The sequence below is a fragment of the Cordyceps militaris genome (assembly GCF_000225605.1).
Source record: "Cordyceps militaris CM01 unplaced genomic scaffold CCM_S00005, whole genome shotgun sequence".
Classification (NCBI taxonomy): domain Eukaryota; kingdom Fungi; phylum Ascomycota; class Sordariomycetes; order Hypocreales; family Cordycipitaceae; genus Cordyceps; species Cordyceps militaris.
The window spans coordinates 2,026,625-2,093,451 of record NW_006271973.1 but is presented as its reverse complement, the minus strand read 5'-3'; the positions used below and the strand labels follow the sequence as shown (position 1 = coordinate 2,093,451).

General features: G+C 55.0%; 18 protein-coding genes across 18 annotated transcripts in view; 11 read left to right on the top strand and 7 right to left on the bottom strand.

The window, feature by feature from the left end:
- The window catches only part of CCM_07019 (mitotic control protein dis3), a gene marked incomplete at both ends in the record, with an annotated part of 3,012 nt that extends 1,731 nt beyond the window's left edge, over positions 1 to 1,281 (bottom strand). The window contains 2 exons of the mRNA XM_006672157.1: positions 1 to 1,031; positions 1,086 to 1,281. The exon at positions 1 to 1,031 is cut by the window's left edge and continues 1,731 nt beyond it. Of these exons, the coding sequence (XP_006672220.1) occupies positions 1 to 1,031; positions 1,086 to 1,281 (1,227 nt within the window). The remainder of the gene's footprint in view (positions 1,032 to 1,085) is intronic.
- Positions 1,282 to 2,438: 1,157 nt separating this feature from the next.
- Positions 2,439 to 2,817, bottom strand: CCM_07018 (uncharacterized protein; the record flags this gene model as incomplete). Its single annotated transcript, XM_006672156.1, has 2 exons — positions 2,439 to 2,718; positions 2,765 to 2,817. The coding sequence occupies 2 exons, from the start codon at positions 2,815 to 2,817 to the stop codon at positions 2,439 to 2,441; spliced, it is 333 nt and encodes a 110-aa protein (XP_006672219.1).
- Positions 2,818 to 3,430: 613 nt separating this feature from the next.
- On the top strand, positions 3,431 to 3,682 carry CCM_07017 (uncharacterized protein; the record flags this gene model as incomplete). Its single annotated transcript, XM_006672155.1, has 2 exons — positions 3,431 to 3,519; positions 3,601 to 3,682. The coding sequence occupies 2 exons, from the start codon at positions 3,431 to 3,433 to the stop codon at positions 3,680 to 3,682; spliced, it is 171 nt and encodes a 56-aa protein (XP_006672218.1).
- A 9,708-nt stretch (positions 3,683 to 13,390) lies between these two features.
- On the top strand, positions 13,391 to 15,871 carry CCM_07016 (nuclear localization protein, putative; the record flags this gene model as incomplete). Its single annotated transcript, XM_006672154.1, has 3 exons — positions 13,391 to 13,457; positions 14,110 to 15,420; positions 15,471 to 15,871. The coding sequence occupies 3 exons, from the start codon at positions 13,391 to 13,393 to the stop codon at positions 15,869 to 15,871; spliced, it is 1,779 nt and encodes a 592-aa protein (XP_006672217.1).
- Positions 15,872 to 20,386: 4,515 nt separating this feature from the next.
- Positions 20,387 to 23,775, top strand: CCM_07015 (uncharacterized protein; the record flags this gene model as incomplete). Its single annotated transcript, XM_006672153.1, has 8 exons — positions 20,387 to 20,429; positions 20,505 to 20,626; positions 20,687 to 20,933; positions 21,163 to 21,240; positions 21,612 to 21,683; positions 22,257 to 22,325; positions 22,391 to 22,536; positions 22,927 to 23,775. The coding sequence occupies 8 exons, from the start codon at positions 20,387 to 20,389 to the stop codon at positions 23,773 to 23,775; spliced, it is 1,626 nt and encodes a 541-aa protein (XP_006672216.1).
- A 1,362-nt stretch (positions 23,776 to 25,137) lies between these two features.
- On the top strand, positions 25,138 to 26,263 carry CCM_07014 (CBF/NF-Y family transcription factor, putative; the record flags this gene model as incomplete). The annotated part of the gene is made up of 3 exons (XM_006672152.1): positions 25,138 to 25,484; positions 25,576 to 25,694; positions 25,836 to 26,263. 3 exons carry the CDS (start codon positions 25,138 to 25,140, stop codon positions 26,261 to 26,263), a joined length of 894 nt encoding a protein of 297 aa, XP_006672215.1.
- A 1,091-nt stretch (positions 26,264 to 27,354) lies between these two features.
- Positions 27,355 to 28,083, bottom strand: CCM_07013 (uncharacterized protein; the record flags this gene model as incomplete). The annotated part of the gene is made up of 3 exons (XM_006672151.1): positions 27,355 to 27,747; positions 27,818 to 27,894; positions 27,960 to 28,083. 3 exons carry the CDS (start codon positions 28,081 to 28,083, stop codon positions 27,355 to 27,357), a joined length of 594 nt encoding a protein of 197 aa, XP_006672214.1.
- Positions 28,084 to 31,080: 2,997 nt separating this feature from the next.
- Positions 31,081 to 32,689, top strand: CCM_07012 (uncharacterized protein; the record flags this gene model as incomplete). The annotated part of the gene is made up of 2 exons (XM_006672150.1): positions 31,081 to 31,345; positions 31,407 to 32,689. The coding sequence occupies 2 exons, from the start codon at positions 31,081 to 31,083 to the stop codon at positions 32,687 to 32,689; spliced, it is 1,548 nt and encodes a 515-aa protein (XP_006672213.1).
- A 436-nt stretch (positions 32,690 to 33,125) lies between these two features.
- CCM_07011 (uncharacterized protein) lies at positions 33,126 to 37,249 on the top strand (the record flags this gene model as incomplete). The annotated part of the gene is made up of 7 exons (XM_006672149.1): positions 33,126 to 33,131; positions 33,183 to 33,701; positions 33,758 to 35,887; positions 35,953 to 36,130; positions 36,195 to 36,779; positions 36,855 to 36,968; positions 37,023 to 37,249. The coding sequence occupies 7 exons, from the start codon at positions 33,126 to 33,128 to the stop codon at positions 37,247 to 37,249; spliced, it is 3,759 nt and encodes a 1,252-aa protein (XP_006672212.1).
- A 198-nt stretch (positions 37,250 to 37,447) lies between these two features.
- CCM_07010 (cystathionine gamma-lyase) lies at positions 37,448 to 38,680 on the bottom strand (the record flags this gene model as incomplete). Its single annotated transcript, XM_006672148.1, has 1 exon — positions 37,448 to 38,680. The coding sequence occupies one exon, from the start codon at positions 38,678 to 38,680 to the stop codon at positions 37,448 to 37,450; it is 1,233 nt and encodes a 410-aa protein (XP_006672211.1).
- Positions 38,681 to 40,545: 1,865 nt separating this feature from the next.
- Positions 40,546 to 44,269, top strand: CCM_07009 (C6 transcription factor; the record flags this gene model as incomplete). The annotated part of the gene is given in 7 exon segments (XM_006672147.1): positions 40,546 to 40,616; positions 40,957 to 41,182; positions 41,200 to 41,342; positions 41,410 to 41,661; positions 41,692 to 41,737; positions 42,333 to 42,807; positions 42,834 to 44,269. The coding sequence occupies 7 exon segments, from the start codon at positions 40,546 to 40,548 to the stop codon at positions 44,267 to 44,269; spliced, it is 2,649 nt and encodes an 882-aa protein (XP_006672210.1).
- A 587-nt stretch (positions 44,270 to 44,856) lies between these two features.
- On the bottom strand, positions 44,857 to 45,768 carry CCM_07008 (ribosome biogenesis protein, putative; the record flags this gene model as incomplete). The annotated part of the gene is made up of 1 exon (XM_006672146.1): positions 44,857 to 45,768. The coding sequence occupies one exon, from the start codon at positions 45,766 to 45,768 to the stop codon at positions 44,857 to 44,859; it is 912 nt and encodes a 303-aa protein (XP_006672209.1).
- A 678-nt stretch (positions 45,769 to 46,446) lies between these two features.
- On the top strand, positions 46,447 to 48,475 carry CCM_07007 (peroxisomal targeting signal receptor; the record flags this gene model as incomplete). Its single annotated transcript, XM_006672145.1, has 2 exons — positions 46,447 to 46,617; positions 46,688 to 48,475. 2 exons carry the CDS (start codon positions 46,447 to 46,449, stop codon positions 48,473 to 48,475), a joined length of 1,959 nt encoding a protein of 652 aa, XP_006672208.1.
- Positions 48,476 to 50,521: 2,046 nt separating this feature from the next.
- CCM_07006 (uncharacterized protein) lies at positions 50,522 to 50,893 on the top strand (the record flags this gene model as incomplete). The annotated part of the gene is made up of 2 exons (XM_006672144.1): positions 50,522 to 50,584; positions 50,654 to 50,893. The coding sequence occupies 2 exons, from the start codon at positions 50,522 to 50,524 to the stop codon at positions 50,891 to 50,893; spliced, it is 303 nt and encodes a 100-aa protein (XP_006672207.1).
- A 5,361-nt stretch (positions 50,894 to 56,254) lies between these two features.
- Positions 56,255 to 57,872, top strand: CCM_07005 (HLH transcription factor (Hpa3), putative; the record flags this gene model as incomplete). The annotated part of the gene is made up of 3 exons (XM_006672143.1): positions 56,255 to 56,396; positions 56,498 to 57,469; positions 57,532 to 57,872. The coding sequence occupies 3 exons, from the start codon at positions 56,255 to 56,257 to the stop codon at positions 57,870 to 57,872; spliced, it is 1,455 nt and encodes a 484-aa protein (XP_006672206.1).
- A 1,984-nt stretch (positions 57,873 to 59,856) lies between these two features.
- On the top strand, positions 59,857 to 61,404 carry CCM_07004 (C6 zinc finger domain protein; the record flags this gene model as incomplete). The annotated part of the gene is made up of 2 exons (XM_006672142.1): positions 59,857 to 61,268; positions 61,332 to 61,404. 2 exons carry the CDS (start codon positions 59,857 to 59,859, stop codon positions 61,402 to 61,404), a joined length of 1,485 nt encoding a protein of 494 aa, XP_006672205.1.
- Positions 61,405 to 61,933: 529 nt separating this feature from the next.
- Positions 61,934 to 63,926, bottom strand: CCM_07003 (Glutaredoxin domain protein; the record flags this gene model as incomplete). The annotated part of the gene is made up of 3 exons (XM_006672141.1): positions 61,934 to 62,269; positions 63,046 to 63,353; positions 63,419 to 63,926. The coding sequence occupies 3 exons, from the start codon at positions 63,924 to 63,926 to the stop codon at positions 61,934 to 61,936; spliced, it is 1,152 nt and encodes a 383-aa protein (XP_006672204.1).
- An 806-nt stretch (positions 63,927 to 64,732) lies between these two features.
- CCM_07002 (uncharacterized protein) lies at positions 64,733 to 65,647 on the bottom strand (the record flags this gene model as incomplete). Its single annotated transcript, XM_006672140.1, has 1 exon — positions 64,733 to 65,647. One exon carries the CDS (start codon positions 65,645 to 65,647, stop codon positions 64,733 to 64,735), a length of 915 nt encoding a protein of 304 aa, XP_006672203.1.
- Between the last annotated feature and the right edge of the window lie 1,180 nt (positions 65,648 to 66,827).

Below are 66,827 nucleotides of genomic sequence, written 5' to 3'. Positions count from 1 at the left end.
GCGGCCCTGGCTCGGGCCCTTGCTCGCCGACGACGGGTCGATGTGGCCGACGTACTGCCGCCAGTTGCGCTTGATGATGCCAACAACCTTGGCAGTGGGCTGCGCTTGGCTTTCCGAGCTGTTCTTGTGTGTGCGCCTAACTTGCTCCTGTAGCGCCTTCTTCTCGCGATCCGAGACGAAGTCTTGCTGCTCGGCATCGGCATCTTCATTCTTTGTGACCGTGTCCTCTTCGATAATTTTGGTGGACGGTTGTTTCCACTGATCTTGTGGCAAAAGCTCCACGACAACGACATCGCCGTCGACAGCTCTGTTGATGTTTTCTCTCCCCAGGATGATAAGGGGTTTGGAAAAGGCCGGCACCTTGATAGACCCCTCGAGATAGTTGTATGGCGAGACGTTGAAGATGCCTTGGTGCATGATGCCAGCCTTGACACCAGTCATCATGCGCGATATCGTAAAGTATTCAGGGTACAGTGGCTGAGAGCCCTTGTTGATATCCTCGCGCCCTTGGCTCTGCGACTCGGGGATCAAGTCCAGCAGGTTTTCACCGTCTGCCAAGCTGCCAATGTAATCCCTGAGAGTAGCTGCTTCGATTCCTTCCTTCTTCGCCTTGCGAATATTATCGCGATCATCGGTCAACATTAAGACGGCCGGCGCGGTGGCCTTGCCAGCTTGCGTTGCGAGATGCTCGCCGTACCACTTGACGGCCTGGCGTACAGCGCGATCGTTCCTGTCATTGACGGACTCATTAGGCTCTCTCTGCACGTAGGTCTCGACGCGAAAGTCGTTGAAGAAGACATAGAAGCGCTTGTCCTCGCTCTTGGTCAGTGAAATCAGGCGGTTGTACAGCGGCAGGGAGCGGTTGCGGAGCTCCTCCAGCACGGTCTGCAGGATGACGACGTCGTAAAAAGCGGAACTCTGCTCAAAGAGGTCCATGGCATTTAGAAGTGCGTTGGTGTCCGGCACCAGGTAGTGTCCGCGCGGGAAAGCCTTGGTGCCCGCCGGCTTCGCAGACAGGACAAACGGTTGAGCTGTGCAGTTAGCTTGCTGAATCGTCGTGGCTTTGAGGATGAAAGGAAGCTTACCCTGACCAGCAGCATTGCGAGGAGCAAACTCGAGGCACGCCCTGCACAGCTGCGACGAGCAGGGGATATCTGTTCTGAGGTAGACCTCTCTCACAATCTTTTGGACCTTGCCGGTGCGGGTGGAGCGGACATATGTTTTGCTGGAAATATTCGAGGCTAGATGCCCAGGCTCATGCGCCCTCTTGAGACTCGTCATTGTATTTTCTTTCAATCGCCGTCCTTGGCAAAAATCCGTCTACCAGGTGGCTGTTGCGTGAAGTCAACTTGCGGCAGAGTTCTGAGTGAAGTTTGCTGGGATGCGCCAAGCAGGCGAATCAAAAGCTGCAAAGCGGCTTATCGATTAGCGCAATTGCCAACACAGACATGTACAACGCAGCGAGGAGGGTGGGCAGACTGGGATGAGCACTTACCTAGAAAAGGCTAGAGGGATCTAGAATAAAACGATACGATTTCTATTCAGAGTCTATTTCCTCAATTATCTCGATCATCTGCAAAGCCCTTGTCGAAGCTTTCAATTCAGTTACGTATCACGTGATGTATCACGTGTAGCCGCGGTGTAGGAACTTCGTCTGTAAAGATGGAATTGTAATGAACACTGCCGCCGAGCGTTGCAGCTTGATCTTTTGGCTCGAATTCAACGTCATATTTGCCCAAGTACCTTGTTGTGGAACTGGACGCCTGCCGAAGCATACTCCGGGCTTACACGCCGCCGATCCGTGGGCTGAAATGGAACATGATTTGCAATCATTCCGATTTTATCATTCGATTTTGCACAATAACACTGGGAGGGGTAGAGTATATCCATTGAATGGCTGCCGGACTTTGCTCCTCCCGTGCCTGGCCAGGGACTGTTTCATCCGCGGCTAGGTCGGACCTTGTCGCTTCAATCCCCACAGTCAGTTTTGTCTAAATTATACTGTATTTCTAATCTCTCAATCTGAGCGTCTTGAGATTAGTCTTTTCAAGATTAGCATATGGAAGGGGAAGGAGGGATGAAGGCTTACGGTCCAGAACCCCGCGATCGGCGTCTTGGCAACTTCATTGTCGCGTGTCGTAGAATACTGGAAGCCGACTCACCGACGAAGTACAGCTCAAAGTTCTCCATACATTACTCAATAAGAAGGCTCCAATAAATAGTCTTGGGGGAACTTGGAATAAATCCTTGTAGTTTTTGTCCCATGTTTCATCCCGGGACATGCAAGGCACGAGACAAACGAACACAGACGTTAGCAGTCGAAATCTACGAGAAACACGGCACATGGAGGTTTGTATATGCCTACAGAAGCTCCAAAGCAATTCAATGGCCCCTAACAAATACTATGAAGGGGATTTTTAAGTTTAATATGTCCGCCATTAACAAGCCCCTCGCCGGCTGTCACATGGGACATGTGAGTGAGGCGCAGCATTGCCGGGGCAAAACCCATCCGTGATTGACAACGACAGTATCCAAGGCATGATGGTAATATTGAAGAATTGTTTTTTTTTGATAGTGTCATCTGGGTGAAGGGCTGTACGCGCGTCTTTGTTCTCCAGGAGTTGCCACAGGATCGTGGGAGGAACGAACCTCAGGTGCTCGACACGTACCGGACGATGGTGCAACAACTCTTCCGCATGCCGAACAGGATCGACCAAGCTAAGTAGGTGATGCAGCAGCAGAGTTGGAGGAATTATTGCCTCACGACAGAGCAGTGGTGGAAACACGGCATATCCGAGTTACGTCGCTGGCATACATTGAAATGGCAGGCTGCAAACCTTCCCAGTGTAGATTTCGCGGGAATCGATCGTTCTATAAATGTCCCAAGACACACGCAACTTCCTCTTCAGAGGAGAATATCTCGAATCGCCTCGCTGTCTGGCATTAGACTACGCATATTCTGACCCGGCTATCGTCATGTCAGACACGGGGATAGTCTTACGGTAGCAGGACAGACCTAGATCATGACCACCGATAAGCAGTGCAGGAACGAGCGTCAACACAAGCTCTAGCGTCAGCTATCATTCTTTTTCTTCTTCCTTTTTGCTAGCATTGTTGTTATGTCGTGTTTGCGAAGAAGAGGATACTAGAGCACAGGAAAAAAGGGGTTCAAAGAGCGGAGAGATGACGCTGCGCGATGATGTCAACAATATTCACACATCCCACACGCCTTCATCAACGTGCATCGGAGAGGTTGCCGAAATCGCATAGGCCAAAAGAGCGATCCCTTTCGGCAAATGAAGGCAAACATTTAAAGACTGTCTGTTTCCTTTCTTGTCTTCTTCTAACTACTTTTTTACGCCTTTCTGGGTCCCTGACAGGCATGTCACTGTCCTTCCCCTCCTGCTCGTGTACGACGACGGTTTTCGCCATGTGCCGACGTTACGCCCTGCATGATGAGGCGTCCTGGGCTTTCTTTGCTTGCCTGTCCTTCTTTTTGGTCTCTAAATCTGCCTCGAGGTTCGTCTCGTCTTTTTTGTCTGTTTTCGTCCCTTCTTGTCACACTTTATTAATGTCTCGTATTTTTGTGCCCTGGTTCAGACGCCCTGATATAGATCTGTCTGCGCCTTACACGGGGGCGTTGTCGCCACGCGAGGGCCCGGCCGATGCTTCCAAGAGCTAGAACTGCTTTTATGTGTCTCAAGCCCGTCCTGGTAACGTATTGGATGTGGCGATTTGCTGCCCATCTAGTCCACACTTACACGCGGACGAACAACTCTACAATTGCTGGCCTATCATGTACTTGAGCTTGTCTATCTTTTCAACCTTGCGTGATTCAAAAACCTTCCATGCCTCTCTGCTGAAGCGGCACACGCCGCCGTCCTTTTCTGGTGTGGACAGCGCCGCCACACACGCCCCTTTGCGTGCTTCTTTCTCCTCGTCCACCCCTCTCGTTGAGAAAAAGCACAGAAGAGACAGGGAGGACGGGATGGAATGGACGGGCTTACAATGTTGGCCCATGATGTGCAGCTGCAGGTGCGTGTGGAGAAACTGCCCCGACGGCGCGCGGCGGTCTCGCTCTGTTGCCTGCTGCCTCTTCCTTTCACAAGCAAGGCGGCGCTGGCACACCTTTCTTGACCTCATGATCGTCGTGCTTCCCCCCTCCTCCCCTCCTGCTCCCCTGCCGCCCGGCCAATGACGTTGAGGGATGGGCGTTTTTTTAAGAAGAAAAAAGCAACAAGCAAGACAAAGCGGGGTCGGTTTGGGTCTCTGGATCGTGTCTTTCTCGCGCTAATAAATTGATGATTGGAAAAGAGGAAGGGAAAAACTGTCAAGAAGCAGGAGGGCAGTTGTCAAGAAGCGGGAGGGCTGTACGTAGCAAGTACTCCGTAGACCATGTTAGCCTGCTACCCGCCTCGACAAGGTCACAGCAGCAGAGAAAGGACACATTCGAAAAGGGGAGCAATGCAGGCTCTTCTGGAGTCGGAAACAGCCCGCTTGCTGATGGCGAATGCGCGGAAATGCCAAATTCGACGACGTGCATGAGAAAAAACCACCTGGTCAGAATGAATCACATGGCCAAGCACTGGGGCTTTTCATGCACGAGCCGTATCGCTTCCAACATCTCATTTATCTTACCATTTGTTTTGCTCTTTCAAAAATAAGTAAAATACAACCCGCTTAGGTTTCATCTAGAAAGTTCCGGGCCAGGGTTCAGCAAAAGTCGGTGGATGCTCGCTCCCTCCAGTGAACTGTGTTCTTGTCCGAGACTCGTGGCATGAATGATGTTCCGGGATGACTTATTAGCTTACTCGCCTGATGTTCATGGACCCCTGCCAGCCAGAGCTACCGAGTACATTCTGGTACGTTTCGCTGTGAGCCTGGACAATGAGTAGTTCCCTATCAAGCAAAAGCCAGCGTCACTAACAGAGTTTGGACCCGGTAGACTTGGCTTTCGCAACTTTCAAGTGCTCGGGATATTTCGTGTAAGGCGATTGGCAGGGCTTTGTCGGAAAGCCTTGAGTCTGCGACCGTACACCACACACCAACACCAATACGATCTGTGCAGGGCTGGCAATCGCGTGCAAAGTTGGGGGGGGGGGGGGGGGGGGAGGGGAGGGTCAGTTGAAAACTGGGTGGTGGTGTGAACACCACGATGCACACCCCGGTTCCGTTCTTCAACGTCTAGTCGACTTACACAATGATATGCCACAAACTCATTATTATTTCGACGTCTGTCTTTCTTTCAGAGCAAGTGCACCGCCCCAGTCGCAATATGCAGGACGTCGGCTGACATTCAGCCCAGCACCTACAAGGCTCGCGACACGGGTCCGGCTGGACAGCGCTGGTGCTGAGTGAGGGAGGGCTTGATCACCGCCGCACGAGATGCAGCCATCTGCTCGACTGACATTTGGCCGGCGACTATACCCGAGTCGAGAGGCTGCGGCATGACTTTAGAGCCTCATATCGTTGCAGATTTGCTTTCTCGTCGAGAATGAGCAAATATACAGGAGCATTGGCGCCTTGTTTAGGTGAAAACTCCCAATAGGGCACAGTAGCATTGCAATATATGCATACCCGGGATAAATACGACGGTGCGAATACGGGTTCAGCTTGCGCAACCTAATTACCAGTAACTAGTCAGTCCAAAAAAAAAATCCAAGATTCATTTGCGACATGCATGAGTAAATTTCCAGGTCGTGCTGCACAGTAATATGTGATGACACAGTACTAATGCTTGGCGACACTACGCGTCGCGAAGAAGACGCCTGGCAGACCATGCCAACGCGCACGCAAGAAAATAAAGATGCTCCTCACGGTTGATTATTCCACCGTGTTCGTCGTGTTATTGCCAAAAGTGGCCGTCGATGGCTTCTCTCTTGTAGTACAAAAACCACATGCCACATTTGCCACACCCTTTCCTACCTTACCTTGTAACTACCATCGAAGTTGTACATTTGCGCTCTTGTAAATCAAATGCGTATTACAAGGTCCCTTGACACGACGGTGCATGACTCACCGAGCGGCTGTGGTGACCGATACGGGGTTGTACTCTGCAAGACATTTGTTGCACCCGAGGTGGTGATCGCTCACGACAATAAGATAACTAGTTAAGATGCAAGCCAACAAGGCGTCAAGCGTCAATCGAGAGAGGCGTGTGGCGGCCCCAGTGCCACACAGCACTCGACAGGCTATCTATCCGTAGTTACTCTGCCGATACAAGCAAGGCGACGGACTGATGGATTGACAGTGAACTGACAAGTTATAGCTAGGGTATTAGCTAGGTAGTGCCTAATTGCTTGCCGTTAGCGTCGAGAACGGGTCAGCGGTGGTTTTCACATCGGGCTGTCAAGCCACCGGCGACTAGTGGCTGAAGCTGACGAGAAGTGGGCTTGGAGGCAGAACGCAAGGCAGTAATAACGACGGTGGACAAGGTTGTGAAAGTTTCGGAGTGCTTGGATCACGGAATGTAGTGTTGCTGTGACCGGGTTGCGGTGTATGGCCAGTACGGAGTAGTCGAGGTGATTCCGGTCGGTCAATGTTGTCGGTCAGCGGCCGCCTACGCGCCTGTCGAGCAAGAGATGCACAGGGTGCACCAAAGACGGGACGGAGCAAGATTCCACCCAGTGTTGAACGATCGAGACGGGCACTGGCCGCGACAATCTCTGATAGCGCAGCAGTGTGCAGCTTGGACCAGCCACCGTGTGACGTGCGGGGCGCGCCATGCCATGAGGTCCTGCGCGCAGGTGCTTGGGCCTGGCTTGTCCTGGCTTTAAGCCTCGTTACGGCGCTAGGACGACAAGGCCCTAGTTAGTATGATTGTTCGCGTAACCGAGAGCCAGGACAAGAGATGTGGCACCTCGGCCGCAAGCTGACCTCTTCAGTGCATCGAATTTTGTTGCAAAATGAGCGGACTTGTGCGATGGCGTCTTGGGTGCTGGCTGACAATCCATACGGATGTCTGTTGCGAACTATCAACTTGCCTTAGCCGAGCGCTTGAAGCATAAGCGGAGCTACGGACAGATTGCTTGTTGGGTGCGAGAGAGGTCCGGGCATGACCGGCAAGATGGACGGCATAGGTCGCAGAACCTCACTTGATATGGTGATGGTCGAAACTTTTCGTAACAAGATATGGTTTGCTTTTACCAGAGCAGCGGGCCAGTTCCGTGGCAGGAATACGGGTTGCTTGCGCTACGTTGGCGAGGTTTGACTCGCTAGGCCGAAAGCAATCAGCAGTGGTGGCAGAATCAAGCTGAGGCGCGGAGCTTGGAACAGAAGAGAGAGGACTGACTTGAAATGCCAGAAGAAGTATTGAGGTGTGAATATCGCCACTTGATTAGAAAGGTTTGATTAGCATTCACTTGACTGGTGATTCCGCCTGGGGTGCGAGATCCTTTGTCCTGCTCGGCGCAGACAAGCGACTGAAACCAACTATTATTAGATGCAAGCAGAGCAGAGCCGGCGCGCGCCGTCTGTCACAAGGAGAGGTCAATGGAACAAGGCTTCAACAGGCAACAGGCAGGCGGTTAGCATGGTGTGGGTGCAAGACATTGTTGCAAAATAGTCACAGCTTCGGAGCAAGTTCCGAAATGGCGGCAGCACCAGGACCTTGTCAAATCTCGAGACCGCTTTTGTAATTCGTACCAGTAACATGATTCTGCGTCGAGTGCAGGGGACGGCAACAAGGCAGTTGACTGCACTCCGTACTAGTGGGCTATTAGTAAATACCCGGAACAAGCATGGCGCGCAGGGAGAAACGACTGGAACCTGGTTGGCCGCGTGTTGAGATGTGACTGGTATGCTGGCAGAGACATTGCGGCGGATTCCGATGATGTAGTCATGAGGAGAAGAAGATGGAGGAAAAGGAGATGCAGTTATCAGCTAGTTACAGGTACTCAGCGACTCGGCAAACGGGCCCTCGCCGACGGGCATATTGGCGGCGGCTGGCAGCTGGCAGCTGGCAGCTAAGGTCTGTTAGCAGCTGGCGGGTGGCAAGTGGTGGTTGCGCCAGCCGTCACACCATTTCCCAGATACCCGCGTTTGCACTTTCAACGGCCAACGGCCAAGGTGGGAGGGGGAACTTAAAGTTACTACTAAGGTAGAGTGAGGGAGGGCAGTGATGGTGGGCTGCATGAGCATGATCGTGAGATGCACCGGCAGCCCACGTAACCGGCCGAGGTTACATGGACGCCGCAGTGCCCGGGTACCTGCGCAGAAACGCTGCGCGCCGGATGGCATCAAAGAATTCGGGGATGCTGACTCGGTGCGAACGGAGTAGCTACCCAGCATCTCCATCCATACTTGATGATACGATTGAATGATGGGGGCGTCGAGTGGACCGGCTGAAAGTCGATACCACGCGAAGCGAGGCCGAAAGCCGAACTTTTCCTTCTCCAAGTCTCCCAGGTTTTGAGCTGAAAGCAAAATGACGTGAAAACTAGGTCTGATGAGTCGTTTTTCTCCAGGGGCGCCGGAAGTGGATGTCGGCTCCGACAGCTGCTGAGCTGCTCGTTGGAAGCCGAAAGCAGACAGGCCAAAAGCACCTTTTCTTTCTTCCAGAACAGAAACCGAGTTTTGTTTGTTCTCTGTATTGCTTGACTAACTAGTCATGTACGACCGGATCTGGTCTTTTTTTAAACTGGAGGCCGCAAAGAGGGGAAGGCGGAACAGATGTCGGCGGGAATAGCGCATGGTAAAATTAGCAATGCCCCAGCGCTAGCGTCTGAAAGCAAAAGCGCCGTGCGTATGGGCAGAAGGAGAGCTGATGATGCGCGCGCCCATCTCCAACCAGCGCCATCCTTCTTTTGTTAGGTAGGTAGGTAGGCAGTTAGTGAGAGGGGCGCACTATTTTGGAAGAGAGAGAGGGCAGGTTGCAGGTAGCTAACATCCACTTGGTTGGTCTTGGTTCTGTCTTGGTTTCTGTCTTCAAAATGATTCTCCGAGGTGTGCGTCCGAGCTGAGTCACATGAGTGACTTTGTAGCAAAAGACGTACAAAAAGTATGAAAGAAAAACTCCATTTGTCAACCTAAAAATGCTGAGAGCAGCTAGTCAGCCTTTTTCTTGTTGGCATAATTTGTAGTTATTCCAATCCTCTACGCGCATTCGTACGCCGGTATGGAAGCGGCCAATATAACTGAAATTCGGCGGGTTGATCCAAGCGCCCCACCAGGAGGGCAGGGCATCATCTGCTCCAGACTCCAGTGCATGGGCCAACCTGGTCAAGGCAGAAAAACGACCGTTTTCGACGTTGCAGATTAACACCCAAGTGATATATTATTAGCAACGAATAGTTTGAGCTTGGAATACAACAAACGATTTTCGTGATTATTCTCGGACGGAAACAACCTACGAAACGAGAGAGACAGAGATTGATGACAGACAAAGACACAGAGACAGGCTCGGAATCACACACCCACCCCACCCCCGTCCTCCCTTCACAACACACTTACCTCTCCGTTCTTCCGCCCTTTCCCAAGCGTAAACTCTATTGCCACAGATGGATAGCTCGCCATGAGCCCTGGCTCGAACGTTTCTGGGGGTCGAGGCGACTGGAATGCATTGGACCAGCTTCGTTAATTAGCGTCGTCTGTCTGAGGGCAAGCAAGTCAAGAATCGGCGTCGTATCCGTTCAGTTCGTGGGTGAGCACGGTTTGCCCTGGTTCAGTTGGTCGTGTGGAAGTGGAATTTGCTAGACAGTTGTATGAACATAGTCTTCTTTTGGTGTCATGGGCTCCGAAAAAGCTCGCCATCCTCCGAGTTGCTGATTGTAGATACAAGCTGCGTGTCTTATCAAGGCAAACTGGCGATAGGAACTATTGCATGTATGGATGTACATGTACTGGTTGGACATATTATTCTGGCCGTGAAGCGGGCTTATTATTGTAGAGAGATCAAACAGTTACAATGGCCCTCTGTTCCCGAGAAGTTTAGGCTACGGTGAAGGCTAGATTAGTACTACATCGTATATATATATATAAATATATATGTTTCTTTTCATGTACCCAGTGTTTGCTCGCAAGCCTTGGCGGAATCAGATTCCTGCATTCAGCTTTCCTTCCTTCAAAGGATATCCGCTTACTCAAGGTGGCACTATCGGGGGGGGGCCATGGGGGGAGAATGGAGAAAGCAGCGATCAACCCAAGTCGGCTCGACTAACTAACTAGTTAGCATAGCAAACGAGGCTGGAGTGCGCCCCTCTTGCATCGGATAACGGACAAGCCTGGCGAGGAGGTGTGTGATTGATGACCAGCATATTATTACACTAGTTGGCGCAGCCTTGGCTTGTGCCTGGATGACGCCGTCGACGACGACGCCGGAGACTGTCCGGCGAATGATGCGCCGGACAATGAGACTAATGAGATACACACCACTTTGTAGAGAAGAGCGGGCTTCGACTTTGTGAATCTTGAACGATGATGCAAGGTCAGCCATAGACTACGGTTTGGGGGGCCTGGAAAGCCATGTGCGAGGGAGCAGTGGGAGGGTGGCAGGGTGCATTGGTGTGCAGCAGGGCAAGGCTTGCTAGCGAGGAGGGGCCGGGCAAGTGCAGCTGTTTTTTAGAGCAATTTATTTTAGAGGGTTTTCAGGCTGTCAGTACAAATTACAGTACCTGTAACTCTACGGAGTACTAAGGTAACAAGGTAACAGCTGCAGTCCTGATACGTCAAGTTAGGTACTTCGTGTATCTGGGTACCTACGTGCAGCCACACAGCAGCTCACCCCTCCCAGCTTAACCGCACACGCCCCTCCATCCCACAGAGACTACCCCAGCTTTGCGCCAGGCCGTCGTGGTAGACGACGCCGCTGCATCGATATTTTCGTTTATGTTTCTGATCTCGTCGCGGTGGTGGTGTGTGCTCTGAACCGGTTAACTACCTGTAACTAGGTATGTACCTTAGTTATTCGCCGAACAAGGATGGACGCAGATGTCAGTCAGCCAGCCAGCTGCCATCGTTGCCGCAGCGGGCATCGCGGCCAATAGAAAAAACAACGTGTAAATAAGCTGCTGCAGCTTTTTGTGCTTGCTTGATATTAAAAAACCATGGAGCCTGCGTCGCTCCCAGCTATTGGTCATTTGCTGTTTTCTTGCTCAGCCCGAGCTCGGTCTACCCTGTCACCCTTCGGGCGTAATCAGTTTGTAATACGGCGCGTGTTACCTCGACATGCATGTTTCGAGTGTCGCAAGAAAAGGCAATGTTCAATGTTAGAAGCCAAGCGCGCCTCTGGAATCAGGTTTTGCAAGGTCATCAAGTCATAGGTTCCGGCTGCTAGCCGTCATGGGCCTAGCACCGGACAGCTTTCCCCATTGCTTCGGGAGAGGATGCTGGATGCTTGCTAGGGCGTGGGCGCGCTATCAATGGAGGGGGGGATGATGTTCAAGGGTGGTGGGCTTCAGAGCAACGATCTAACAAGCGTGGCTGCGACCCCTGCGGTATTTGTAATGGCTGGCTGTTGAATCTGTTGTATTGATAGGTAGGTAGGTAGGCAGGATAGCAATGGCAAGATATTGGCGCATGCATGATAAAAGCACGGTGACGCTGAAATATTAGGTAGGTAACTCGTACGGAGTACAGCGTGCCCAGGTTGGTACTAAGGTACCTGCCAATGTAAAAATGTACATACCTAGTAGGTACTGTTAAGCTTGGAAGGTAGGTACCATTTAGGCATGATTCGGCCAGCGCCGGCTGCACATTGCGTCCACAGGTTAGTAACAGGTAGGCACCTACTAACCTACCAGTTACTGGTATTCGCACAAGGTCATCCGCCGTCGCGGCAACGTCCTAAATTTATCCGTAACAATTGCTATTTACCAGTCAAACAAGGCAAATAATAAATAGAATAAGAATAAGAAATACGGTCGTAAATAAATCAGAAATCAGCGCAAAACGGATCAGAGTCATGCTCCTCTCAACTACTGTCTGCTTGCCTGCTCAGCACCACTGAGAATTGATAGAGCAACCCCCAACTCCCCCAACTCCCCCTCCACTACGCGGTACCAGGTACATGAATAAACCAGGCCAAGAAGCACCAAAGTCACCGCTGTCCAGCGACATGTACAGGTATTTGAAGACGACCGAGTTGCGACCAGTTGGTATGCCCTTTCCCATTTATATTTCCGTCCTTGCATGTACATGCACAAACCTCGTTCCCCTCTTCTCCTCCTCCTCCTCCTCCCATCTCCACCACCACCACCACCACCACCACCACTACCATCATCTTAACCACCACCTTGTCCCTCTCTTTCATCCATCTTCTTCAAAGCCACCCTCCCTCCCTTCATCGTCGGCAGCCCACCACACACACACACACACACACACACTCACAAACACACCCACGCACGCCCACGCCCACTCACTCACGCACTCTCTGCCAACCCAAGCCCAGCCAGCAAGCCCAGCCCATCCAACGTCCGGTCGCCGCCTTCTTTCTGCCATCGCGCGCTACGCTATCTGCCTATACAGCCAGGGTTCCTCCCACACGGCCAACCGAGAAGCATCTCGCACGCGCGTAAACTGCACGCACCCTCTGCATCACCACACTACCAGCCAACCTTTCCAACTGCTTCAACCGCCGCGACAAGCCCACCACTACCGACTTGCGCAACCGTCTCGCTACTCTCGTCACTCGCCCGCTGCTTTGCGATCCTCTTGTGCTCGTCACTCGTCTCGCACCTCTGCCTTGATTGATCCCGGGCGCCCCCGTCGCGACTCACGGCTGCCTCTCCGTTTGCGCCCTCGCCACCTGCGCGACAACACTTCCTTCCTCGTGTCCATCTATCGCAAGCGCCCCTTCTCAAGCCGCCAGCTTCGTCTCGTCCTCCTACTCGCCATCCGGGCCTCCCGGCCGACTTTTTGCTTCGCCTTGGCCCTGTCGTCACTTGACTCGCGCCTCTACGCGTTGCCACCAACAAGCTTGTACTAGCAGCTTGCGCCGTTTGTCAACGCGCTCCCATATTCCTCCCAAGGTAACTATTCGCAGCTTCGTATCATTTTTCCGCCGTTTGTTCTGCCCGTCTCCTCTCGTCTTTTGCTCTGCTTCCCCTCCTTCTGCATCTCGACTGTCCTACCCAAAGTTATTTGCCGTCCTGCCTGCCCGGTCACAGCCATCCGACCCGCGCGCATCGCCGCCTGTGTTAGCCTCCAAACCTGCTATTAGCTCAAGCCTGTCGCAACCACCACGGCCGTTGCCGCCGCACCACACAAAAAACTCCATCCCCATGTGCCCGCCTCGACACCATCTTGTTGCCGTTGCCACACCGCATACATGCATGCCTAAATCGCCTCCTTCGCCTTGACTGCCTCTCGATTTGCGTCTCGAGATCTCGCTCGCCGACTCCAGCCTCCCTCATCTTCCATGCCACCATTCCCCACGGGTTCGCCCGCCGCTGCCATGTACGCCAGCCAACCCATCGCCGCCGAGGGTGCCACAATCAATCCCGCTGCCCTCAACTCTCCCGGTAAGCGCTCCCGCTCATTCCCTTGCTTCATCTTCACTCTGGTCGTCTCGCTTGCCCTGTCGCACAGTCTTTGCGACCCCGCGCCTCATGCCTGCATTATGCTCTCGCGACAAACCCCGCCATCAGTTGGGCTCACGGCCTCCTGTCGCGCGCCACCCTTGCAGCTCCCAGCCAGAGCTCCATTCCTCGCGTCCCTGTTGCCCCCGTCACTCTGCTAACCACGTCTTGTGCCTCGCAGTACTCCCTTCATCTCTTCTCACGAGTCGCGCGAAACGAAACCGATCTGCAGATACTTTGACCCCTGCGCAATCCGTCGGTGACGGTATGTCGTTGCAGATTCTCGGTAGCCACGTCTTGCGACTCGTCTTGCGACTGCTGCACCTTGCTTCAACTGCCCGTTGTCGCGTGTTGAACATGCCTGCACTGCCTGCACTACCTGCACAAATTTTCCTCGTCTAATACTAATCACGGCTACCCGCGTCTGCGTGCCCATCCATCTCTTTGAGTCCAGTCGATGCGCCGGCACAGTCGCGCGTGTGCAAGCTTAGCAGGCAGGGCGCGTTCACTGACGATTCTTGCTCATTATATTCCTCGTTACAACAAGCGGCTAGACTTGAATCATTTGCTAACCTGTTGCTCTTGAAAATAGCAGCCTCCCAGGTCCAATCCAAACGATCCAGACCCATGAAGCCTCACTCGGGCGATGTTTCTGAGGCGGCGGCTCAGCCTCCTGCTGCTGCCACCGCCGCTCCTATCCTCCCTCCTCCTGTGACGCCACAGTCGCAGGCCACTCCTCTTCCTGCTCATCCCACGCCAGCGTATTCCGGAGGTACCGCTCCTCCCAAGACGACTCCCACCAAATCAACCCTCAAGGCTCTGCCCACCGTTCGCGACCACACAACCGACCAGCTCAACCAAGCCGGCGATGAATACATTCCCAGAGAGATCGACGAGTTTGGTGAGAAGAAGGTCATGGCCAATGGTCAGCTTCTAGGCAACCGAACCTACCGCTGCCGGACTTTCCTTGTGCCTAACCGTAGCGACAAGCTCTTCATGCTCGCCACCGAGTGCGCCCGTGTTCTCAGCTATCGAGACTCGTACCTGTTATTTAACAAGAACAGGTCTCTCTTCAAGATTATTGCCAGCCAGGCCGAAAAGGATGACCTTGTCCAGCAGGAGATTCTCCCCTTCTCGTACCGCTCCCGCCAGATTGCTATTGTTACTGCCCGCTCCATGTTCCGTCAGTTTGGAAGCCGCGTCATTGAAAATGGCCGCCGCGTGCGTGACGACTACTGGGAGACCAAAGCCCGCAAGCAGGGCTTCACTGAGAACGATCTTGCCGGCGAGAAGCGTCCCGGAGCTGCGAAGGCTCGCGAGGCTGCGGAAGCCCAGAACAATGTCATAATTCCTGGACCCCACACCGAGATTGTCTATAATAACGCCCCAGGACCGTATCCAGGCGCCACACAGCCTCACATCGTCCAACCAGGTATGATGGGAGGCCCCGGATCTACCACGAGGATGCCCGCGTTAACAGTCGCTCCAGACCTCAATGATAACCGCCCAAGGGACTATTCAGGAATTGTTAGACGCGGCCCGCGTCAGGAAATTACTGGACCGGCTTACCAGGATCAGACTCGGCCTTCTCCCGTCCTGGAACTCCATTCCCAGACTCACCACGCCGCCGAGTTTAACAGGTCCGTGAACCAACAGCGTGACATGCGCGGCGATTATCTCCAGGGCATCTGGCACCGTCCTCATGAGCAGCCTCCTTCCAGCCTCACGCAACCCGTTGGTACATCGGATGCCGCGCCGACCTCCCGCGCCACTACTTCTCCCCATGCTGCCGCTGCAGGTCTGCCCCAGCCTGGTGGAGTCCCTTCTCGATCTCCCCAGATGATGATGACCAATGCCCCCTACTCACAGGGTATCAGCGCCCAGATGGGACAGGGTATGAGGCAAGGTACGTGTTCAGTACAGCCCCCCTCACGATCACCAAACTAACAGCTCCAGGATCCACAGGCAGCATCAACGCCGGACAGCCCGGCTACAACTATCAGTCCGGACAAATGTGGTCACAAAACCCACAAGCGGCCCAAGGCGCATACGGAAGCTACACCACCCAGGGCCAGCAGCCACATCCCACGCAGTCACCGGCCTCTATGCGTCAGCCCGGAAGTGGCCAGATGCAAAATATGCAATTCCCCCCCATGGGAGCAGCCATGCCGCAGTATGGTGCCCAGCCAAGCATGTACCCTACGGATCAGACGCCCAGGCAGTATATGCAGCAGCCTGCTGCGGCTCAGCCGGGCGTCGGGCAGGCGTGGCAAGGACAGCACTCACAAGCCCAGCAGCAGCAGCAGCAGCAGCAACAACAGCAACACTGGTGGAACCCATCTCAGCAACCGCAATAATCGCGCTATGCCGGCTGTTTTGTTCGTAAGAACGATTGCCCAGTCGATGCGGCCGGGCCGCGTGTCACGTTCAGTGCTCTCCCTCCATTTCTCCTTTCCTTGTTTCAAACCTCACCACTCTTCTAATACCCCTGGTGTCGCCCTTTCAGTTGGCATGAAAGGAGCAAGGGCATTGATGCTCTCTGTTTTGTTGTTTTTCCGGAGTTGCTGCTATTGTTCTTGGATACCCGAATTCACGTTCCATTTTGCCGGTTTTGTCCGTTTTTACTCGACACACTGTCGTCTGTGCTGCGCTGTATCGGAACGCGCCCATTATCCATTTTCTTTTGTGTTCGTCGGATTCTGGGCTTCCAAACGCGGATGGAATAGAGGCGTCTCGGCAAAAGAGAGGGAAAGAAAAAGGAGGGAACACGGGGTGGGAAGACTGGAATATGAATATGCGGCTATACAACGCCGTTTACTCTTTCTGTTTCGCCGGACGGATATGCCTCGGAATGAGAATGATGCTCATGTGCAAACACCTTTTATCATCTTTATTTTTGGGACGATTATCTCTTAATGAGAAAAACGGGATACTGCTTTCCCCACGAGAGGTATACGTCAGTATTTGTTATCCTGGGCCTTGATTTTTTATTTTCGGGTTTTGCTTGGAATTTGGGGCAAATGATGATGGAAGTATCGTCTCTCTAGTGGGTTGACATTTTTTCTTCCTTATCTGGGATCAATCCGGGCTGATTCAACTTGTTGTACAATTGTTCCGCTTGATTGATCTTTATGTCTTGTTTGGTTCATTTCACTTCTTCTGCTCCTTGGAACTGAAATCTGTTGGACTGGAATCGGGTACTTGCGTTTGATGCATCTAGCTACCTTTTCCGACCGATTCTTGACAGGGGGTTTTTTTTTCTTCCCACTTTTGGTTGTTGTGTTGGGCAAACAATTTTTTTTTTTCGTCGTTAGTATTGCTCGGGTTTTTGAATGCATTCGGGTTCTGGGCTTGGGTTCTCATTCTTCTTGGCATGGGTTTTTATCCGCTTGAAGTGATTTTTCTCTCATTGTCCTGTCTACTGTTGTCGTCTATTTACTGTACAACCCCGTGCTGGGGGTATACCATATGAAAAAAATACGGTTTCCTGTCTTGGTTTGTGTTGACAATATTGAAATTGAAAATTCCTCACACACTTTCTCGTCTCTCATTTTTCATTTCTGGTCTCCTTGCTTGCATTTTGACCCTTGCTTGACTGGGCTTGTGATATCGTGTCAGTAGAACTAACTACGCGACATGGACTTGGCACGAACCAACTCGTCCCTTTAACGCACAAACTATCTCCCAACTCTGTTTCCTTTCCGTCGGCGACATCTAAAGTACATGTTCCTCAATGTACTGCTATGCAAACCAATCCACAACCCCCCGCCAATCCCCTTGAGTCGTGCGGCGCGCTATGGCGAATAGCATCAAGCCAATTGTCTCGCCTGATGTAGTAGTTATGCTGAGCAAAAAAGTAGTCGGAACCAATGACCTTGAATTTCTCCGGCCTCTCTGAAACCCCCTCCCCCGCCCTTTTTTTCAGCTCGGCCCGGCCCAACCAACTTCTTCTCTCGGTTGTTGACAATGCCCGACTCGGAAGCTCAGCTCAGCTGTGCAGGCAACAACAAACAACACACACCTCTCTCGCCCATCAGTAACAACCCCGATCTGTAACTCGCTTTCTTCATACCAATGACTTTGCTAGCCACTGGGCCTTGACCGAAGCTGCGCGTGAGCAAAAGAGTATACCCTTTAAAATCTGGTTTCTTTACAACATGGCGTCGAAACTTGCTTCTCCGACGCTGGGATCACAGTTCGTCCAACTTGGTATTATCACCACTAATGCTACGCCAACCACAGACAGAAAGATCGAGAGAGAGAGAGAGTGCTGCAGAACCGAATCAAATCGTCGCAGTCGCCCGGACCAGAATTTAGGTTTTTATTGTTTTCCCCTCCTTCCCCTTGCTGCAGTGTCGCACGCCTGCATGAAAGAAGCCTGAGATGCTAGTCCGGTTTGTCCGTCTGGCCAATCCCAGCCCGAGGAGGCACTTTTCTTGGGACGCCCCGGCTCAGCTTACCTTCCACACCCAGCGTACGCCAAGACTAAGAATACTAGTTCTTGCTACGTTACTCGGCTTTGTAGAATCAAGTTCATGCGTTCTTTTTTACTTTTAAGGGAGGGAGTCCCGCGCACGGTCAGGTACGCCGCCTGTTTGGGCGGCCTGACAGTGCGTATCCATCCGTGGCGTCGGAAATATCTGCTTGCTGATGGCGCCAACAATTGGGTGTCTGATCTGAGGGTGTCGTGCCAGCACTCAGTCAGCGACCAACGTAGGTGCTTGTCTTTGCCGGCTTGATATTTTTGGGGGGGTTGGTCGACTGAAACACTAGGATTGACGTGCAAATTGGAATGCATTGGTGATGGTCATGCAGTTGTGTGTATATGCAGGTCACATTTGGTTTGATTGCCGTAGCTTCCCCGCATGTCCGACTTGGTGTGTTTCAAAAGCTGAGGACTGGGGTGGCGGGCTGTGTCGTTTTGATTACTGGTACGGATATGTATGAAGTAGCATCGCACGAGGCTGAGATGAAATCACTAGCAAGATGACGTGTGTACGTCACGACGAATACGCTGCGAACCCTGCAAGTCGATGCCCTGTTGGAGCTCCGAGGAGGCGTATTTCGGCAATGGGCTTCTGTCTCTATTTGGCAGGCTGCGAGAATAAAGTCCGGCCTTGCGCGATCCCGCCCTGGCCCTGCATGACTTGTGGGCTGATCCGCACTGCCAGCGGTTGGGATCATGGAAAAGGGAAGTTGCGGTGAAGTTGTCGAGCAAATGGCACAGAAGAGTCCCAGGTGCACATATATCCCCACACGCGGATAATGAGATAATGAGGGTTCGTAAAGCCCCAAGCATTGGCATTTGTCTATTGCTTCTACGCAACCACGTTTTCAATTTGGGCAAACAATGTCTACAGCTGACCCACAACACGACGGAGTCGGTTATGCTGCACATGATCAAATCAACCAGGGGTAGCCGTGGCGCTTGCTGCATCCCGTTTGTACTGTTGGTGTGCAGTTGAGGCGTTGGCGGCGGCGCTCGGTTGAATCGTGGCATGGGTGGTGTGGAGCAGACGACGAGTTGTGTGTTGCAACTTGCAGCTTGCAGCTTGCAGCCTGCAACTTGCTGGCAGAGCCAAGGACTTGGCCATTTGAGCATTTGCTCATGAGGTGCGAATGGAGATTTTCCACTCAGAGGTGGACGGGTCGATAAGAGCTGGTTCAGTGATACGGCCCGTTCGCAACTTGTGAGAATGGTCAGTAAGTAATAAATGTGTGCTGATTCGTTCATCGTTTCTTCGAGCGACGCAATCATCTAGTTAGTAAAGGGAGAGAGTAGTCATGTTTTTGATCGGTGTTGCATTGGTTCCATTCCGAATCTTCTGTAACTAATACGAGGAACCTGCATGCGAACCTGCAGGCGAACCTGCGATATGCGAAATGTGTCGATAGTCCTGTGCAAGTTTCGTTTCCGTTTAGATGCTTTCTTTTGCTCAATGCCGGCTGGCGATCCTTTGGCTTCAACATGTAGAAGACAGTATGAGTACAATCGAGGTACATACCTGGCGTTTCTACCTACATGCATAGTGGCGGCGACTGGGGTCTGTCACCAAAGTAGTAGCAAAAGGAATCTACTCAAAGGCAGTAGCATTCTTTTACTCATCTTCTGTGGCTGGGTCGGCGTAACGCAGCCACTCCAGTTTGGGTGGGAATGGACAGTGATGGCCAAGGCCAGGCTTTTGAACGCCATGTTATGGCTAGCGTACGCCATCGGCTATGGATACATTGAGCGCAGGGAATGAGAAATTGAAACGACGACCAGATAGTTGGCGAAATGAATAAGGCTCGTTACAGTTCAATGTCTAAGAGGCGAAGGGTGGCACGACGATGTCTTGAAAGAGCCAGGCAAGGTGAAGGAAAAAGAAAGGAGAAAAGGAAGAAGAAAAGCAGTCATGGTAGCAGTTGGCTGGACACAGCAGTGCTGGGGAGTCAAAGCGGGCAAAAAGAAACGAGACATTGGCGATGGTACTCCGTACTCGAGTTAGTTTGGAGGAGTGAGGGCGGGCAGAGATGGCAGAGATGATAAAAAAGGGCAGCACAGCGGATGCCGAGGCAGGCAGCGGCTACCTATGTAGGTAGGTAGGTAGGTAGTACCTACAGTGGCCAGTGGCCAGTGGCGTAGCTGATGCTGCAGCCACTCAAGGTACATGCAGAAGCCTGCAGAGACAGACTCCTCCTCTTGTCAGGGCTCTGGCACAAGACAACATCCCGCAGTAAATTTTGAACAAGATCTACTACTAGTTAGAGTAACTAGGTAAAACATCTCGATACAATCCAGAGAAAACCTACTAGACACGTGTGCTTAGTTTGCTGCGAGGTACCATCGAGTCGAAGCAAAGACACCCCAGGCGGCGCAGCTTCCCACTTCCATGTTAGCCCCCGTCGCAACTTGTCACAGCAAACGGCCGCACCGTACGCCCTCGATCGTCTACTGTGCCTCGTCACTGTGTTTGCACTATTTCCAGCCTCTCCTCCTCGCCTAGATAGTATTCCACGCTAGATCAGACGACGCCTCGCACTACTATCACTATCCAGTACGATATCAGCCGTGCCAGGATGCCAGCTTTGCGCTCATCAAACTTGCTTTTTGCTACACTGGCTGGCACACTGTGCTCATGCTTATACGGGCAAATTTTTACTGATGAGGCAGCTGCTTGTCAGTCTACCAGAGGCAAACGACAGCCATCAATTATATCCGAATCGCGCTCCGCCGCGTGGCGTGTACGCTACATCTCCATCGCCGTGCGCCGGACGTTTCTTTTGATGCTGCTGTGCCTCTTTTTCCCCTCGCCAATTTTCCACTCGGCTTGGTCAAAATGGAAACCCGGTCTCGATCCATGATCCACCGCTTTTCCGCTTTCCGGGCTCCCTCCGACCAGTCTCAGACATTGGACCAGCTGTGTGCATGGCACCATAGTTATTAGCCAGCTTTCGGCTGGCAGAATCACGGCCCGGCTCGGACGGAGTACCGGCAATCAATCTTGACATATTTATTGACCGACGTTACTGGACGCTTTACTGATATTCCCAGACCGGGAACAGTGACACGACAGAGGCGGACACACTCCAATGTACACTGTACCAAAGGTGACTATTATTACCTAGGTATCCAGAACAAGCCGCTGTACTAACCACTACAAATTAGTTAGCCTCTCCAACACCCGGTCGATTCCTGCAAGGGAGACCTTCAGCCGTTGCATCACGCCCCGTCCAGCAGCGCCGCGTGTGGAGTCGTCAAGGACTGTGTATATGTACTCCGCAGCTACGAAACATTCTCTGGGCGCTTATGATAGCTATTAATAACCGAAAAAAGGCGAGACAAGAATCACAGCCATAAATCCGCCTGTACGGTTGTATTCCGCCTGCCGTCACCTGCTACCGAGCTTTTGAGTTACCAAACACACATCTCCACCACCACGGATATCATATCATGTTGAGCGGAGTCCGTCTGTCGTTCCTGACTTGGCCCTCTAGTATCGCGGCCTAGTGCCGTGTCACTCCAGGCCCGGCTGCACCAATTGCTCGCTAGTCGCGTGGTGGCCTGTCTCATGACAAGAGACTGCGCACCTTGGTGACCACAAACCATCTCCCCAGCCAGCTCTTTACAAACAGGCTCGGAGTTTATCGAAGCACGCCCGCCACTGCCCAACAACACCGGCGGTGACGGTTGGCGTGCGGCAAGAGACGAAATTCTACCTGCGGTAGAGTGCTGTAACACGGAGTGGACAATACTTCTATAGTCACATCTCATACTTGACAACTCGCATCACAACCAGCTCTGATGAAGACTGGACTGCAACAACTATTAACTATTAACTAGTTGAATCCCCCACCGGCACCCAGCGGACCCAGCTAACTCGCACCAGTACCAGTGCGTTCCAGTGCGGTATACGGATAAGTTATAACTAACTAGTTAAAGTGCTGCAGCCAGAAATACTACAGAGTTGCGATGCCTCGAAACGTGCTAGGCTTGGCTGATTGACTTCTGGCCCTGAAGCAGTTCCCGCGCCCGCTACTCTTCTCCACACCACCACGACAAGCCAAACCGCCGGTCACCCCTGATCCTCATCAAAATAGGTCAAGTTCTCTTCAACCAAGCCAAATCGCCTGCAGCCTATATTACTTTTTTGTTGCCTGTGCGTCACGCTTGCACCGTTACGACAGGCCACCTGCAGCTTTGCTTCCCCACCACCCGACCCCCTGCCACGCTACAGTACCGAACCTTTTTGGCTTGGCCAGTCGCCGGCCGCAACAAGGTGTGCAGGATCGGCTTGCTGGGGGATTGCTTCTATCAGTCGTCGGTGCATGGTAGTTACGTACTGACATGTACCTCTCACTTGTCTAGACTAGCCCACTGCCGTCCCCGCTGGCAGTGGTTGAGATGGTGTCCACGATGGGCCGCCCCGTCCGCTCATTGCCCCTCGTCCCTCGCCGCCTCTACCCCCATCTTCTATATAGAACTACGCCATCCTCTCCTCTCCGGGAAGCTCATTCTGGTTGTCTCTTTTGGCTGGCCAGGGCAAGTCTAGCCTCACTCCTCACTGCCCATTGTCCCGCAACGTCTTGTAAGCCCTGGTTCCTTTCCATGTATAGAAGTGAGACCGTCTTGCCTCACTTATCTTGGTTGCCGCTACTTGGTACTTGAAAACGGCTCGCTTAGTATTACCAGTCTGCTGACCGCCATTGCTTATAGATGTCCTGACGACGCAGTCTCACCTCTGATGCAGGCCCTTTTTCAAATCAAGCAACGCTCAAACTTCATCACCGCCACACCTCGGTGAAGGCGAACATCATAACTGTCACTCGCTTTCTTGCTGTCGTTTCTCTTCACGTCAACTCTGGAGGTGGACTTGAACACCATTCACCTCACAACGGGCCATATCACCAAACGCTGTACATGGACCCCTAGTCGTTCATCTATTTTTTCCACTGCAAGTTTGGTCAATTCACGTCATCCTTCAAAGTTGCAACGTCATTCATTATGGGAGAGATTCACATCGCCGACAAGAACCTCACCATCATCCTGGCCTCGGTGATTCCCGGCGTCGCGGCCCTCCTACTGTGTGCCGTTCTATTCTACCAGGTGCAAAGACGCAGAGCACGTCTTTTTCGCAGAGGCATCACTCCAATCGGCGAGGAGGAGATTCAGTCGTGGAAAGTCGACAAAGACGATGAACAGTCCGAGGTTCTTGAGCAAGGACCATCACATCACCGCGGCCTCTCGGCTTCCTCAAACAAAGCCGCGAGCATCATTGTATATCCCAATGCCGCGCCGTCTCGAATTTCCGAAGACCAGCAATCGAGCCCCAACTCGCCGGCCTACCGCATCAGTCCCGATGCTCCCACGACGCCAGTGATGGCCCGCGCCCCCAATGCCCGGCCTGGCCTGACCGACGATGCTATTCGAGGGGACGACGCCTTTATTCTCCAGCCCAAGCGACAAACACGTGTCGGCAAGCTCCCGCCGGTGTCTACCGCAAGCCGCCACCACCGGGCATGGAGCACACGGTCGCTATCTCGCCGGCCCTCGCATGACTACTGGTACGGCGCCGAGCAGGAAGGCACGCCGCCACGCCACTCTACAGAGACCTTCACTCGCCACCGAAGCCGATCGATGCACCAGGCCTCAAACAATAGCACCGCTTATTCGACCCCTGCCAAGCCGCCCAGGGCATCATTTGACGATGAAATGTTGCTGGGTGGATTGTCACCACGACCGCCAATCCACAAGTCTGAGATTGGTCGCGCCATTGGCTGAACGGCAAGTCAGGATATCACAAGGAATATCTGGTTGGCCTTTGAACCGCTCATTTTTTGCCATATCAACCACCTAGACTGGCCAATTGCCAGCCAGCTTCTTCGTCTGGAATGCTTCTAGCCGCCGAACCCTGCAATTTTTGGGCAGTGGAACCAACCCCCGCAGCTGTCAAGATGCCACTGCCAGTCTTATTATGTGACCATTGCCGGCTCCAATGACAAGGGCTTTTTCCTCCGAAGCAAGGCTCTGACGCAGATATATTATCGCTCGGACATTGTGCCCCTGAAGTGGAGAATAAATTTATTTATACATCCACAACGGCACCCTCGAGGGGAAGCCAATCATGGCATAAACACTTACCGGCATCCATCAAGGCTCTTATGCCTTGTTCATTCTTTGCTCAGAGAATTCGTTTCTTCTCTTTTCTACATGTTGTATATTGCTATGATGTACGTATGGCTGGATATACCCTGGATGATTTTTGGTTTGGAAAGTACCAAGGATAGTCTTGTGCATAGACCACGAGTGTGGCGGCCACATCCTGCCGCTCCATGCTTGAGCAGGGCTCAGCATGATGTATCTCGAACAATACGTACAAAGAACATGAACGTCAGCAAGACTGACAGCTGGCTGGAGGAACAGCTCAATGAAACCGATTCAACTCTCCAATTGACATGCAGCATATGATGGGTTGCTCCGAATTTGGGGCAGCTGTGACGATCGATTCATGACGTCGTGTCCTTATGCACGTAATATGTTTGACAACCGTGAGGCTGTCGTGGAACACGGGTGTAATGCACCCCGGGTTTTGTTTTTTATGGTTGACCGGCTGCTAGCATAAACCGTTGTGCCTTTTTATTCGCGGATTTGATTTTACTCCTGTTCTAATTCCATCCTTTTCTTACTTTATAATGCGATCATAATCATGCTTCATGGCCTTGACTTGACCACTTAACGCGTGGTCAAGGGGACGGTTTAAAAATGTGGGGTCCACTGACAAAAACGCGTCCCCAACCAAGCCTTTAGAAACGCCCTTGGAAGCGACCAACATCCATCCGTCCCTTTCTAGACCATTGCTGGCGATTGACTTCACGCGCCTCAGCGACCGTTGCTATTGCTTACGTTTTTATGATTTGATTCTTCAGGACCGGAAGCGACTCTCTGCCCAGCTCGACGACGAACGCGCGCACACCCTCGCTGGTGAAAGTGACGACGACCCTTTCCCCGCCAACTCTCCCAACGACACGGTTCGACATTGGGCAGCTCCCAAGGCTCCTCCCCTCTCTCGCCCCCGCGAAGCCAACGAAGCAACAAGCCACACTACCGGATTTGCACGCATACAACACACATATAAACATAATAATGCCGTCTCGCAAATCCGACGCGCGCAGGAGCGACGTCTCGCCCGCGGTCGCGGACGCTTCCTCGCCAACTGCGCGGGCCGACTCCTCCGTCCCGTCGACGAGTCCTCCTCCGCGGGCAGAAGAGGGCGAAGAGAATAGCACAACCGAGGGGACGAAACGGGGCAAAGAGGCGGCAGCGGCAGCGGTGGATCTGGATAAGATGACGATTGAGGACCTGACGCTGCCCAAGTCCATCATTACGCGGCTGGCTAAGGGCGTGCTGCCGGCCAACACGCAGATACAGGCCAACGCCATCATGGCCATGAGCAAGAGCGCGACGGTATTTATCAGCTATCTCGCTGCGCAGTAAGCATTTTTCATACATTGGCAGTGGAACAACCCTCATCGTGGGCGATGGGAGAAGAGACTAATTGAGGCGGATATTTTTTTTTCACAGTGCAAACGAAATCACGCTCAATGCAAATAAAAAGACGATTATGCCGGCGGACGTGTTCAAAGCGCTCGAAATTATCGAGTTTGACTTTCTCAAGGAGCCCCTCCAGGCCGAGTTTGCGAGTACGTCTACGACACCTTTCCTATGCCTACCTACCTTGCTTGTCATGACGCACAGATATACCAGGGAGGAACACATACCTCTACAAGAGGGCCTTTTTCTTTTATTTTTCTGTTTTGGCTGACTTGCCCTTGCTTGTCTAGAGTTCAACGCCATCCAGACGGACAAGCGCAACACATATCGCCAAAAGGTCAAGGCGGCCGTCAAGACGCCCGGCGACGACGTCGAAATGGGGGGCGGTGCCGGCGTCGGCGGTAGCGAGGACAGAGGCGTCGGCGACAAGACGACTACGTCGGCGCTGAGTGATGGCGACGATGCCCCACGGTCAAAAAAGGCGCGCGTAGAGGCGTCGCCGGCGGATGCCGAGGAGACGGATGCCGAGGACCCGGAGGAAGAGGATGCGGCGGAGGAGATGGATGATGAGGAAGAGGACGAGGAGGAGCAAGAGGACGAGGAGGAAGAGGAGCACAGGCAGGACAGTGGTGATGAGACGCAGGATACGCTGGAAGAGATGGCGGATGTGGAGCAGGAAGACGCGGATGAGGCTATGGACGGCGATGAGAGCGATTGAGAGGGCCGACGAAGGAGCTATGTCTGCTCGTTGGGAGATGGGGGGGGGATCTCCACAATGTCGCATACGGATTTCAATACAAGCAGTCTATACAAACAGTCTAGTATAATGTCTTACTCAAAAGTTAAGAAAGAGCCCCCCGTTCGTTTCTGGCTTCATCGCTGCCCATGAACCAAAAAAACGCAGCCTGTCTCCACGCGCCCAAGCGAGAAGTAACCAACCCATCGGGAGTTGGGCGACGGGCTGTGTGGCACGGTAGGACGGGAGCAAGGCAAACAAGGAACCCGGAGGGGGGGGAAACCTTTTATCGAAGGACAAGGATCCGGGCTGCGATCGATTTGGATTTCGTCTCTGCACAGACGGCGGCTGGCTTTTGGCTGCCCGACGGTGGCGCCTCTTCTCAGCTGAATCGTGGGTGTGTGGATGTTGCGGTGGGTGAGTTGAGTGTGCACAGCACGTCCGTTGAAGAGGCTTCTGCACTCCGCTTCAGCCACAACACACTTCCCATCCTGGAAGTCGTTCGTGATGCTAGCGCAAGGATCGACAGTCACCTCCACAACAGCTTCGATCATCCTCTCCAGCAGATGCCCAAAATAGGCAGGAATCTAAACGTCCCAAGAATAGCTTGTATACAAGTCTGAATGAATAGTGTGGTAAATTCTAAATTAATTAAGAGTGTCTGCTTACTCCCTTCGCCTCTGCTATGGAATCATGGATGAAAAAGAGAAAAACACGCCCGCAAAAACAAAACAACAAGATTCAACTTTCCGACCTCATAGCCGTCCTTATCGCACTATACTACTGCGTATCCCTGCCTCAAGTGGAGGGCTGAGGAACTGGTGCACGATGGTAATACGAGGCACGATGATAGTAGCCGCGCCAAGCTCATCAACCAGATCAACTCAAGCCATCCCCCCATTCCGTCATTTTCGCATTCGTCAAAGTGTTGCGTCGTCGGAGAAATCAATCGTCAAAGCCAAAAGGCGTACTGGTCATAAAAATCGGTACAGAGAAGTGAAAAGGTGACGGGGCTGACTTCGGGGCCCCTAGATCAAGCCAGGCTGCTCGGGCCTGGCTTGAGATGGCGAAGCTTAGATGAAGTAAGCAAAAACGCCCACGGCGGCGGCGGCAGCGGCGATACCCTGACCAGCGGCCATGGTGGGAGCGGCCAGGCCGTGGCTGCTGCTAGTCGACGAGGCGGTACCGCTACCACCAGTCTGGCTAGTAGCCTGGGGAGAGGCAGAGGTGGAAGAGCCGGAAGCGCTGCTGGAGCTGCCCGTAGTGGCCTTAGTAGGGTCCTGGGTACCGCAGTGCGACATGATGTTGGTCTTGCAAGCCTCCTGGTTTCTAGCGTTGCCGACGTTCTGAGAGTTGCAGAGGTCGAAGAGCTTCAGGCAGATGGAAGTGGGCATAGTCTGAGCGTAGAACTCGAGACCTGGAGCGCTGTTATTGGAGCTACAGATGCAAGAGTAGTCGAGCGTGGTCTGGCGAAGCAAGTTAGCACGACTATTTCGCCAGTAGGAAGCGAAAGCGACAAGCCGCGTGGCAACTTACGGGAGAGCATGTATTCGTGCTGTCGTTGTTGTTGCAGAGCTGAGAGCAGCTATTGGTCTCGGCGCTGCACCACTGAGCTAGACGAGCAATCTGGTTAGTACGGGGTGATTGTTTACTATGGGCGTAGAGAGGGCGAGCTTACCTCGCTCCTGAGCAGTGACCTGGTTAGGGTCGATTTTCATGTCGAGCGAGCTGGTGTAGTTCTGGACCTGGGCGGTCGCAGCGCCAGCGGCAGCGAGAGCGAAGATGAGAGTCTTGACGAACATTGTGACTGTGTGGAGGGGTGTGATTGAGCTATGGCGAGAAGAAGAACAACCAGGTTAGCAACAGGCGATGATCAGAAGTCAAGCGGATGCCACGCGCAAACAGCGAGAGTCCGAAGCGGTGATTCGGGAGTGGCGAATGGGGAGGTGATTAATTACCTTGGGTATGGATATAAAATTAAAAGAGTTATTGAGACGAACTGACAAGCAGACTGGCGGATGCTGGAGCAGAGGCGGGCTGGGGGAGGAAGGAGAAGCAGAAGAAGAAGAGAAAAGAAGATCCGAGGCAGAGACAAATGACGAGAGGGCTTTTCGCAGTTTAAAAAAAAAACAGGCCTGGGCTGGGCTGGGCAGCGGCGGGCAAGCTCGTGGGTGGACGGCAAGAGCTGGCCGAACGGGTAAGAAATAAAAACTGGGGAAGCCGTGAGGAGTCTTGAAATGGGCGCTAGTCGCTGGGGCTACAGGAGGAGCAGGGGCCAATGTTCCTAAACTTTGCACTGTAAGTTTTTTGGTGGCGATGGGACCTTTGTGCAAACCGGCCCTCTTTAGTGTCGATTTTTCACAGCGGCGATTACCAATTACTACACTAAAGGAACCATTTTCAACTATGGATTCGTTCGTGATTGAGAAGCTTCAATTTTAGCGTCAATTGGTCCCCAGTGGCTGGTTGAGAGAGCAAAGGGCGAATGGTTGGGCGGGCAGGATGAGAGGCAGGATGAGAGGCAGGGATGGGCGCGGCAGGTACCAGATGCCCTCCTGGACAGAAAAAGAATGCGTCACGGCCTGATGCTGGCGGATGCTGGCTGTTGCTGGGTGCGTTATCAGGTTTGGGCTTGAACAATCAGCAGTGGTTGGGGGCTGCCAAGACGGCGCTAGTCGAGTCTACAGGCCTTTTTTGCAGGGCAACGGGGGTCTCCGTGCTCTACCTTGGCTGTTTTTCTTAGTACTGGTAATATCACTGGGTAACATATCGAATATTGAATGACTTGGGAGGGGGACATATGACGCATGCAATTTAGAAGTGAATGAAAGACAGCCCTATTTGTTTACGCGACACTGCAGAATTTGGCCGATTCAAAATGTTCGCTAGCCCACAGCTCGTCGGCCCACTACAGGCTCCCGATAGCGCTGGCCTGTTCCGCTGAAGGTGTTCGGCCGGCAGACTACAGTGCCTGTTGCAGCCGTTCAACCGTCTTGGCGCCTCTCATCAGCCGTGGCAGCCGTGCAGGCACCTCGCCGCTGTAGTCAACTTGCCCAAGAAGGTAATTGTACTCTGTACAGGGCTCTCGTATTCTTTGTGGGCTTGACCGGAACATTCGCCCCAGTGGACACCCGGCATTGGGGCCTCCCACTGGGGACACGCCATGAAGTGGAAAACTCTCATCCGCCATCAGCTTTCCCGTCTCTTTAATAACTAACTAACTAATAACTAACTACATACAGGTCGTTACTTGGTATCCATTGTGAAATACTCTTCACGTCCCCACCGTCCTTCCCTTCTTTTCCTTCCTCCCATCTTCCACATCTCCTCACCACGCCCTCACCTCCGTGTCGCATAACGGTGTCATACCCCAGGACTGCAACACACCCGTCCCACTGGAATGCGTCGCACTGGTTACATGATTTCACAGGTGGACATGTTGTGCCAAGTGCATTGTCCACTGACAACATTGGTCTCATGCATTTCAATTGACCCCACAGCAGCCGCCGATGCGATTCAGACGGAACCCATGCGCAGCTGCTCTTGTCTTTTTTTTTCCCTTGTTCCCCTCCTGTTGGCCGGCCTGTGATGATGATTACACTGTGGCGCAAACCACCCAGCCACCACCCAGCCACCCTCCACACCCCTCCAGCCACCAAGTTGCCAGATTGCGACGACGCAGCTTGGCAATCAAGCAGGGGACGAACCAAGCGTCACCAACTGTCGCAAGTTGAAGAGCTAATCAATTGTAATTTGTAAAAATAAACATGATGCAGCTCGACCTCCCAAAAACGCCCACCTCGACCCTCCACGTCTGCTACCTGCCTAACTCGGCGCTCGGTTGACCCTAGGTACGTACGGATACTTTACGCAGTATTAAATTGTCCCGCCACCTCTGCGCAACTATCGTGTCCTTGCAAGAGCGCTACCAAGGGCGTCCTGCAACGCAGAATCAAGACAACACATGTGTATTGAATGAATCTGCGCATACGGATACGCACCTCCCATTTGGCTACTTGGCGCGCCTTCTCTTTCCCCGCAACCATGGCCATGTCCGGTCGTACCAATAAAGCCATCTCGTTGTGCCACCCTGCACAAGCAGCTGGCATTACCTCTCCGATGCTACACGACATCCGAAATAAGTGACAGCCAGCGGCAACAACTTCGGTGCTACACAACTAGGCGAGGGTAAAGGGGCGCACCAAAGGCTAAATAATGGCGACTGTTCCGAGCCCGCTCTGTCGCTGTGATCCCATTCTGCGTCTAGTGCCGTGTCACGATGCAAACTTGGACGTGACTGGACACCGCACGTTGCAACCGATGTCCGTCACATAGCCATCGCTAGATGCACGAAAATCATCTTGTTGTTTGGTTCTAGAGAAATGTCGGCTTTTAAAGCTTCACATTGCGTGTTGCTCTCCCAGCCAAACAACACCTTCGCGCAGTGACATGGCCAAGGGCAGTAGAACGCCGTCACGTGAGACGACAAACGTCGCTTGTCGTGGTCGAATCGGCGACTGTATCCGTATTCCTCGTTGAATCCGCGCGAGACGTTTCGCAAGTCCAGCTGCCAAGGGAATCGAGCTTGTTCAACAAAGTGTTGCCCGCGCTTTTCGAAGGTGACATCCGCCAGCTCTCCACCCCCAGCCAGCTTTAGCGCCAACCGCCTTTGTTGGGCCTCGATCCCTGAGTGTCGACGTCAACAAATCATCAACCACACGCCATCCCCTGGTTCCGTCATTGGCCAAATCGGCACTGGCGCAGGGCACGTGGAACGCAGTACAAGAAGACGCCCGATCATGGACCGTCTCCCGCCGGAGCTGTTTGAAGAGATCCTGCTAGACTTTGCATACACTGCTACCAGAAATGACGTCTTGGCGAAGCGGCTTGTTTGCCGCGCCTTCAACCACGTCCTGCGGCCCCTTGGCTGCCGCACCCTCAGCCTGGAATCGACGCGACTGAATAAGCAGTCCAATGCTGCCAAGCCTCGCACCGAAGGCCTGCAGACAATAGGACATCGGTGCAAAGCCCTGTACATCGACATGACCCCCTTGCGAGACGACTGTATGGCTGCCCATGAAAGCCCCTCTCACTCTCTCCCAGTTAAACTGACAGTGGCCGACAGACGAAGTTGAGACGTTGACTCACATGCTGCAAGAGATACCCCAGATGAAGAGCTTCTGCCGTGCTCTGCGGTCTCGATATTCATTTAGCGAGACGTCATTTACAGAGACGGACTTTTACCGCTCCACCGCCGAGATTCTCTTCTACTGCCGCGATGTCGACCGCGTGCGCATTTGCCTCCCGTTCCCAGTCATTGGTGTGCAATGCAGTGCCGCCACGCGGGTTCTCGCCAATGCGCTCAAGGCCCTCGGGCAGCGACCCGACGAGGACTCGGTCCCTCTCAAGACGCTCGCGATTGAGTGCGTTCCCGAAGACACCTTGTGTGAGCTTTGGATGAATCCCTCTGATGTCATGAACATGCAGGCTTTGCTGCCGCCAGTCGAGACGCTCGTGCTCACTATCCGTCGTGTTTACTCTGGCTCCTTCTCTACCATCATGTTTGGCGTCGCCTTGTGGAACATGATTTTCACTGCCCGCAATCTCCAATCACTCTGTTTAATAGACGTGAATTTTGGCAGCCTAAACCTGTATGGTGTCTTGGAAGTGACGACGCTTGCAGACATGGATCACGTAAGATGGCTAGAGATGAGAATTCCTGGCCCTAGCCCCCAACTGATACCACCGAAACCTACATACCTTGAACTCGAGCATATTTCGATATTACCAGAGGATCTGCTTCGCATTGCTGTCGCCTTGGGGCCGTCGTTGGAGGAGCTTCACTTGTGCAATGTTTCGCTCATGACGCGCCAATCCACGACAGAAAACACACGCTCAGATAGGCATCTCTGGGTCGGTCACCCGAACGAGGACCCTGGCCACCGTCTGTGGATGGCGATGCGATTCCGCGCGCTGATGCCCAAGTTGCGCGTCTGCCGCTGCTCCCACCTCACCTACAAGCTTTACACCGACCTTGCGGACCCCATTTGCGAAGACTTTGACTATGCCGACCCCGCTGGCATCGGCCGGTCTGTCTCCCAGCGCTTCGTCGAGGTGGTCATGGGCCTCGGCCAGCCGACTCTCCCCTCGGGCGAGCCCATGTACTGGCGCCCGCACGACATGGAACTCGGCCACCTCATGCACAACCTCGCAGTTCGGCGATCGCGTATCCCCATGTCTGAGCATGACTACTACGCCCATCGACTTGCAGCTGTCGGGGGCCAGCCCGACTATCGGTACAGCTTGGACGGCCTGTTCCGCAACTGCGCTACCGGATCGCGCCGCGAACTGCAATACATTCTGGATAGGTTCCAAGAAGGAGTCACTATTCTCAAGGAGCAACTATAGGACGTAATGGAGTCTCGTGCCAATCTCGCACCAGACCTACTCGCCACAGACCCAGACGTGGGGCGGGTGAATAACAGTATCACATCGGTGACACCAGAGAAGAGAGGACCATGCATAATAAAGTACTCTTTGGAAAACCGCACATAATACTAAACCATCAGTACGCCACAATATGCGAAGAAGGAACTGACGTTGTAATGTATATACCGACTATTCTTCCGTAAAAGTGGCTCATTCATTCTCACGTTTCTATTTTAGGGACCGGGAAGGCCCGTAGCTAGGCCCGTAGCTAGTCCGGGAGTAGTAACAACGTAACCTGCACACCGAGTTGCCATCTTCCGTGACAAGTTTGGGTCATGAATGATTTTCATTCAACCAAAACTCTCTATTTTCATTTGCATGATTCTTTGAAGACTGACTCAACAGAACAACCTCCATGACAGTTCGCCGAGGCCGAAAGAGAAAACGCCTGACGTGAGCTAACCATCTCTAGTTATCCGTAACTAGCGCTGACTTGCACTACATACATAGCCTCACCCCCTGTGGCGTCAAAGACGAGCCAGCTCAACTTGGATTCTTCAAATCGCTTCTATATTCTCAAAAATATCAGCCCAAGAAACCTGCCTGGAATGAAAACAACACCCTAGAAATGCCGCCGTCTCGTGAAGACGACGAGTCCGTCTCCTCTCGAGCAGCCCACGACCGCGCCGAGGCGGCTCGTCCGAGTGACCCGACCTCATCAGTGCTGCACTACGTGCAACCTTCAGATGGCAAGCTCGCGCCGCTCATCGTGCAGAGCTTCCAAGACGCGGTGTCGCTGCCGCCGACGCGGCTGTGGCAGCGCCTGGGCACGACGCCGCCGTCGCCGACGACAACCCTCGGTAAGATGAGCTACTGGATCGGCGCGCCGGCACTGGAGCCCGGCAGCGCGCAGCTGCGTCTTTCTGACGCGCGGGCACTTGGACAAGCCGGGCTGCGACTGGTACTGTCGTGGCCTCTCTCCTGCATTTTCGTAAACCTCATCTGCCGCCCGTTCTTGTCAAGGATGGACGTACTGACAGCGCCTAGTTTTATGGCTTTGAGTTTATGAGCCCGCCCTTTCAGTCGGCCCTCCAGACGCCCGGTGCTCAGCTGGCGCGACCGGATGTTCGGTACCCGCCGGTCCGGCATCTCGGAGCCTCTGAAGCCGGGGCACCGGGCGCAAGGCCGTCACAAGCGTCTCCCGTGCAAAGACGCGCCTACACAGACGACATTGACCTGGACACGGACATGCCGGCCACAGAACCTCCGGACAGTGGCGGCGACGACGCGGTGCACACAATCCTGGTCGAGGCGCGCGACCAAGGCGCGGCCTCGCGCCCCCGGCACCTCTGTTATATCCGTGATCCCGCCCTGGACGAGTACGAGACTATCAACGTATCGCAGTTTCTGGACCAAGAGGGCGACGACGTCGACATGGAGTTCGTCTTTGTGTCGTACACGCGCGAGCAGTTTCGTGTCGCCACGGACGAGGAAATTGACGCCTACGCGGGCTACCCCGACGAGGCCACGCGAGAGGCGAACCGCCAGCTCGCGCACAACGACCGCGCCACGCTTGTCGGCTGGGGCCTCGACGCCGCTCGGCGCGCGGGGAAGCGCGCCTTTTGGATCGACTTTGAGTGCGTCCGCGACCGGGACGGCGTGGCGCGGACGTCGAGCAAGAGCGACGACGTGTACCGCATCTGCGACGTGGTGCGCGCCGCGCACTCCATGATTATCGCCATCAGCCCGCCCGCGTCCGACAAGGTCGCCGCCCTCCTCCGGACCGACCGCCAGGCGAGCGGCGCCGAGCCACAGGCCACTACCAAGTGGCTCCGGCACTGGGGCTCGCGGCTGTGGACGCTGCCCGAGCTGCTCCTCTGCCCCGGCGAGCACCGCGTGCAGCTGTACGCCCTCGGCTCCGGCTCCGGGCCCGTGGCGGCGCTCGCCAAGCGCAACTTTGCCGAGCGCGCCTGGGACGACGCTGCGCTCGTCCAGGAGCTCCTCCACCACTACGAGGGGTCCGCCATCCTCTCTGGCATGCGTCTACTTGAGACGGCGCTGGCGTGCTTTGCGCGCCGCGGCACGCACTCCTTTAGCCCTGGCGACGTGGCATATGCTCTCATGGGCCTGCTGCCCACCGGCCAGCGGCCCGTCGTGCACCCGGGTGACTCGGGATTTGAAGCGTTTGCACGCCTGTCGCTCGCCAGCGACGCCGGCGCTTTTCTGAGCCGCATGGTGTGCCTGCTACCGCCGCCGCCGCAGCACCACTATGACGTCGCCCCGGCCTGGTATGAAAATGTCAAGGATACGTGGGGTGCGCGCGTCCGTGACGTGCATCCCAACAGCCGCGTTGTCGGCATCGCGGCCGACGTGCGCGATACGCTGCTGCTCGACGGGGTGCCCGGTGCCGCCGTGCGCTGGGACGCGTTTGACGACGACACTGCACGGCAGGCGGAACTGGCGGCCCCCAGCAAGACGCTGATATCGCTGCTCATAGCCTCGGGCGGCCTCGGTCTCGGCGCCGCGGCCGTGCTGTGCCTCGCGGCCAACGTGTCCGAAGGCGGGCATGACATCTTTGGTGGCAGCGTGCTGCCCGGCGTCATAATGGTGGGCGTGCTCTTTGGCGCGCCCGCACTCCTGGCGCCGGCGCTGTATCTCTTCCACCAGCGCGGCGGCGGCCACACGCGGCGGCAGAAGCACGCCCAGGCGCAGCTGGTCGGCGTCGAGGGGCGAGTCGCTGCGGGTGTCGTGGAGCGGCACCTCTGGGGGCGCGATAATGGCCTGCTGACGCTCATCGACGCCGACGCCGATGCGGGCAGCGGCAGTGCGACGTGCCAGCGCAAAATGTTTGAGTTTACGCTCGTCGACACGCACATGATGATGGTCACGCATATCAGGGCGCAAAAGCCCCCGGTTGCTGCGTTTGCCGTCGGCGCTGCCGCGCACCAGCAGCGTCTATTGCTGTGCTCGTACGATGCCCGTGATGATACGTTTGTGCGGGAGACGGTTGTGCGGGTTGACAATGCCATGGTGGACCAGATGCGCCGAGTCGACCGGGCCCGGCTGCGTCTACACGCCGCGGCTGCCTGGCCGCCCGGCGAAGAGGTGCCGGTGACTGCCGCGCGGGACTCGGTTGGTCGATGGCAGCAGGAGCTCCTTTTTATCTTCTTGACTCTTGTAAACCCCTCTTCATTCTTCTCCCCTTGTCGTGTTTGACGAGACAAAGCTAACTAGGTTGCTAGATGGCAATGGATATGCTTCTGCCGCTGTATTGGGACTCTCGGGCACAGTATGGTTATAGCGAGGGGCATCGCACGATGGCATACTGCGGCGCCTTCCTGCTGGCGCAGGCACCCGCGTTTCTTCTCATCACGCACCAGTCTCTGTTGCGAGTGGTGCCGCAACTCGTCCTCCTACACGGTTCGCCGTCCACCCCCTCTGAAAAACAAGAGCTCGCCCCACCGCTAACACGGCAATATTGCAGCCTTCTTGCCCGGCTTCCTCGCCCTCCTTGGAGACAGCAACACCGGCCAGGTCCTCCGCGGCCTCGTCTCCGGCGCCGTGCACGGCACCGCCTACCCCGTTATGGCCGCCCTCGTATGGCTCTGGTGGTGGCGACCCCATGACCCGGCGCAGCTCACCGCGCGCGTGCTAGCTTTTGCCGCGCTGTCGCTCGCCCTCCCGCTACTCAGTCAACGCGCCGTTGCCCGTCTGCTGCCCGACCGGATGCTCCGCCCCTACGCACTGTACTTCCGCGACGTGGTGGCCATCATGCTGCAGGTCGCTGTCGCGACGTTTGGACGGCGGTGGGTCGGCCGGCCGGACGAGGTGCCGTGGCTCTCAGCACGTCTTAGGAGGCAGATGGCGGCGGGTGCGGACGGCGGTGGGCCTGGGAGGAAGTATGACGTGGTGCTGCCGGTCTTGTTCGCAGTATCGCTGCTCGCGCACCTTGCGACGGATCTGCCCCGCGGGTTCGCTGCCACGGCGCCGCTGCTCGGGCTGTTGTGCGTCTACGCGGTCGTGATCATGGCTTGCACCGTGTGCGTGACTCGCTTTCCGCAGAGCATCAGTATGAAACCCCTACAACAATGCCACTCCCGCACACGTCGACAGAAGCTAAAAAGAGACTGACCACTATCCACAGCGCTGCTTCTCATCTCCATCATTGCCCTTTCCAGCGTCGGCTCGGTTTGGCCAGGCCGCGAAGACGCATGGCTCATCACCATGCTCGCCAACCTGCGCGTCCTCTTGCTGCCATGTACGTAAATGCATCTCGTCTCCTCTTCACGACAACGCTAACGGTATTGGAAAGTCGTTTGGGTGCTGGCCGACGCGCTGCTGGCCGCGTGGCCGCGGAAGCTGCAAGCTCTCTGCCTGTCGCTGGCGGGCATGGCGGCGGACAGCCTGCTCAAGACGACGACCACGTTGGTGTCTGCGTGGCAGATGCGGGTAGGAGCCGGCGCGGCGGCCATTGCGTTGCTTGTCGGGCTATGGGTGTACGAAAGGACGAACCGACGTGGGCACATTCTACTAGAGTAGTGATCCCTATGAAAAAAAAGTAAAATTCATTGTTAGCTCTGGGGCGTGTTGTAGCCTCCATAGAACGATCGTCATCTAGATCTCCCGGCCGAAGCCACCCGATACAAAAACGCAGACATGTCTATAATATTCTTTCCAAAGTTGACCATTTCGCTTGTTGTTCATATGTACGTAACTCTCTCTTTTATTTATGCTGTCTTAGTTCTTGGAGCCTGACACGGCAGCCTCGAGAGCTTGGAGGACGTCGTTCTTGAGGTCTTCGGCATCCTCAACACCGCAGCTGATGCGGACGAGGTCGTCGAAGACGCCTACAGCCTCGCGCTGCTCCTTGGGGATGCCGGCGTGGGTCATGCTGCTGGGGAGCTCGACCAGCGACTCGACACCACCGAGGGACTCGGCTAGCGTAAAGATCTTGGTAAGAGAGCAGAAGCGCTCGGCGGCGGCGTGGCCACCCTTGATGCGGAACGAGAGCATGCCGCCGCCCATACCGTTGCGGTGCTGCTTTTTGGCAATGGCGCGGTGCGGGTGGGACTCCAGACCGGGGTAGTTGACGGCGACGACGTTGGGCGAGGCCTCGAGGGCGGTGGCGACGGTGGTCGCGTTGTGGGTAGCCTCACGGGCTCGCAGGTGCAGCGTCTTGAGACCGCGGTGGGCAAGCCACGCGTCAAAGGCCGAGGGGACAGCGCCAATGGCGTTTTGTAGGAAGCTCAGGCGCTTGTATAGATCATCCGAGTTGAAGGCGGCGACGCCCATGACAACATCACTGTGGCCATTGATGTACTTGGTGACGGAGTGCACGACAATGTCGGCGCCGAGATCCAGCGGGTTCTGGACGTACGGGGACAGGAAGGTGTTGTCGACAACAACCAGAATACCGTGGCGGTGGGCAACGTCGACGACCTGGCGGATGTCGACCAGGCGCAGAGTCGGGTTGCTGGGGCTCTCGATCCAGATGAGGCGGGTGTTGTCGTTGATGTGCTCGGCAATGTCGACCTCAATTTCGGGGGTGAAAGTGACCTTGACACCGTGGGCCTTGGCGACCTGGGTGAAGTAGCGGTGGGTGCCGCCGTAGACGTCGGAGACGGAGATGACATGGGAGCCGGCGGCGAGGCTCTGGAGGATGTTGGCGGTGGCCGCGGAGCCAGAGGAGTAGGCGAGGGCGTAGCGGGCGTGCTCGAGGGCGGCGACAGCTGTCTCAAAGTTGGTGCGGTTGGGATTAGCCGAGCGAGAGTACTCAAAAACGCCGACGGGCTTGCCGACGGCGGTCTGAGCAAAGGTGGTGGAAAGCGAGATAGGCTCAATGACGGCGCCGGTGGAGGGGTCGTGAGGGGAGCCAGCGTGGACCGCCAGGGTACCGAAACGGTGCTCAGGTGTCGGGGGCCGGGGCGGCGTCTGAACAGAGAGCTGTTCTGTGGTAGTGGCAGGAGACATCTTGGTTGAGGTGCAAGGACTGCTGTATGTGTGGTGAGAAGGTGGTTTTGTAAAGAGAAAGCTATCCAATTTGGAATCGGAGTAGTAGAGATGCAAAGGCGCAGATTTCTACTCCGGGGGAAGCGGGCAGCTCTATTATTAATAGCGAATCTGAGCTAGATTTTTACTGTCCCTCTTTTGAGCCGTAAACGCAACAGGGGTTGGGGTTCGGTTTGTGACGGGCTGGTGGGTGTGAAACCTGAAGCGAAATGTGGATGCACACCGGATACCGGTCGTGAGATGGATGGTGGTGGTTGTTGATGCCGCGGTCGGAAGCTGTCGGCCGGATGTCGGAGCGCAGATGCGATGGCGTCGAGCTGATGGTCAGCTGGACAGCGATGATGGGTGCTTGACGGCAAAAAGGCGCAAATTGTTTCAGATGGGAGAATGATAGAATCGCCAAACGTCTTGGAGTGCGCCGAGTTGATGTACTGGTTGCCCTAAGTAGTCCACAATGGAGGGGCCGGCAATTGCAAGGGAAAATTTCTTTTCGAGAAAAAAATAAGCTTGTAGTGGTCGCGAGATATCCACTGCCACTGACGTCTAGAGGTCCACTTGAGTCAGTGAGGGGAGCTTAACATGGTGTCATTCCAGTAGTTAGATGCTTACAACAGAGTAGCAACGAGAAGAAATTGATATCGTGGACGGACGGAAGACGCTTTGTCCTTTGCAGCCAAGATGTCCAAGACGGGGGGAGACGAGGTGCAGGCGGGAAAGTATTGTATAGGTGCGACAGATGCGGCTGCGACGGTCGAGGAAGAATGGTGATGCAAGTCGCGAGATGGAAGAGATGGCGACTAAGCAGACTTATATAGCAGTAGATGAAAATAGACGTCAGAAATGGTGGTACCTCGGCGAAGTAGAAAAGCTAGAGCGATGATGACATTTGAGGGATGGAATCTGTAATCAGCTTAAAACGGGCGTTTGTCATCATCATGGCTCATGGCGGCGGTCAAGGTCCGCACTGACGCGAGAATGCTGCGGGCTGCCAGGTGGTGCCAGCTGTCGACGAGGACGGGCCGCCAGGATCCGATCTGTACTCGGTACCTCTGCCGAGGCCTGCTATTGGCGTAGACTGCCCCGTAGCAGGTACAACAAACGGCCCAGCCGCCTTAGGTAATGTGTGTTGTCCGTCCCGGCGCGGTCGATGGCGCCATCGCTTTCCGCTTTTCGCATTTGGCAGGATTTTCTCTCGTGGAAGAATGGTCATATTCCATATTCCATATTGCCCGCTAGAGCCTTCCATCTCCAGTCTGGCTTATGGAAGCTGCGACCTCAAGCCTTTTCGCCGCCTGCACCTTCCAGGCCGCCGCCTAGCCCTGCCTAGCCCAGCCCAGCTTTCTGTGAGCACCACCACAGCGCCGAATACAACGAGACTGGAGTGACTGAGTTCTCCAACTCGTCGCTGCCGGTCGTAAGAAAACGACAGGGACAAGCCGCTGGCGTAGCATCAGTCAGCAATGATCTTGTTGGCACGCCGGCACCAAGCTGGCGGCGCTGCTGCCATGGGCATCCTCGAGCAGCCGTGTTGCCGACTGTAGGATAGAAAGCATAGACACTGCTTCAAGGAAATATAAAAGGCTTGCGCTGCTCCTCAGCGGGAATGGCTTTCGACTGGGCCATCGGAGACGCCTGAATTGGGGTCTAATAAATGAGAATTGTTCAGGCCTTGGGCTCTGCTCCGTGGTTGATGACTGTGCACTGTTTTTGGTGATGCCGTTGAAGAAGCGAGGTTTCCATGGGCAATAAAAATTTGGGTTGCCTTGTCGATGAAAGCCCACATTCAAGTGGTAATTAATTCACACGTAAAAGTAACGTCGCACGCCATGACGGGCCATCGGCCAAATGGAGATGCTTGCATTGATACTGGGGGCGATGCTCCGAGATGCCAGCTATAGTGTGCCTCACCGTGGAGTTGTACGGTGACTTGTATTACATGCTGCTTGCTTGTGACTGGTCCAACGACGTCTGCTTCTATCCAATACTATGACTGTGAACTCACAGCATCAAGTGTTGAGCCACATGTCCTTGGCGCATCTTGTTCGACTTGGGAATACAATCGAAAGGAGGGATACATGACGTAGTAGGCACAATTGATTCAAAGAAGAAGGGGAAAGAAAAAAAAAACCACCTTTCATTTTTTTTCTTTAACAGCTGCAGCTTTGGAAACCGCCTGGTCGCGCAGGGGTCTCTTTGGCGCAACAGGTAACAGGTGTCCTCGGAAGTTGGGTAAGCAGTAAGGATCAAGCCGAGATACGACCACTCTGCCAGGACATCCTCTATCCCAATCGGCACGGCACAACCTTTTATACGAAGTACCGACTGGACTCGTTGGTTCGGAGCCGGCGCGGCGAGTTCGGCCGCGTTGATGAAAAAAGCCGGACGGCCAATTCCCGGTGGGAAGGGTGCTTTACCGAACGATTACGGCTGGGGTCGTACTTGTACCGAGCCGGCTTCGAGCCGGCACGGTCCCAAACCAGGCGGCAAGCCAGCCGTGGCTGAGCAAGGGTGACCTGGTCGCCTTGCGCGGAACTGGGGATACGACTTCCCGCAAGCACGGGGGTGCAGAGTTTGGCTCTTTTTATCTACCAGGCTACGTCATCTGCAACCTCGAGCTGGCAGGGTCATCAGCTTTGGGAGAGCCATGGTTGCGTTTTGGCCGATTTCGCACCGACGCCTTTCTTTTTTAGGCACGTAGATAACGGACAAGCGTTTCTGTACACACCAGGCATCATCGGCCGCTTGGCGACAAAAGGACCTTGTGATGGTTCTGGGCGGGCGGCGTGGGCGGGCTTTGGATCAGGATTAGCTGGCAACGGGGGGGAAAACTCCGCTGAAGGTGCTCATCGGCGAGCTGACAGACAGGCCAGGTGTGGCAGTGCTTTGCTGCTTGGATTAGGCGATTGGCACACATTTAACCCGCTACCGTCGCTGCGGGACCTGTAAGCTCCGCTGCCTGGATAACGCCACAGCGCCGTGCCATTCTCCATTCTAACAAGGGAGGCTGCGAGGTCTCAGGTCAGTGTGAAATGTGCGTCTGCAGGTCTTTATTTGAAGCTGTGCAAGTAGTTGGTTGAACCTTTTTTTCAGTCTGGAATTGATGGTTGCATCGTTTTCTAACTAAGTTACTCTCTCTGTTGCATCCTTTCTTCTGCTACACAGCTAGGGTTTGTAACACTTGGTAGGTGCCTAGTCGCGTCCTAGGTACCAGCTAACACGAGAGTGCTAGCTAGGTAGGTAGCCTTGGTGCTATGAGGCATCTCAGAGCCTCGTTAGATTTACGACATTAGTTACTGATGATTTCGATCACTCTGGTAATAGTAAATCCGTAGCAGCCTGTGCCCGGACAGCAGCCCCTGCATCTCGGCCGACCCGTCGTCTCGTGGCTGTGCAGCCAGACAGCGCCGAATTTGTAGCTGCAGGAGCCCTGGGGCAGCCCCTGACAAGAGGGGGTTCTCGTTCTCCCAGCTCCTAAAAAGGTATGTGTACAGAGAGGTACCTGGTACGGAGTACTCTGTACTCCATCGAGGAAAAAAAGCATTAGTTAGGCCCACCAACAACTGAAGCTGACCCTGTCAAACCACCACCACCGCCCTATGCTTCTTTTTCCTAGCGTCCATCTCATTTCCCATCATCTCGAATTCGCCCGGCGTCATTCTCTTCTTCCTCCATCTCTCACATCTTGCGTTGCCTCGTTCAACCGTCCGACAGTGAGCCCTGCGGCTATGCCTCAGGAGAGCATTCAACTTGCTCCCCCAAATACCACCCCGACAACAGCCCAACGCCCGCCAGACAAGCGCACCAAAATCGCACGCGGCCCTGCCAATTCGTGATGCCGCCTCGTCGGTCTCACAAAAAGTCGCGTGCGGGATGCCGCAGGTGCAAGAACCGCAAGATCAAGGTATGTTCCTCTGCTGCCGGTTGCTACTGGACCCTCGCCGTCTCGGTCGAGCTGCTGTTCGCCAAAGCGCCGCCGCCCACCACCACCTTGTTTGCGCCCGCCCGCCAGGCTGATGCTGATCCGTGCACCCATCCCAGTGCGATGAAGTCCACCCGCGATGCGGCAACTGCGTCAAGCATGGCGTCCTGTGCGATTTCGAGAATCCCAGCGAAGTCTTTGATGAGCTCACTTCCGTCGCCACGCCCGTCGCCACGCCCGCCGCACGAAGCCCACCTGTCCCCTCGCCTAGCAGCCTTTACAACAACAACAACCACCATCACAACGGCCACAACGGTCATGCCTCCGCTACCAATGGCAATGGTGTCAACGGATCACGACCCTCTCCAACAAGACAATCGCCGATTCCTCCACCGCTCGTCTCCTCCCCGTCTGCCACAGAGTCTCTCCACACCTCGGCCCCTCAGAGCGTCCAGAGCGGCCCGGCGCCGTCATTGTCAAGGGCACCACCCGCCCGCCCCGTCGATCGCATGCTCGAGCTTCGTCTCTGGCACCACTTTACGACGAGCACTTACCGGACCCTTCTTCACAACGTACCCGCAGCCGATGACATTTGGAAATATGAGGTCCCAAAGCTGGCCTTTGCCGGCAAAACCTATCTGGCCGACGCCATTCTAGCCGTGTCAGCTCTCCACCTACGATCTCTAAACCCCGACGACAAGAATCTCGTTCAGGCTACTCACGCCTACTCTGCCTCTGCGCTGGCTGACTACTGCTCCTCCTTGGCCGGCGGTATCCAAGACGAAAACGCAGAGGCACTGTTCCTCACGGCCTGCCTTATTGCTTTCCAAGCGACTGCCTCTCGCATTTTTATCAAAGACGATGGCGAAATGACTCCTAGTGCTGGCAAAGGCGCCTCCCGATATCCTCTACCCTTAGCTTGGTTCCATGCCTTCCAAGGTGTAAAGACTGTCGTCGCAACCTCGTGGCAGTGGATCTTTAACAGTCCCACTGTTCTCGCCGTCATCAACTCACAACCCAGTTTCCAGCTCGACATGAATCTCTTGGGCACCACTTCTTTTTTCGGTCACCTTCTTGAAGGTGTCGAGGAAGAAGTCTCCGTGGAAGATGCCCAAGCGAACCTGCTCTCTCAGCAGGGCTATATCCACGCCGTCTCCGTTCTCAACTGGGCCCATCAAAACCCTTATCCGCCAGCCACGCTCGCATTTCCAGCCGCCGTTTCTAAACGGTTCGTCCAACTCGTCGAGGCCAAGCGCCCACGTGCCCTCGCCATTGCTGCGTGTTTCTTTGCGCTACTAAAACGCATGGATAATGTATGGTGGCTGGGAGACGTCTCGAAGCGCGAAGTCATGGGGCTTGTCAGCCTGTTTGAGCCCGGTTCCGGCTGGTGGCGGCATCTTGAGTGGCCGGTCCGCATCGCGCTCTGGGACGGCGACCCCAACGCCATACCCGCCTCCGTCTGGGGAGCCGAGTGCGAAGAGGCGCCTTCACCCGAGTATGGCCTGGTCGATACGATGAAGAATCACGTCGAGCTTCTAGCGCGCATGAGCCATGCCATTCCCCAATCGCCAACGGCAGACTTGACGGACATTACTGGAGAGCTGGGCTTTGCTGCTGTGCCCCTGGATTAAGGGTGGATGGAAGCGAGGCGTTTGTCGGCGCACCGTACTAGGACACTATTTTCATTTTAAGCGTGGGTTAAACGGAACGAAAAGCAATATTTCGGGCTTGATAAGCATGGGAAAGGGCGTTGGTTGTGGCAATCCTGCCACTGGATGTCTGTTCTGAGACCTGACATTTTTGTCCTGGGTGTTTACTGTATCTTTTTTTATTTCGTTTTTTGTTTGGGAGATTTCTCCCGTGTATATAAATGCTATGTTGGGACAAGATGCGCCCTGGGATTGATTGGCAGCGTATTGGGTGGCTGTAGCGATTCCAGGTGATGATCAGTTATATGCTTGGATGTGTCAAGGGGTGACTCTGGCTGGCTGGGTGTCATGCCAATAAACAAATTTTATATTCAACGCGCAGTGAACCTGTCATACGAGAACATGATTTATCGTCTGGTCATGACTATTCTTAGCTAACGAAATGGATACCCAGATATACCAAATAACGCCGAGCCCATGATGCACATTGTAAATAACACGAGGTCTGCAACCTATTTGGTGCCTTTTTAGTCTTTTCTGCTTCCTCTGAAGCAAACGCACGTCATCGCTTATTGCTTGGAGCGCTTGGTCGCTTCCTCCTCGGCGACGTCCTCGACGCCGACCTCTTCGTCATCCAGCCTGCTGCGCTTGAGACCCTTCATCTTTCTCGTCTGCATGGTGCCGAGATCCTGCTTGCCGGTGTGGACGCGACCAATCTTGTCACCCATGGTGTCCGTGGTGATGTTCTTCTTGGGGCGCTCCACGAGGCCGCGCGGCGTCTTCATGGCGTCCTTGAGCATGGCCTCGTCGGGGACGCGCATGCGGCCGACGTGGAAATCCATGCGGGGCCCAATCTCGTCGACCTCGACGCGGGGTAGCTTCTGCCCGCTGCGGCGGGTGCGGATGAGGTAGACGCGCATGTGCAGGACGGGCTTGGCGTCGACGGTGCGCTCCTCCTCAGCGGTGAAGCTGACAATGTACTGCAAGCCCTCGACGTCGATCTTGTCGGCGGGCTCGCCCTTGAAGAAGTCGATGAAGAGGCTCTTAGCGAGCGTGTACTCGTTGGCGACGGGGCTCTCAAAGGCGGTGCCGGCAAAGAGCAGCATGGGCCGCTGGCCGATGCTGAACTTTTTGGTCTTGAACTGCGCCAGGGCGCAAAAGGTGGCCGGGTCGAGGTGCAGCTCGAGCATGTCGAGCAGCTTGTAGCCAAAGGTGCGGATGAGGGTGATGGCGTGCGGGCGCTTCTTTTGGCTGCTGCCAAAGAGGAGCATGCTGGCGTCGTTCTTCTCGGAAAAGAACTCGAGCGAGGTGGCGTCCTCAAAGGGGTGGATGGGGTTCTTCTTGGAAAACTTCTTGGCATGCGGCTGGTGCATCGAGTAGAGGTCGTTGAGGGCGTCCTGCACGACCTGCGAGCAGTTGCCGCCGCGGAGGACGAGGCACGTCTTGGGGTTCTCGATGGGCTTGGGCTCGCGGGCGGCCATGGCGCGCTTAGAGCGGGCATTGCGGGGTTTTCTGGGGTTTTTGTTAGCTGCTGAACAGGATAATATTTATGTATGATGGGTATAGGATGGGGCCTTACACTGTACGAAGCATCTTGGCGGCGCAATGGTTGTTGGTTATATGCTTGGCTTTAGTATCGACCGCCTCTGTATTTTTTTTCCTGTATGGCGGTTGGAGAAAAAAATGTCTTATCGATAAAGTGATTGCCGCTAATCTCTAGTGGGTATCTCTGGTGGGTAGCGTACATCGCTCGCCTACAGGCAAATAGGCAATCGGTAAAGGCCGTTCCCCGCAGTCACGTGGACTGCCCAACTCCGTTGCTTCATAATCACAAAGGCCGCCTGGCCCGCCTCTGTCACTGCCTTCTGGACGGTCCGGACACCGGCCAGCCTCGGTAGATTCCCCACGCCCAGGCCGAGCCACAAGCCTTAGCCTAGCACCTTAACCTGTCGTTCCGTCGACGCACTACTACCCCAACATTTGATTCTCCCCCATCTTCTTTCCCGGTCATCCTCCTTTGCATATTTTCCTCTGTCTGTGATCTGAGCAAACCCCTCCACCGTCGAACACCAACGCCACAGATCTATATAATCCTGCCCACCGCTTTTGTCGCCACCCCGCCTTGCGAGATATTCCGCTTTGCACTTCCTGCCGCCATCATGTCGTTTATGGGTGGCGCCGAGTGCTCGACCGCAGGCAACCCCCTCAGCCAGTTCCAGAAGCACGTCCAAGATGATAAAACACTACAGCGCGATCGTCTCGTCGGTCGCGGCCCCGGCGGTCAACTAAATGGCTTTCGCAGCCAGAGCGCCAACGCTCCTCAAGACGAGGTACGAGACGCGCGCTCGTGCCGGTTATAAGCTTGTGACATTACTAATCGCTTTATGATTCGGCTTTCAGATGATGAACGGCTTTCTCAATGCCGGACCCAATATGCAGCAAGAATTCCCCATGCAGGGCCCCGTCATGAACCCCGTCCAACATGCTCCCATGCGCGCCAGCTCAACGTCACCGACATGGGCGCACGACTTTAACAGCCAGCCTGGCATGGAGTCGGCCTTTAAGCCCCCGAACAGCGCTCACTTCAGCGCCGAAGAGTTTGCCCGCTTCAACATGAACGGCCAAGGCTCGTCCGCACGATCCAGCCCCATGCAGGCCAACATGTCAGGCAGCCAGATGCAACGCCCGATGATGAGCAGCGGTATGGGCATGGGCATGGGCATGGGCATGGGATACGGCATGGGCGGATCTATGATGCCTATGTACCAGCAACAGCAACAGATGCGCAACCAGCAACAGCAACAGCCACAAGATCTCAAGGGTAAGGGAAAACTTGTGGAGCTTGACGACAGCAAGTGGGAGGAGCACTTTGCCCAGCTCGAGCTGGAGGACCAGACCGAGGCCGCCGAGAAAGCCAAGGAGAACCTGGAAGCCAGCGCCGCCGAGCGCGAGCTGGATGAAATGGACCGGGCAATGCAGTCCGAGACGAATGAGTTTGGTGACTTCGAATCCCTTTGGCGAGGAATACAAGCTGAGACGGCTGCTGCTAGGTCCTTAGTTCAAGACGAGTCGCTATTCGACCAATTCGACACCGAGTGGACGAACGATATGATCCCCGACCTGCAGGGCCTCGGCGACTGGGGCCGCTTCGGCGATCCCGTCGTCGAGAACTACATGTTTGAGCAAGAAAACTTCTTCAAGGACGAGAAGAACGCCTTTGAAGAAGGCGTGCGCGTGATGAGGGAGGGCGGCAACCTGTCCTTGGCCGCGCTGGCCTTTGAGGCGGCCGTGCAGCAGAACCCCGAGCACGTTGAAGCTTGGGTGTACCTGGGCTCGGCGCAGGCGCAAAACGAAAAGGAGACGGCGGCAATCCGGGCTCTGGAGCAGGCGCTCAAGCATGACCCCAACAACCTCGACGCGCTCATGGGCCTGGCCGTGTCCTACACCAACGAGGGCTACGACAGCACGGCGTATCGGACGCTCGAGCGCTGGCTGTCGATCAAGTACCCGGCGATTCTCGACCCCAAGGACATCCACCCACCCGCCGACATGGGCTTCACGGACCGGCAGATCCTGCACGAAAAGGTGACGGACATGTTCATCAAGGCGGCGCAGCTGAGCCCAGACGGCGAGCACATGGACCCGGACGTGCAGGTCGGGTTGGGCGTGCTCTTTTACGGCGCCGAAGAGTACGACAAGGCCGTCGACTGCTTCCAGTCGGCGCTGCACTCGTCGGAGCTCGGCACCATGAACCAGCAGGAGCAGCTGCACCTGCTGTGGAACCGGCTCGGCGCGACGCTGGCCAACAGCGGCCGCTCCGAGGAGGCCATTGCCGCGTACGAGCAGGCGCTGTCGCTGTCGCCCAACTTTGTGCGCGCGCGCTACAACCTCGGCGTGAGCTGCATCAACATCAGCTGCCACCAGGAGGCGGCGTGCCACTTCCTGGCCGCGCTCGAGATGCACAAGTCGATTGAAAAGTCGGGCCGCAGCAAGGCGTATGAGATCCTGGGCGAGGGCAGCGCGGCGCAGGTGGACGAGACGCTCGACCGCATGTCGGCGCAGAACCGCAGCAGTACGCTCTACGATACCCTGCGCCGCGTCTTTACCCAGATGGGCCGCAGGGACCTGGCGGAGAAGACGGTGCCAGGCGTGGACCCGGGCGTGTTTCGCCCCGAGTTTGACTTTTAAAATAAGATGACAAAGGAAGAAGGAAAAAGCAGGGAGGATCGAGGTTGCATCTGAGGATGGTACAGGGTAGAGAGGATGTGGCGATACCAAAAGAGGAGACGTGCACATGTGTTCTCCGATGTACATGTAGAATATAAATGAGGCTTGGATTGAGTATGGGGAGAGAAGCAAGAATGAACCGCATAGGCTTGAACGGATGATACTGGCATGGTACGCATGATGATGGATGACAATTCATTGCATTTTACGATATGACTTGTTCTACGTTGTGAGAGTGTGTGTTGGTCGATGGCTGTTACTTACCACAGCCGCCTTGGGTCCTTTCACGGAGCACACGGAGCGGCGGAGATGGTGCTCGGTTTGGCCGGACATCAGGTTTGGGGACCGCCAGAACAGCTGCTGTAGTACGATTGGTACATGAAAGTACCTTGTGGTATTCCTGTTGTGGTCTTTGACATGGTAACCCCGGCCAATCTAGTGGACCAATCCAATGGACCAGTCCAATGGACCAATCCAATGGGACCAATCCAATGCGTACACCTGCCAATAAGAAACTGTAGATTTCGTTTAGATTTCGGTTTCACATGTCTCATTCCAGTAACCCGTTTCGCGTAGCGGACCGGACCAACTGCTCCAAGCAGTGTTTGGAATCAAGAGGATGACGCTAGATCCCCAGAGGCGTTTCTGTTGGTTGGTCCGTTTGTTGGTTTGTTTCTCGGTGTCGAACCCTGACGCCTCTTGTCACAGCCAGCGACAATGGGAGGGCTCGGTCGCAGACCGGTGTTTGTCTCTCGTCAAGAATAGCATCTTGGGCTGCGATCGGGCCGGTTGTGACTCGGCCGCATGTCGGCGCCGGGAGAGGGCGTATACCACAGATCTTGCAAACGCAGATCCTCTTGTACCGATTTACCGGGACCGCGGGTTTGGGACCTAGCGTAACCTTGCAATTAGCTCGTGGAGCCCGACGGGCTTGAATCTTTGCCTCGAGTCCATGGACCATGAACTCGTGGAATGCCCAGGGTGCCGCCGCAGGGGGGGGGCGCTGCTATGAGTCTGCACGAATGATGATTGAACAGTGATAACCTTGCTTCTTTTTCCTTATTGATTGACTTGGTTCGTTCACTGGCGGTGTGATTCGTTTAATTCCGTTTTGTTTGTGCCTATATCCGAGTGCCCATGGTGTCAAAACCTTCACGGAGCTCGGGCCGCTTGGAAAAGTAAGGGGGGGAAGTTCTCACCATGTAACATGATTCCGCTCCTTGGCAGATCTTGGCAGATGATCTTGGCCATCATGCCCATGTTTTCATGGGTATTGGCCTGGCACGATCGTTCCCCATCTCGGGTAGGGACCCCTACTTGCGAACTGGAACATTGCGTGCAGGTTTATCCGACACACAACAGAAACAAAAAAAAAGAAAAAGTGTCCGACAACATGTGTCGCGCATGAGTTCCGTCCATGACAAATAACGTGAAGAAGAGAAATGTAGGCGAAATGTCTCATCGCGCGCCGCGTGGAGTTGGGGGAGGGGCAAAAGAAGCTGCGAGTCTGCGACAAACGCACGATGACGGCAACTTGTGAGACAGGGTTTTCCGCGAAGCTGGAGAGGGGTGGGTGGCGGCCGTGCCTGCCGCCCTCGGCGGGAAACAAAATTTGGCCGAAACAATGCCGCGACGTGATGAATGCGTCTTGTTCAACATGTTGGTTAGAGGGTCTGGGAGAAGCATTCGGGGCCGGTTTGCTGTTGTGTTGGCCTTGTTCTCGACGGCAATCCAGGATCTGATTTTGCTCGTCACAATCGAATGGAAAATCTGAGTCGTCGTTTTGGGATCGTCTCTTTGTACCGGGTTACAATCTGGGCAGAGTGCTTGCATTCCCCGCGCACGAAGCGATCTGCTGCAGACACAGGGCACAGGGGGGGGGGGCGGTTGAGACCGATGGACTGAAATGTGATGCGTGCCATGATCGATACGGACGGAACACATTCCGCCTCGAGCAGTGCTTTTTTTGACGTGCTTGCTGTGTCTTGGTCGCAACCTGATGCAAGCATGTCACACAAGAATAAAAGGGCTCTCACGAATCACACAAAATCACCTCGACCCAGCAGCCAGGTTTTCTTCCACCCCCCCCCAAGGATAACCTGTTCGCGTTTGGAGTAGCCAGTTGGACAAAAGTTTCAGGGTCCGCGCCGTCTTCCCGAGCGCTGGCGCCGCCGCCACGGGTTGGTGCGACACGCGCACCAGATCCGCGGGGGTGGTGGACACACCCTGCTCAACATGGGTAAAAAGAAGAATGAGGAAAAAAAAAAGAGCTGCGGCGTGGCGCCAGATGGTTTACTCCAAAAGGAAGAACAAGGCAACGGTGGCGCGGCTGGCTGTCGAACAGGCGTACGAGACATTCTGGCTGGCAGCAAGCCGTAGCCGGGCGCGCGGTGCTTGCGTGCATATGGAAACCCTGCTAGTGGAAAGATTGGCGCAGACTCAGGGGTGTGCGAGTGTGTGTGTCCTGGTGACCTGGTGTTGTCAGTTGGATTTGATCAAAGAACTGGCATGTGTGCAAGAAACAGAGTCCCATCTGGTGCGCTTGCAGTTTTCCGACCCTGCCACACAGCGGAAAAGACATGCGGGCAGGCATTGGGATGTGATTGACTTGGATGCATGGAAACGGGACCTCTACATCGCTCACAAGAGTGAAGAGTGAAAGCCAAATGTGACGGAGAAGAAAACGACATCAGAGCGTTCATCATTCGGCGACCAGCCGGGTTCTGTGCTTGTATCATGGCGCTCCGCCATGCAGCGCCTCGCCAACGGTGGTCGAGAGGTTGTCCACCGAGAGGCTGCACTATTCATCACCAAGGCACTCAAGAGGCGTCTTCTCATTCATATGTAGTATGCCGGCGGCAAGACGAGCAGGCTCATTCGTCCAAGTCATTGTCGCTACCGCCACTTGGTGCCAATAGCTTGATGTTGTCATGTCGGCCTAAAAGCAAAAAGCAAAAAAAGAGTGTGTATGTATAGAAAAAAGGAAAAAAGAAGAAAAAAGAAAGCATCGTCTTGCTCTGGCGCTCGTCGCACGTGAGCCATCATCTCCGAGCCACGTTTGTGCCAGGGCAGGGAAAGCAATACTATTGATTGGTGGCGGCCGGGCCGGGACAACCTGGGACCAGCAAGGTAATATCTGCCTTGCCCTCCAGTCACACTGATAGACTCGACTTGCATCTACTATTGCATCAAGTAATTTCCAATTTCCATGAGCGAAATGCCCGAATGTAGCCCTCGGCTAGACTCAAGCCGCCGGGGGGAGGGGAAGGGGGGGAGCAAGATGGTCGCAACGGCTGACTGTGCCGTATTACTTGCATGAGATGAACAAGAATTCAAAAAGCTTGGAGAGCCATGTGTCTGTGGATCTCACCGGCATAAAAGCTATTACTGGCCAGCGCTACACGATGCTGATGCTACGTAAATGAAGAGATACCGAAATGCGTTGCGGAAGCAGCCATGCGTGCGAAAAGGGCGGTTTACTAGATTCCCGCGATAGAGTTTGAACCCTTTCACAACATTGACTATTTTGTACGTGCGATGCCAAGAGCATCGACTGCCAGGTGTGCGTCTAGCGCATCGCACCAAGTCATAATTGGAAAATTGGAAAATTGGGCAATCTGGCCAGCTGGTTTAACTATGTATGTACCGTCAACGGGGGTTTATAATGCGATGGCCAGCTCATCATTTTTCGGAAACATGTCTGATTAAGCACAGCCTTTTTGCAACACCCACGGGCTGAGCGGGAAGCCGGCATATTGCTCTGATATACCTCCAGGGCCTCACATATTATCGCCATCCACCCTCACACTTTTTTGCCTTTTTTTTTTTGGGCGAATGACTGTCGTTACGCCCTGGCATGGTGGCTTTGAGGGGGCGCATTGACAGATCGACTTGTCGCTCGCCAACCTATTTCCCCCCCTCCCCGCTCGCAACGGCCGCCGCTCGGGCGATGACCATCGTGCTTGTGCCTGGGCGGCAGGAAAACTAGTTTATTAGCACGACATTTGCAATATGAATGTAGACATTTTGTCGCAGCCAACGCAGCGCAAGGCCACACCTTTGGAGAACGGGCAGAATGTGCGATGCGGCCGAGACAAGCTGCAAGCATGGGTTGCAACGACGCACGGCCATTGGAAGGAAGAAAAAAAAATAAAAAAATAAAAAACCATGGCGGGCCTATCCTTGTCGTTCTGGCCTCCAACGCCTTTTCGACAGAGTTTGTCGAAATGATACTAGTTAGTAAGACGGTAACGATAACGTATGTACGGGCGTGACTGCTGTCTCAGGTCACATCACGGTCTGGATTGCGGCATCGCACGTGTACTGTCGTGACTGGAAAATGTTTTGCCAGACAGAGAAGCGGCCGGAGTCCAACTGATGCCGTTGAATGACTGTGCGACTATATCCACATGCGAATAAGTAATCTTGATTATGACTGGTACATTCATATACACAGGGAGGTCAAACATCTGTCAGCTCACAGACGCTACTTGCACACGATGCTTTACGCAGGGACAATCGGCCCGCCGCACGGGACTTGATGCGTAGAAGGCGGGGGAATTATGCTTTCGAGATGGACGACAGGCAAGACGGATGACAGGGAGACATTGCATATTGAGCGAGAACCCCCGCCGGCCTCTTTGCTTCCGAGAATCGCATGAATGAGCAATGAAGAGACGAAATGGCCGTGGGGCTACCAGGCCAAGAAAGCAATATTCGTCATCCATTGGGAAGGAAAAAAGCAACAGTAAAAAAGGACGGTGGTGATGGAATTGATGGTCGCCTACACGGACCCGGGGAGGGTCTGTCTGCAACTATGAGCATAATTGGTGGCTTGGCTGAATGCAGCGAGGATCCGAGCAGAGGGGAATGGATACGCAAAAGCAAAAACGTAAAGGTGGAAATGGATATGAAGAAAGCAAATAATCGAACCGTACTGATAACTACGTGACAAAGACTGGGCGTATAGTGAGTGTGTAAGTAGTTAGTTGTTCAGTATAAATTGGTTAGGTAGGTAGGGCGGGCTCCCATGGCCCACAAGGTTAAAAAGAGGGAGCAACGAGGAAGAAAGGATAAGCGGCAGAATTGGCCCAGACCGCTTGGATGATGCTCATCAGATGCCTATCCACCAGGTGGTTCTGCTTTGACGGCATCGGGGAATACGGGGAAGGGGATGTTGATGGACTGGTTGAACGGGCAGGCAGTGGTGAATGTGAATGCATGCACTGAAATTGCACCTCGGTCGATAGTTGCGGAGTAGTAATCAGTAATCGGCGAGCCCTGAGATGAAGTGAGTTGCCTGCCAGCATGTCGCAGGTGAAACCCTGTCAGCAGCGCGAGATCCGGCTGACGGAACGGGGGGGGGGAATCAATAACCGTGGCACGGATTTGGACCAATAACCAATAACCATGGACGAGGTCCGAACCCTCGGCTCTTTTTTCTTTGGTTCCCCTGATCTGGGCTAATAATCTGTATTAGTTACAATTTCATAATTTGGGCTGTGTTGATGAAAAGCTTGGCCAACTTTTCTTCTTTTTGTTGCATCGTACAACGACGAATAACGAATGAGGGGATACGAAAGAAGAAGAAAAAAAAAAAAGACAAAGAAAAGAAAGTTGGCGGTCAAATTAGTTATTCATTACAAAACCAGCCCACCTCGCAATGGCAATGAGCACAACAGTGAGCGGCGTGGCGCTGGAGCCCCCCCCTCTGAAAAACGTCCTGGAGGCCCTTAGTACCTAGTTAGAGAGTTGCGAGAAGCAGTTGCACGCCTGCCGGAATTGACTTTTACAGCAGTCATGCGCTCACAGCCCGTAGGAGGCAAGCCGCAGGTAGCCAAGTACCCGTCTAGAACAGCTTGTACCTTGGATTGCAGGGTGCTTGACTAGGCAGGTACCTAACGAAAAGCTAAAAAAGAAAAAGGGCCCCGCTTGCCTCGTGGTGGCAGCAGACAAGGTGTGGCCGCCACGGCATGGCCATGCAAGTGCCAAGTGGGTTGCAAGGTAGGTCAGTAGTAGTGGCAGGCAAGGCCCAGTCGTTTGTACTGGTCGGGACTTGGAGTGGTCCTTGGTTCAGTGGTAGCCCACTGGCCCAGTAGCGCCCGCTCTGCCGTGGCTCCGTGGAGCAATCAATACATAGTAACTTTTTTTTTGGTGTGTGCATGAGAGAGGAAAACCGAAAAGTGAACCGAATCAATTAAAAACAAGTCAAACAGAAAGCCACACCAAGCTGCGAGGAGAGCTCCTTGCCTCCTCGGCGCCTGCTGCTGCACAGCACCACGGCATGCCTGATTCGGTTCCCACCAAACCCCCCCCCCCCTCTTCCCCCCCGGTTTGCCGTTGCTGCCCGTTGTTGCGCCGGGCCGCGGCTCCAGAGCGCCGTGTTGAAGGTGCAGGGCGAGGGCGCGGCCAGCCTTTCTAGGGTGGACACGTACCCGTGTTCGTGAAATAACTAGGTATGTAGCTTGTCGACGGGGGGGCTATATGTGAATGAGCCTTGCTCGAGTTATTATAGTAAAAACAGACGTTGAATGCGAATATCACTGATCAGTCGATGTGATGCGCGATGGAGCACATGGCACTCGAGCACTGCGCTGTCTCATAAGCGGCCTAGCTCAATTCCAGCAAACGTGACAGCCAGCCAGTACTGTAGGTAGTTTATGAGTTAGTTAGCCTAATAGCTACTAAGTTAGTAGATTCCGCGTCGAGCACACACACACACCACTCGCACCCCCTCCTTGCCCTTTCTTTTCTTCTTTTTCATTTTTTAAACATTGGTCAATTCGTAGGTAGCATCCACCCAGTTAGCTTATTCCAGCACACCCACACCACTTTGACACACCACACCACCACCACTACACCCCCCCATCCCAGGTATGTATACTGGCAGATCAGCATCAGCATCTTGTCTTCCGCCCATGTGCTCGCTTTGCCCCGAACCCACCAGTCTTGGTAGCGCGCTTTCCCTCTCCTTCTCACCTACGAATACAGGCCACAGATACTTGTATCTTTTGTCTCCTCACCCTCTCTTACTTCCTCGCTCTCTCTCACTCTCTCTGCACTCCAACCCGTTTCCTCTTCTTCTGGCTCTGGGTCCCCTGTCCGTAGCCACGCCGTATTTTGCGGGTTAAACTGCACACCTGGCTCGTCCCACCTATCCACTCTGCGCCCCCCTCCCCAATCTGACCTTCCCTCTTCCCGTCCAAGATCGCTTTCTTTCCCTCAACATTGACCACTCGTTTTTTTCTTCTCCTCCCCTCTTGACCATTCTTTTCCTGCACAAAAACATTTGCTGTATTCGACGAAACGCCAACGCTCTCTCCTCCCCAAACACGCGCGGCACATCTACCTCGGACACCACCTCCCGCATATCTTGCATAGCTTGCCATTCCCGACGCCCTTCTACCGGCCCCGGCATTGGCCAGTACTATTCGAGAAACATCTCCTTCCACCACGCAGCCCCTCTGCAAAGGAGAAGACAAAAAGAGTGCATGCCCGCAGCCTTGTCTTCTGTGTTCCTTGCTGCTTCCCATTGTCGAATCAGCCTTCTCTCTTTCCGCCTCTATTCTTGGGGCATTTTTTGGCCCCTGTTTGCTCCGACCTCTTGACCAGCTGCTGGCCTGTGTCGAATACGCGCACACCTACACCAACTTGCCTCGACAACTACGCTTCAGCTCCTACTAGACCTAGTAGGCTCTCCATCAACCGGCCTCTACCACCACTCCCTCGCACACAATCGCCATGCCTGCCGCGGCCCAGAGACCGGCCAATGCGGCTGGTCTGACCAATATTCTCAACCAAGATGAGCCACCTGCCCAAAGTGCGCCGCCTCCTCAGCTGCGTGACTCTGGCTTTTACTCAACCGCCGAGGCGTCCAGCAAGCGTCCGTTCACCTCATTTCCCTCTGCGGCGGTCCTAGCCTGACCAGCGCCGTCGTTGTTGTCCGCCAATGCTCACCTGCTGACCCTTTTTATCCTTCTCTAGACAACTCTGGTGCTTCCTTCAATGCTGCTGGTCTCAGCCCTGCCGCATCTGGTTATCAATCTTCTACCGCCGACAAGACGCCCTCGCCAATCGCCGCAAACACCCTCCCTCACCCGCAGCTGTCACCCGCCTCTGCCGCCAACATGAGCGTCGCCGCCATGGTATCCCCCACGTCCTCGGTCGCCGTCGACCGCCGCTATGAGCGTCCCGGCTCCCACGAGTTCCCTGGCCACTTGGGCGACAACCTCGGCCCTGCCTCCAATATGCGCCGCGAGAGCGTCGACAGCAGAATCAACCAAGGCATCAGCGACATGCGACTTGGTGGATCACCATACACTAGCAATAACCAGTCCACGAGCTCTATTCAGAGCACCCTACATAACCAGCGCAATCCGCGCGCTGGCATGGACAGCTACGCCGCCCATAGAATATCCAATGGCTACCAGCCCAGCAACGACCGAAACCCGGAGAACAAGACGGGCCGCACCGCCCCAGCTATCACCGGTCCTGCCACCAGCAACATTGCCCGTGCTGCCGAGCCAACCAAGGGTCAGGCGTGGGCTTTCCCCGAGGAAGAGATTAAGCGTGTTAGCCACTATGACGAGTCGAGGAGAAGTAGTGTTACCGACTCTGTTGCGAGTAGCCAGTTCACGACCGAGTCACGTCTACCTTCGGGCCAACGCCGTTTAGAGGACAGCAGCGAATTCGCTCGCTTGTCGGTACACTCGTCTGAGTTCCCGTCTGTTCACCACCATACCATGCAGCACAAGCAGCTCAGTGACCTACAAGCCGAGGAGGGTGCTGGTGGCCCCGGAGCTCAGCCATATAGCCGCACGCCGGAGCTGCGTGTCAGTCACAAACTGGCCGAACGCAAGCGCCGCACTGAAATGAAGGAGCTCTTTGACCAGTTGAGAGACTTAATGCCCCAGGAGCGCGGGTCAAAGGCATCCAAGTGGGAGATTCTAACCAAAGGTAAGCGAGGACGATGGATGAAATAACACGCTGGACGTGCCAATGCTGACTGCCTGGAAAAGCCATTACCGAATATCAGAGACAGACGGACCATGTTCGTGCTCTTCAAACACACTACAACAATGCTGTCTCTGACAATGAGCTTCTCCGACGCGAGCTTCAAAATGTCAAGATGGAGCTGGCGCAAGCGCGTGGTGAAGGCCACGCACCCCCACCTGCCCAATCCCAGAGCCACGCCGCCCCCGTCCACCCGTTCCCGCCGGAGCAATACCAATCGACCTCGGGCGGAACCGAGCTTCCCCCGCTGCGGTCCATCAACAACGGCATGTCCAATGGCCCTGATTCGATGACGGGTGTCCAGTACGACGCTCCAAGAGCCAACGGCTACCGCGAGCGATACTAATTCGAGACCATACGGTAACTCTTTGCTTCTGTCTTTGCTGTTTTGGCTATCGGTACGACTGGATGAGCGACTACGATGTTGTGATGCGTCTGTTGACGCTGCCCGTGCCGAACAAGACGGGTCATATCTTGGCATTCGATGCATTTCGCATTCTACAGTCATGGCTTCCATGTTATTCTTTGCTCTTGAACCCAAGAGCTTGGCATTTACTTTTCTTGCATTTCTTTGTACTCAATGGCTTGCCCGGGGAGGAAGCCAAATGTACGACGACGAGGGCGTTTGCCAGTTGCAGCGCTGTTACAATCTCTATACGTGTTTCTTTTTTCTTTGGTCTAAAAACGACGGGCGCGGAATGGCGAATCTTTTTCCTGTTTTCATTTTGAAGTCTTGTCGAGTGGGTTTCATCACAACAAAATGGGGTAGTGATATGATGCAGCATGTTCCGCCCTTTCAAGCGGGATGGAGACGACGAGCGGCGGTGATATTCGGAGTCGAGGTATGAGGCAAGGGTAATAGGCAAGGCATTGGCACAGGGAGGGCTGTATATACATATCCACATGTTTTCAAGAAGGGTTCGGGCCGCTGAGCCGCTTCTGTTATATAAGGCGGTATGATGGGAGTTGGTTCGGGTATACTGTAATCATCAGGATAGTGGCCAGACTGGCGGCCAGCAATTTATTAACTGCATTGATCAGGTTATGGTTTGCGTGTATTTGCATCATTTGTCGTATGTTGTCGCCCATATGGGATTGGTACGTGTGAGCGTCAAGATGTGCTGTTTCGACGCCGGGGTTGATTGAAACGCATTCAGGTTGGCGTCGCGATCAGTCGCGTGGCACTTTGGTGATGGAGATTATGCCACGTGGGAATGCATAAAGATGTGTGCCAAGGGGTGGTTCCTGAATCCTGGCGACAGGGTGGGTGTCAATTGCAAGGGAGGGGTAAACGGTACATGTGATGATGTGACTAGGAGGGGGGAAGCGCTGGTATTATTTCCACGGCACATGGGTACCAAGCAATGAATGAAATGAAAAATGAAACTTGGAATTTCACATGTAGGCAGGAACACTTCTTCTTTTTTCTTTGTCAGCATACAGTCCAGTGCTTGGGTCTTCCTAAGGCCGAGTCCGAGTCCGAAGCACAAGCGGAGTCTTGTTTGCGGAGTTTGCGGAGTTTGCCGATGTGTCCCCTGCGGACTTGCATCGCAGGTGAAGCACCGGTTTGTCAGCGCAAGACACCAAAAAAAGCATACGTACCTAGGTAAGCAGCATAGAAGAGGCTTGTCCAAAGGTTAAGTCGACACGCGTTTGATGTTGGCCTAATGATGGCCCCTTTGTTGTCTTGTCTTTTCGTTGCGGACATTTGGGATGGACCAAGCTGGATGACTCAAACAAGCTGACGTCCAGTCCCTCTCTTGGCTGCTCTAGTTTTTCTTGTCTGTCTTAATCTTGTCTTTCTCCTAATCACGTCAAATCTTATACGATTCTTTTAGTTACTTTGACGCGAACTTGTTTGTCAGTCTCGGCGGAATCAGACACGTCCCCTGAGGCGGCTCCAGCACCGCAAGCAGTACACGCCAAGAATAGCGGACCCCTCACCTGGCCGTTGAACAGTGGTTGAACTCATCTCATCGGTGTAGCAACTTCAACAAACGCAACTAGATACTATTCTTCTCCGCTTCGACGAGGAAAAAAAAACTGCCGCGCAGTACCTTCAGACGTCCGCATCACGACCCCATCCTCCCATTTCCTAGTCCGCTCCGGACCTTTTTTCCTTCGTCGTCTTCTTCTCCTCCTCCCCCCAAAGCATGGACTCGTTCAGCATTGATCCACTCGGCCTGACGACCAAGATTGACTCGGCCTCGTCGCTCAGTTCCCGCCAAAAGAGCTGCAACGCCTGCGTCCGCGGCAAGCGGCGCTGCGACAAGCGCACGCCGCGGTGCACCCGGTGCGCCGCCAAGGGGCTCGACTGCGTGTACCACAAGATGCCCCCCGCGGGTGCTGGCAGTAGCGGCAGCAGCACCACCACCACCACTGCCCAGCGCCAACCGCAGCTCACGCCTGGCCAGTCCACCGGCGGAAGCACCTCGCCGGAGATGGCTGACGTGCCGGACTTTGACATGGGCTTCGACTATGAGAGCCTGGGCACAGAGACGAGCCCAGAGAGCATGGGCCACCTCCCCGACCAGACTCCGCACTATGACCAGGACCGCCACCACCACCACCACCCATCTCACACCGCCGCCAGCAACAACCAGCATCTTCATCTCGGCCCCGGCCTCGACTTTGACGTGGCCGACTTTATGAATGTCGTCACTGCTAGCACGCACCCCTCCTCCGCCGCCGCCCTCACGCCGCCGCCGCCCACCACCAACAGCTTCTTCGCCAGCCTCTTTGAGAGCCTCGACGCCGGCGACGGCACCCTCACCGGCGGCGGCGCCTCCAAGCTCGACATCCCGCCCGTGCCGCTGATGAGCAGCGCGCTCGTGCCCCGCCCGCCCGTGCGGGACCTGTCGCTGCTCCGGCGCAACATGGCGTGCGACGGGCACGACGCGCTCGCCGTGCACGACCCGCGCTCGTGGATGGGCTACACGGTGCAGGCGCTGACGTCGATGCACGCCACCTTTGCGCAGACGCGCGCGCTGCCCTTTGTGCACCCGCGCCTCTGGGCCGCGCACCTGCCGCGCCCCGTGCTCGCCGTCTTCTCCGCCTCCACCGCCTACGCCCACCGCTCGCCGCACAACCGCGCCTGGATCATGAAGCTGCTCGCCGACACGGCCGCCGACGTCCACCGCGACGGCGACCGCGCCGCCGCCTCCGCCCAGGACAAGCTCGCCCGCGTCCAGGCCCTCATCATCCTCGACTCCATCCGCGTCTTTGACGGCGATGTCGGCCTGCGCGCCGCCGCCGAGCGCGAGGCCCACGTCCTGACAGCCTGGATCGCCGAGCTCCAGCAGGTCGTCGACGCCCTCGAGGCCGAGGCCGTCCAGCATGCCGCTGCGCAGAGCGTGCCCGGCGCGGCGCTGCCGGACGGGTTGATGATGGGTGGTGGCGGGTCGTCGCCGGCGGCGGGGGCCGCGTACCCGGCGCGCGATCGCCCGCCGAGGAGCTGGGACGCCTGGATCCTGCTCGAGAGCGCGCGCCGCACGCTGCTCTTTGCGTGCGCGTTTGTCTGCATGACAAAGCTGCTCAAGAGCCTCGACGTGAACCAGGCCATGTGGCAGAACCTGCGCTTCACCGCCTCGCGGCACCTCTGGGAGGCGCCGTCGTCGGTGGACTTTTTCCGCGCGTGGCGCGACAAGCCGCAGTACTTTATCCGCGACTTTGATTTCAAGGACTTTTGGTCGTATGCGCGCGCCGACGACATGGACGAGTTTACCAAGACCATGATTATGCCGTACGTTTTATGTTTGTCCGTGTTTGGGTTTTAATGATGAGATGCTAACGCGTGCTTTGCTAGGCAAATTGGCATGGATGTCTTGGAGCATTTCATGGCGGGAGAGGACCTCTCCCATGTGCCGCCGGCTGCATAAGGCTTCCCGACTTTGGATGGCGTCGTTTGAATATAGCAGTCAGAAACGGTTTCTGGACTGCGCTGTATCATATTGGGTCGGTTCTTGCGCATTCTTTCTTTGAATTTCTAGGCGTTGGGTGACGGGGACTCTGGTGCAGAGCGCAATACAGAGCGGGGTATATACATGGATGAGACAAACTCCTATCTGGTAACGTTTGATATATAATACGACGGCTTACATGTTCACTGTCCATGCTTTGCGTACATCGATGCCTGCTCCTCTGCCACTTGAACCCTGGGCGACGGGCAATGTATCCTCCGCTGTTCCTCTTGACATTGAAAGTGAAACATGCTATAGCATCGCGTACTTGTGTTGATGAATTGATTCGAAACATGGTGTAATCTATCATCGAAAAAAAAAACAGAGCTTTCATCGACGGTAGCAACCTTGCTCCGGCATATCGCAGTTCATCATATACTCCGCCTGTAAATTCTCGTTTCAATCTGCCCAGGTCTTGCCCAACCCACGAGATCGGCCGGCGCACGTTCTAGATCCTGCCCGGCTTCAACAGGCCGTCGCCGAGGAGGCCGCCGGGGTCCGCAAAGTTGAGCGTGCGCTTGCCGTCCTTGGCGTCCTGGCGGGCGGTGGGCGGCGCGCCCAGGTCGGCGAGCATGCGGCGCGCCTTTTCCCGGAGCCTGCTGCTGCGGCGCGGGGAAGTGACAGGTTTCTCCTTGACGAGAGAGCTGGTCGTCTCGTAGGAGACGACCGAGGCGGCGTCGGAGGTGGTTGATTCGCGGCGCATGGTGGGTTCCCCGGTGTCTCGGATGGGGGGTGGGGTGCGGGAGAGCGGAGCGCCGGGGTATGGTCCAAGAGATTTGGATCTCTTGGTATGGAGGCTAATGCAGTATTTTGATGATTTAGTGCTTGTCGAGGTAAATTTGGGTGTCAGTCAGGAAAACAATGAACCAAAAGAGCTGAAATGGGTGAGGAGGGGCTGTGCCAAAACGACGGAGGTTAGCGCAACGAACTCGTTTGAGGTGAACGGCGGCTTGCAAAAGATGCTGCAACGGCGGAAACAGCACAAGGAAGAGTTGGCTAGCGGGTGGGATGTATTGAAAAGGGGAAAGAAGGTCGTACTAGCTAGGGGTTGGGCTGTGCCGTCGCAACGTCATGCACTTGCTGGTATGAAGTACAATCACGGGCCGTGTCGAGATTTATCAGCGTTTCCGTGTCCCACCCCCGCAAATCCGTCCCACATGCCAAGACACACAAGTCCATCACTGTTCCTGGAATATGTATGCGGTGAGAAGATAGTGTACAGTATTCAGCTTCATGTCGTATGCATTGTTGTTCAAGGCGTGGCATGAGAAGAAGACGGAGTTGTAGGGTGATTTATTACAGCCACGCGCCAAAACACGCGGCGTTGCTAACAAGTTTCAAGCCACGGAACACACCGCAAGTAACTATGCACTGTATCAAACAAAACGCCAAAACACCTTTCCATATTGCTCTCAACATGGCATCTTTTCGAAGAACCCACCGTCATCCGTACCACACTCCCAGATACCCGATACCCGATACCGATACCAAAAAAAACAAATACACTTCACGAATCGGACCCTTCCAGCTCCCTCAGTGTGCCGGTGCCGCGCCCTTAACCTGCTCGGTCGAGAAGCGCTCCGACACCTCGACCTTGCGCTGGCCGAGCGCCTGAATCTTGGTGATGAGCTTGCCCGTGTTGTCGAGCTCGACAATGTCGTCGGCGCCGCCGATGCTCTCGCCGTTGATCAGCACGTTGGGTACGGTGCGGCGGCCCGTCAGGCCCAGCAGCAGGTCCTGCAGGTCCGGCCCCAGCGGGTGCTCGTCGAGCTCGACGACCTCGGGCCGCGGGTGGATGAGGTACTTTTCGAGGAGGATGCCCTTGGCGCGCCGCGAGTGCGGGCAGTACGTCTTGGAGAAGATGACGACTATCAGCAGCGTGTTAGCACTACGGTTCCGTCTGACTACTGAACAGACGAAAGAGAAAGCATACCGGGTCCTTTCTTGAGAATGCCGTGCAGAGCCTGCTCGGCGGGCGTCTCCGGCACCCTCTCCTTGTCCTTGCCCTTGGGCACCGCCACCTCGGCGTCCGCCTCCTTGGCCGCGACGGGCTTGCGGTTACCCTCGGCCGAGTTGCCGACGCCGACGAGCTTGCTGGGGGTGTCGGGCTTGGGGCCGGCCTTTTTGTTGGCATTGTCCTTGGCCTCTTGCGCCAGCTTGCTCAGGTGCTGCTGCAGGTCCTGACCCTGCTTGCGGTCGTCCTCGTCAATGTCGCCGTCGCCGTCGCGGTCCGCGGGTATGTGGCCCGTCTTCAGACCCGTCTCCGAGTTGATGACGGACTGGCCGGCTGGCGACCGCCCGTGCATGGCGTCCATGGTCTTGTGGTAAAAGTCGGCCGACTGCCCGCTGCCGCCGCCGAAGCCAGAGGCGTACAGGAGCACGAAGACGACGGTGACGACGGCGGCCAGCGTCACCAGGCGGAGTCGGCGTGCGGACGGCATCGTGTTATGTCGGTTTTTGTAGTTCGGCAGTGTCCCTCTCTATGTTTCTCTCGTCGGGAAACGGCACGCGATCGAGGGGCGAGGAGCTGCCTTGATGTCCACCCCTGGCCGCTTTAGCTCGGATTGGGTCGGTGCTGGGATAGATTAGCGGCCACGTTGCAATGGGGCCCGGTCGAGACAAGATCTTCAAGATTGCTGGGGATGCTGCGCTGTGGAATTATGATGCGCAAGAGATAAATCGCCCGAGTTGAGATGCAAAGGGAGCAATCGTTGAGCTTCGTGACAAAAGGAGGAAAGTCAGGGTGTCCTAAGTGTGGGTCGATACCAAGCCTGAGGCGCGTCTAGAATCCCGCCCTATAATAATAGTTATAAACGGCTTGGCTTTAGCTCTCTTGGCACAAACAAGTGCAAACTTGCAGAATACTCAGAACCGCCGCGCAAACGGACGTTTCCCTCTTTCAACCCTTTAAACTTTGGAATAACCAGAGCCGATTTTTTCGCCCAGTTGCAGCACGTGGCCTAATGCGGCTCATCAGCTCGAAACGTGCCTGTCCCTGCAGCCGTTGCCAATCAAAGTTGCCGTAACTGGCGCTGTGAATGTCGATCAAACTAGACCGATTATCTCTATCTGGAATGTCCATCACGGCAAGTGGGCAAGTGGAGGCAGAAAATGTGGTATACAGTTCCATTGATGCAAATGCTATTATCACAACCATACGCGCTAGACAAACGGGACGCCAACCTCTCTTCTATGAAGGACAACCAAAATCACGACTGGGAAAAGACATGGCAAAAGTTTGAAGCCTCTATTCGAGGAGATAGTGGAAAAACACATCCTTATACCCTCCGAGGACGGTAAAGACGCCAAAAGCAGAAGCGCCCTTGACGGCACCGAGCAGAGCCGCCGTGCCCAGCGCAATCATGCCGAGACGAATAGCCAAGCAGCTCAGGACCGCCTCAATGGTGCCGTTGCGGAACTCGAGCACCTCGGTGCGCTCATTGATATGCGGAAACGGGACGTCCGGCACGGGCACGTCGAGGAACGCGCAGAGCGGCGGCGCCCAGCCCTGCTCGAGGCGAAAGTCGAGCAGCTTCTCCGGCGGGACCGTGGCGCGCATCTTGGCATAGTGCGCGGTGTGCAGCTCGCGCAGACGCCTCCTCGCCTGCGCGCCGGTGCGCGCGCCCATCCAGCCCGTGTACACGTCACTGATGCCGACGACAAACGGCAGGCCGACCCAGGCCGCGAGGCGGAAGCACACGAGATCCCAGAACCCAAACAGCCAGGCGTCGGTGAAGACGCGGTAGCTCTGCGCCCACCTGTCAAACGGGCGCTCGACGAGGATGACGCGGGCCTCGGGGTAGGCGCGGTAGATTTCCGGGCCAAAGTAGGCGGCCACGTCGGTGACGGCGCGGTACGGGCCGATGAGCCGGTCCCAGTCGCCGCGCGACCACGGCAGCAGCGGGTCGTAGCGGGACAGGTAAAAGGCGCGGAAGAGGCGGCGCTTGCGGAGGTAGGGAAAGTGACACCAGGCGGCCCGGCCCCAGGCGTACAGCTGCGGCCAGTCGTCGAGCTTCATGACGTGGTGCACGGGCGCGATGCCCAGGATCTCGAGCGCTTTGCTGAGGGAGGCGGTGCCGCTCCGGGGCAGGCCCGCGCAGAGGATGCCGTGGCCCGAGGCGAAGTTCTTGGGCGGGCCGGATGTTGCTACTGACTTTTCCATGGTGACGAGGAGGGCGTTATAAGGGTGAAAAGAAGGGGAGGTATTGTGTGGAGGTAAGGCGTATAAGTCGTGAACGAGGACTTGTATAAAGCGAGCAAGTACAACAAAGCTGACTCTATGATTCTATCTTTCCAAATTGCAACTAATTTATCATTACCGACCGGCATTAGAAACGGGCGATACGTTTTATATCTTTTCGTCTAGCTCCTTAGCTTAGGCGCTCTGATACATTCGGTTCGCCAACACTCCGCGTGGGAAGTCACTCTCGTTGCTTATTTCTATCTTCAACGTCAAGGCTACTTGATATCAGCGCTCGTTTCCTCAATGAATGCGTTGAGCCGCTCTAGACAAGAGGGCCCCAGGTCGATTGCTGACGGGCACCAAAAAGGCTTTCGGGGCAGCGCCCCGCGTGTCAGGGCCATCGGGGGTTCGCGCGATGTTCCACAAGCCGGGGGGTGCGGAGGCTTCTATGCAGGAACAGCGCTCTCCTCTCACACGGGCTGGCAGGCTGATTTGTCGAGAAAGCGTGGCGTGCGGGTAATTGTACCAACCAGGGAAACCGGTTGCGAGAGCTGGGCTTCATGCTTTGGCCCAACAGCTGGTTCAGGCACAATCCTTGTTCCATTGAATTTCCTTTTCAGATGACAAGATATACTAAAAGAATGTGGATTCTTCGATTTATCGGCAGTGGATTGCCATTCCCGGGCTTCTTCCCCGTCCCTTGATCATGTGGTCAGCCGAGGCCGCTGAGCCACCCACCACCGATGCCCATCGCCTGCGAGCTGTCCTTTAAGCTTAATCATGGAGGCTTCGAGTCATGTCAGAGGAAGTGGTAGGCTTAGTGCGAACGGGAATACGATCTGCCATGTACTTCCGCGTTTGAATGCGGCGCACTGCTATGCGGAGAAGGGTTTTGAACGTCGGTTATACTTGTAAGCTGAGTAATAAACGGTGGTACGATGGGAGCGATCCGCGGCGACAGGTAATCATACAGGGGTCATTAGGCCCAAGTTGCAGAGAGAAATGAATCAGACGAATTTGACACGCTATAGTAGTTGTTGGTGTTTTCTTTCGACAGATGGTTGCGTGTGGTGATGGATGGGTTGGCTAGGTGGGGGATATTGAGAGCATGGGACACCATGAAGAAATTGTTATGAATAGTGACCAATCTGAAACGGGT